At 38.6% G+C, this 72,089-nt stretch overlaps 4 protein-coding genes, 1 long non-coding RNA gene and 1 pseudogene across 9 annotated transcripts; 5 read left to right on the plus strand and 1 right to left on the minus strand.

Annotated features, from left to right (window-relative positions):
* Positions 1–7,690: 7,690 nt before the first annotated feature.
* LOC105232492 (hatching enzyme 1.2) lies at positions 7,691–12,671 on the plus strand. The gene is made up of 2 exons (XM_011214174.4): positions 7,691–8,583; positions 11,527–12,671. Exons 1-2 carry the CDS (start codon positions 8,409–8,411, stop codon positions 12,333–12,335), a joined length of 984 nt encoding a protein of 327 aa, XP_011212476.2. The 5' UTR covers positions 7,691–8,408; the 3' UTR covers positions 12,336–12,671.
* Positions 8,927–9,900, minus strand: LOC115066600 (uncharacterized; annotated as a pseudogene).
* A 938-nt stretch (positions 12,672–13,609) lies between the features above and the next one.
* On the plus strand, positions 13,610–20,718 carry LOC105232490 (ATP-dependent RNA helicase p62). Of its 3 annotated transcripts, none has more exons than XM_011214171.4 (5): positions 13,610–14,150; positions 15,336–16,448; positions 16,563–16,801; positions 19,314–19,492; positions 19,610–20,718. In XM_011214171.4, exons 1-5 carry the CDS (start codon positions 13,708–13,710, stop codon positions 19,922–19,924), a joined length of 2,289 nt encoding a protein of 762 aa, XP_011212473.2. In that variant the 5' UTR covers positions 13,610–13,707; the 3' UTR covers positions 19,925–20,718. The 3 variants fall into 3 exon arrangements, with proteins under 3 accessions (XP_011212473.2, XP_049306303.1, XP_011212474.3); XM_011214172.4 differs by having other exon boundaries at positions 13,631–14,150; positions 15,351–16,448; XM_049450346.1 differs by lacking the exons at positions 19,314–19,492; positions 19,610–20,718 and adding an exon at positions 17,205–17,939 and having other exon boundaries at positions 13,628–14,150.
* A 471-nt stretch (positions 20,719–21,189) lies between these two features.
* Positions 21,190–22,309, plus strand: LOC105232488 (uncharacterized). The gene is made up of 2 exons (XR_852832.4): positions 21,190–21,814; positions 21,893–22,309. It is a non-coding gene; the product is annotated as an uncharacterized LOC105232488 (long non-coding RNA).
* A 39,030-nt stretch (positions 22,310–61,339) lies between these two features.
* LOC105232487 (general odorant-binding protein 83a) lies at positions 61,340–63,079 on the plus strand. Its single transcript, XM_011214170.4, has 4 exons — positions 61,340–61,893; positions 61,948–62,023; positions 62,562–62,818; positions 62,879–63,079. Exons 1-4 carry the CDS (start codon positions 61,798–61,800, stop codon positions 62,894–62,896), a joined length of 447 nt encoding a protein of 148 aa, XP_011212472.1. The 5' UTR covers positions 61,340–61,797; the 3' UTR covers positions 62,897–63,079.
* Positions 63,080–67,842: 4,763 nt separating this feature from the next.
* Positions 67,843–70,337, plus strand: LOC105232486 (pheromone-binding protein-related protein 6). Of its 3 annotated transcripts, none has more exons than XM_019992639.3 (5): positions 67,843–68,007; positions 68,920–69,112; positions 69,267–69,342; positions 69,821–70,077; positions 70,140–70,337. In XM_019992639.3, exons 2-5 carry the CDS (start codon positions 68,996–68,998, stop codon positions 70,155–70,157), a joined length of 468 nt encoding a protein of 155 aa, XP_019848198.1. In that variant the 5' UTR covers positions 67,843–68,007; positions 68,920–68,995; the 3' UTR covers positions 70,158–70,337. The 3 variants fall into 3 exon arrangements, with proteins under 3 accessions (XP_019848198.1, XP_011212470.1, XP_011212469.1); XM_011214168.4 differs by having other exon boundaries at positions 67,848–68,007; positions 68,924–69,112; XM_011214167.3 differs by having other exon boundaries at positions 67,861–68,007; positions 68,788–69,112.
* The last annotated feature ends 1,752 nt before the right edge of the window (positions 70,338–72,089 follow it).

Here is a 72,089-nt window from a genome sequence, read left to right on the forward strand (position 1 = left end):
CTATTTCCAGCCATCATTGCCACAACCCTTTAACCTGACTCCCTCTCCACCAGTTTGCTTGCGATTTGTTTTTGTGGTCGGGGCAGTTCGCCTCTATTTTGTGCGACTGTGAGTGAGGCAATCGCCTGCGACCGTAAGCGGAAATGCCACCATTACGATAGACAAAGAAGATAAGCGCAAAACGCACAGAAGACAAATAGGCTTGAGAACATGCGAATCAAGGTGACTTGCTTTGCGGTAAAGTGCTCCCCGAGATTTATGGCAAAAATTAATTTATAAAGCATTTATTTACAGTGGGTTCAATTTTAGCCGAAGTTGAGGAATTTATCGGCGTGTTTGGTTCACTTCAGTTTCGGAAATCATTGTTCGAAGTTTCAGTAATATATTGGAAATGGCAACATATATGGCCAAGTGTATAACTCTAAATGCGTCATATACTACTAATGTTATCCATCAATTGGAAGGACCAAACATCTTTGAGGAGACTCTAGGTGTTCAATGAATTTTAGAACAGTTTTTTATGGTAGAAATCGCCGAGATTTTGTAATCACCGTCAAATGGTGACTGCTGATTGAAAACATCCTAAGCCTTATATAAAAATCTAAGCACCTTCGTATTGCCTACTCAAATGTTCTAATTATATCAGACATTATCTAGGCAAATATTCGCGGTACTTAAGAAAGCCCATTTTGCACGGTCCGTCGCCGAAGTCTAACCCACAAATCAACTTCATTTCGGTGCGTACATTTTATCGCCTCGCATGCATCTAAATATACTTCGCGTGTGCCGTACGACAGCTACCGAGCGCTAATGTTAAGACACTTGACAAGGGTGTCAGTACCGAAGTCGTGCCCCGTTTATCTCATTCATTTATTTTGCACAGCAACAAAGACAACAAAGGTGAATGAACGTAGCAATGGCAAATTTGAATAAATTCAGCATTGAATGCCGCCGAAAGCCGGTATTGCTGATGCACCAAGTCTTTTCCTGATACTCAAAGTCAATCTGGCGCGCCGAAGGAGTGAGTCCAGCAACACAAACCGGCATTTAACCCTTTTCGATGAGCAGAAACAATTGCACGGCATTTCTGTATGTGTGAGTGCGGAGTTTATTCAAAGGACTTTTTGCGATTGCAACGACGGCAAGTCAAGCATAAAAAGGATAACACTGCGGACCCATTTCCGCTGCATTATTTCGTAATTCCGCACATAACAATTGTAGCGCGGCGGCAAATGCAAAGCGGGAGTGCGTGAGGAAGGGCGGAGAGCATTTCTTGTGTGGCTGCGCCGTCGCTTGACTCGTCATCAATAGCTTGGCTGGTTTGCGGTAATTTCCTTTCCCTGCCACTGTTCGAACTTTTAACAAGCTGTCAAGTTAACTGGACCACGTGCCGGCTTGTCAGACGGATGTTTTATGGGTGTATTCACGATGGCGCGCGCACACAACCGCCTTCACTCTTGAGCTCGTTTCATCGGCGTTTGGCGCTTTATTCAACAGCGCAGCGCTTAGTATGCGCTCTGGTCGCTCACACAATGCTGCCTATTGTCTATTGTTTTAGAGCGCTGCTACCTATTTTTGGGGTTCACTGCTTGAAATCACTGGCCGTGCCATAACTGTGCATATTACCCAAGGGTTTGGTTGGGTGTGTGCGCTCTTTCAGCAGAGACTGTGGCAATTTGTTTTCTTTGTTGAAGACATTGTCGCAAATTGTGTTGTGGTCTTTAGTTAAACTGTAAAATTAATGTTATTGTGCTCTGAGAAAACGGCGTTTAAGGAAACACGCGAAAAGGCAGAAGGGTAATAAAAACGTAGGGCTTTAGAGGTTCAATAACCAGCGAGATCGAATTTATATAATCTTTCTGCTGTTAGAGGCTTTTATTTCTCCATTTATAAAATTGTGTGTTTTACCAATTAATTGTACCTAAAACTCTGCCAAAACTCTAAGCGAGCTCACTTTTAATGCTTGAAGTCAGCGAAGCTATATTTCTAACTTTTATTAGCTTACCAGCTTTATTTGGCCTTTGAGAAGCTAAGGGAAAGATGATGTAATAAGGTATTAAATGAGCCATTCCTTTGAAAAGTCGAATTGTGAGTTCTTGTAATAGATCTTGCAGCTAAAAGCATTATTGAATTCTAAGACCAGACAAGACCAAATCCGTGAGAACATTTCCCTCATCATTACCAAAGAGCAATTAACCAGAGAGCCAACCCGCTATAGCCCATCTCTCTCCACGGCATTATTTTTTCGTAGATGGAAAATCGATTTTCATATAACATCAATTCTTCTCAAATCATTGTTAATGCAACATACAAGATATTACATATAGCAGGTCGAAGATACGCGCAATTTTTCGATTTATTGCTTTTATTTGTGGAGCTGCAACGCACATCCCACTCGAAAGCAGTGTGACAGATCCATCGTGGGTTCGGCGGCAGAGGGCATGTTAGGCGCAGATGTAACGGCGCACTCATGCATCAGCATCTACGCGTTTCGGCACACACACGTGTCTGAATGCTTATCCGACCTGCATTGGTAGTCAATGGAGCGCAAAAGTATTTCTGCTCGCGCATGTGTGTGTGTGTCGCGCATGTGATGCGTGTACTTTATGATATGTCGACTTGACATTAACTACGCGCATCTCATTACGCCATCAAGTAGCAAAGATGGCAGTCGCCCAGATAAATAACATCAGCGCAGTGGTTCCAGCGAAGGCATTAACGACCGCCACCATGAAGCGGCGAGAGAGTAGAGACAGTGACTGCCGGGTAAATCGTATCTGAAGGATATTTACTCCACATAAAAAGCAACTGCTGCATTTAATATTATATGTGCGTATATTGCACGTACTAAGTACATTCAATTATATGTAAAATATCCGCATAGTGCTGAGCAAATGCGAAGCAGCGCCTTTTCGACATATTCCTGGCTCTGCAAGGAAAAGTGAAGTTTTAGCTAATTGGAACAAGGAGCTCTTCGATCACAAATTCCTTCTAGCATGATAAGATTTAAGTAGTTGGTTGCCATGGCCTGCTCAAAGATAAAGTTATTCATGGTCGATAGTTCATTCACTCTTCAGGTTAACTTAGTATTTGTAAGCGAGTGAAGAAACTGGTACCCTTTTCATAGCGCTTTCATCTCTTTTATTTAATTTTTGTAGAATCGAAAACTAGTAAGTCTGAAATTCGAGAGTAGAGGCCGAAGTGAGGCTCTCCCGTTTCCGAAAACTCTGAAAAACTGCTATTGCCTAGGCAGAGACCACTTCAAAACGCATCAGTTATTTTTACTGGCGTCTGAAAAAGGCCAAAATTCTGCACAACACTGTACGCGTATTCCAGACAGATAAATGTATGTTTTATGTGAATGCATAAATATGTATGTACATACATAAATATGTATACACAAGTATATGGGAAGCATATGCACATAAATAGCGCATCATGAGATGGGATATATTGATACTTTATTACATATATGTACATATGTATGTGTGTGTAACCACAGCATAAAGCCACTTACACTATTTGATGTACAGCTCTGCAGTAATCTCGTGTAAGTCATAAAATATGCCACCGTTTAATGAGCAAGAGACATTGCATATTTGAAATTTATCTTAATTTGCATCGGCGTACGGCTTAGACATACGCATTGAATTATCTCTGCGTTTGCATATTAATTTGGCGGCTGGAATATTATTAAATGCGCTGATAAGGGGCGCCGCAAATACCGATTACATAAATTATACTTTTTCTTTTATTGTTTTATTCGCGAATTTAAGGAGATGAGAACTTTAAGCTTTCTTACGGCTTCTCTGTTAAACGCGCTTTCGTCCCTCCACTTGCATTTGACAACCGTTGAGGCTAGCACTTGGCGACTTTTGCACATTCTTAAAGGTGACGTTAGACATGGCAAGTGGATTAATATAATTTCTCTTCTCCAAAAAGTACAAATCAGGCGGAATATTATTAACTTTTATCAGTTAGCTAGTTTACTTCTCACAATTAAAGACACACTACATCTTCGCTACCTTTCTGAACCACTTTTCGGCTTTTCACATGGCAAAATACATTTTTTAACATTAAAATGGAGTGAAAAATACTTTTCCTCGCATTGCCTGATTGCGCCTTAGTTTTCTATCTACATTTCTCAAAAAAACAAAAAAAAAATTGACTGCATAAAAAATCTACTGTTTTGCAACTTCTAGTACTTTTACAGCTTCTTTCTGCTTTATTAAGCGCAAAGAACAAAAGTTTCATTTTAAGGAATTGCAATTAACACAGCGAAATTGCCGAGCAAGAGAGAACGCAGCGAAAGGAGTGAGAAAAAATTAAAATAAATGAGCAAAACGGTTAATAGTTTGATGGAGAGTGTGAAGCGCAGAGGTGTCGATTTTGCGGCAAATGCTTCCTGGCGGACAGACCACATTTGGGTAATGAGATACTCAGCTTTGCAAGCGAAAGAGTAGGGAGGAAGCGAGTGGATAGGTGGAGAGAACAGACTGTTAAGTACATGAAAAGCTTAAACTTTATTAAAATTTTGAACGCCACAGAAATTAATAAAAAAAAAACCGCACGCAAACGCATATACTTCCATGTTTGCTCGCCATAATTGTCTTCAGCAAAAATACAAGTATATAATCAGCAGTAATTGAAAGTTCTTAAGCATTCAGGTTTGATATTCAAATATTTTTTATTATGTTTTATTTTAATTTCAAAGGTTTTAGAGTAATTAGATTTTATTGATTATTTACATCACTTCTTTCTCTAATACATGAGGGCGTAGACGAGCAAAGAATGGTTTGGATTGTTATTAACATCTCAGCGCCTGTAATTATTAGGTTTGTAGATAAAATGGCTACCTGACCGGCACCTAGGTCCTTAGGAGGTCTATTGTGATACCACGGGGACTAAACTTCCATCACTCTACAGTCTTCTCTTTGAATCACGTATTTATTTGTACAACTCTGAAACGTGGTCAAGAAACACTCGACTGATAAAGACAGTATTTGTGAATGGAAAAATGAATTAAGACAACTTCTCCATTAAATGTGCCACTCCAAATGAGTGCTTCAAGAATATTTTCGGCGGTCTTTTTTTCATCAAACATTGTCGTTGTATTATATTATATGTATGTACATATTATATGTTTAATTTTTTACTTATCAATTGAATTTTAACATAACTGAGATATAAACATTATATGTACTATAATCAGTAGATATTATAACCAGTGATTATTTTTCACTGATTGCACTATTCTTTGGCACAAGACTTACAGCAGGAAATCAAGGAGATTTACGTCTGAAATTTGCGTTTTCTTCCACAAACTTCTAAACAACTTGATACACATCAAATCATCTTCCGCAATGAGGCACATTGTTGTCGTTATGAAGAAGAGACTCTGCGCTTCCCTCACGTCCGTTGACTTTGTTATATCACAATATTTTTTGAGGGAGGTACAAAACTACAAAAGTGCTACCAACAGAACGATCTTCATAGCATGCAGTCTTGGAGTCATATGTTCGAAACAATTTCAAACACAAAACGCCATAGAAGTTGTGAACTAATGACGGCAAATATTGACAAGCTCTTCAATATCTTCTAACAACCGTGCCCACCTCCCAAATAACTAATAAAACACAATTATTTTTGGAATTAAAGCCCTCCAGAGATATTTGTACTCTGGCAAAAAAATTAACTTAAATAAGGCTCGCATGCCCTAAAAGAAGATGCACAATTTGTAACGCCTAAACGTTATCTAACTGCACAATACGTTTTTAACCCGTTTAGCAGTAACCTTGACCCTCTTCGATGCACAAACTATGTATATTTGTGGAGTGGCTCGTTCACCATTTACTTAATTAAGTAGCTACAAGCCATACTAAGCGTGCGCGTATTTATTTTGGCGCTAAGCCCCTCTCCACATGTCGTGTACGTGCGCCGCTCTGCTCGTAATACTCTTGGACGACTACGCAGTCAATGACATTGCGACGTCTTTATAAAGAGATTTGAATAAAACCCGCGCTCTCCAGTTTAGTATTAAGTAATAACGTCGGCGAATTTTAAAGCAGATAACCGTTTCAAGTTTCCTCTCTCTTTTGCCTATTTCTGAACTTCCGTCTAAGCAATGTGAAATTGTCTCACTGTCGCTTGAAAAGCAATTAATCAAACGCAGATATGTTGGCACACGAGTATTTCTCAATCAGGCTTTCGGCTGAGGAATTTCCATGACAACTGATCGAACTTGGTGCTAACTGTCACATAACAGCTTTGGCGACTCGTTTTAATTTATTACGCCAATATGCAGATTTCCATACGAACCACTCACACCAACTCAATTGTGCGTATATTTGGGTGTGCGATCTCTCTGGCAAACGCAGTGAAGGCGCCGGTAAAGATAGTCATATCAATTTAGGCTTAATGCATAACTTAGCGCTTCGTATAAGCCCATGCCCAGGTGAAAGAAGTGCAAAAGAAACTGAAAATAATATTACACAAATTTAGCGCATCAAAACAGTTCGCAATAAAATGTGATTGAGCCAAGCTTTACTCCCTACATTTTTAAAGATTCAATAGTGGTAAAGTGTGGACCTTCCTCAAGCCATATTTGGTATATGTTCCAGTTCTAATGGTGTACTCAGTGCTATAGTAGTCTGTAATAGAAAACTATAAATTGGATTTAGTAAGATTTTATCAAAAAATAGCATATATTCGGAACTAATATCAAGGACATCGCGATCTGTACTAAAACACTCAAAACTAAAATCATTTCAAAATTGAACAAAATAGGCAGGAAACTTGCCACATAGCAAAATTCCATAAAAGAGGCAAGCCGCTTTGCGAAATATGTTTTATCAAAACAAACCTAAACACCGCAAACGAGTCTGTAACGGCTGCTCAAACGTGTCGCGTGCGAGTAGTTGACGTTAAGTCTTCTCCGCTATTCACGCATACGAATTTGAATGTATTGGAGATGTTAATCCCGAGACCATTTGTTATGCATTTTAAGTTGGTGAATATTTGGCAAACAATGCTCGATAATACCTAATTCGATCTCATAGATTTACTGTTTAGAATAGATTTCGAGCCAAGTTTTGTTCAGCGATGAGTTCCATTACCGCCTCAATGGATTTGTAAACATTCAGAAAAAACAACGGTTTGGTATTTTTTTGGGCCCGTGGAATCGTCGGAGCATATTTCTTCAAAAATGATGCCGTTGAGGATCGGCTATTTTGATATCTGAAATTGAAGTTCGCGATCTCGGCGACATTTGGTTTCAACAAGACGGAGTCAGTTCCCACACATCGCATCAATCAATAGATATATTGAGAGAACACTTTGATGAGTAGATAATTTCACATTTAGGGCCGATCGTTTGACCACCGTGATCACACAACGGTTGTGATATCACACCGTTAGACTTTTCCGGGATACCGAAAGGAAATCAAGAAAACTGTGGCATCATAGAAGTAATGAATTGAATGTTTTGTTGTATCATTTCACAGTGACACATACATATGTACATACCTGCGTACCTACCATAAGGCCTATTTTTGTTTGTATTGCAGAAATAGTGGCTGGCGTTCCATAAGCCGAAACAGAGACGCTCATTTAAGAGACGACGCGCGACGATTGCTGCCAGTAATCAACTCGCTTCGAACGGCTTGCGCAGTCATTGGCACAACGATTTGTTTATGTTTTTGATAACTCACGCACATTTTGTTTCAGCAATTTATAGTTTGAGCGTTCCTTTTCGGTGTTTGGAAGGTTCGCACCTGATCGCAGGCTCAATGCATTCAACTATGAGAGTCAATACTGCGGCTTTATACAAAACTAAACAATTTTGGGCCAAATAAATACCAATGTAACTGTATATGTCTATGTATGTATGGCTAATTGTGTATATAACACATCATTAAAGCTATAAAAGCCGCAGTCGTCACTTTGTTTGGCCGACTGTTTTGCATTTTATGCGAGTGTGATTCCAACTTAATCGTTGGCTAGTGACAGTCTCAGTCGTAAATCGCAGGTGATTCAGTGCAGTATTCAACGCGGGCCGCACGTCGCCTCATATACCAAATCATTGTTTTTCTTTACGCAATTTAACTTTTCGCTTTTGCGGCTAGTTCGCGAGTAATTGGCACTAATTTACGGGCATATCAAGCAGTCATCTCACATTTGTTTACGCTGACAATACGCCTGCGCTCAAGCCATCGCGCTGTGCCGCTGAGCTAACAGCTTATATTGTAACATCGCTGGAAGTAAGAGAAAAAACAAAAATCGCTACGAATTAACCAAGTGTCCGAACATTTGTCACTACATAACATATTTACATAAACTGCGAATTTTATGCCAAATTACAACAGTTTCCACATTGGCCTCTGGAGCGTTTACAAAAGTTTAAAGTGTTTATGAGAAGCGTCAGTATGTTGACTGAAAGTGAGAATAAAAATAACTTTTGGCTATTGTGGTGCTTGTTACTCGCTTTCGGTGTCGTGTGTCAAAGCGCAGAAGGTTCTCACATAAGCGCCAGATACAAGTCAATGGGTGTGGATTTGTTCGACCACGAGTTTGTTAGTGCCCCAGGTAAACTTATTAATTTCGTTAATATATTATTCATTAGTTTGACATATTTGAGCGATATTCAGGTCTCGGATATTTTTTCCGTTTGTGCCCACACTGATTTACTTTTTCGCAAAGATTTGACGAGTTATAAAATAGTAATCATGACAATGAAATGGTAGTTGAGTTTGTCGGGAGAATATATGTATGTATGGTATTCAATTTAGTAAATTTTCAGAAGATCTATATACCTTTTCATACGCTTGAACCAATTTTCGAAACATTTGATTGAGATATCTCCAAAACATGCCTTTTGAACGAATCGTTGACGGATTTCTGATAATTTTGTTTCTGATAATTTTTTTCTTTAACATTCTTTACCGTTTATTCCTTCATCATTTTCCACTTCAGTCGTGTTTTCGAAATCCACTATGCTTTCTAATGCATCTTCCTCTAATTTCACGCGTTCTACTTTAGAGAATTTATGAAATCGTACATTTGAAATATCGTGGAAATAAAATCAAGTGGTTAAACTCACTTTCAATACGGCAATTACATCATTGTCATACACACTCTGCATGCCACTAACTTACTTCTCATGCAACACATTCAAAAGCTTTTCATCGAATTCAGTTAACACTTTCTTTGATGGTGGTCATCCTCCAGTTAAATAAAGAGATCTTTTATTCTCTGCAGCTCGCTTTCTTACCTCACTTTTCAGATTAAGATACTTTTTTTCAATGTTTTTTCACTGCAATGGCAGCCAGATGGACACTGTGAATTAAAATCATCTTCGATACGCTGCCATGCGACATCTTTCTCTCCGTTCCAGCAAGTTTCCTCCCGCTTGCATTCGCTGACAGCACTATACTTTTCCACCAGTTCCAATAGGTGCCTGAAACTCTCTAGCGGTGAAATTCGGGGTTCTTTTGTTGTTTTCATTCACTTTTGATACAACTTTCCTCGCAAATTTATGTCTTGTCTGTTATAATTTAAATATTTCAAACCTACCTTTATGGATGACATTTGTAAAACATATGTTTCCCATATCGTTGCCATATATCATAAAAAAAAATTATAGAAACTAAGCGTTGACTGTGGAACGCAAACGTCTACTATGTCTACAACAATGCTAAGATTTTATTTGGACGGAACTTAAGTATGGACTGTGAAACCGGGCATTAGAAACATTCATTTTAAGATATTTCCCAACAAAATTGAACCACTTTTTCGGAAAATCTGATATTTTGACAATTACCTTCAATTTGATTTTCACAACATGCTTTAAATATTAATATAATTATTTTGAAAATAAATATTTTAATATTGGAAAAGGTGTAAATGCGGAGTTACACAAAATAGAAAATATATAACAGAAATTAAATTATCATAAATCGAGGAAATTCACTAAATACCGCTCACTTTGCTTCTTAGCACTGTTTTTTATGTTGAATAAGAAATGAATAAGCTCAGCATTTGCCATTTTGGATATTTATCGCAATATCAGATAAAAACTTACAAAAAATAAATAATAAAATGTCTGCACACATTATATAAACTGTCACGAAATAAATATTTACTGGAAAAAAGTAACTAAGCGGGAAATTGTAGTGCCATTGTGAATTGTCCTCCTGCTCGCGTCGATTCGTGTTTTTGAATGTTTTGCCATTTCCGTTCGCGCGATCTCTTGCAACGAACGAATATTTGTTCGCGAACAATTTTTCGCTGCATATATTTTATACTATGTTCAGACCGACACTTAATCACACGATTTCGGCTGTTGAATAGATTATCCCACTAATACTATGTTCAGACCGACACTTAATCACACGATTTCGGCTGTTGAATAGATTATCCCACTAATCTTAAAAAATTATCAAGATTTCGCCATACAAAAATGACAGTTCCAAATCACTTCATTGAAATGATTTGAAACTGATCCACGTAAAATCTCTCTGTGCGACTCTGATTTTGCGCCATCTATTTGTCAACATTGGAAATCTGTTACATTATCACAGCTGATTTAGACACTACAAAGGGGAAAAAATGTAAACAAACAAATTTTTTTAAAGCAATGAATCTAATTTCACCTGAAAATCGACTTAACAAATGAAAAAATGCATCCACTATTTCTATTATATGGAAAATATTTGAAAAAAGACGGCTTTTATTACAAAATACTATATGACAATGTTTTCTTTTGATAAATATTAAGCGATGTGACTTCATGAATGACAATAACAGCTGTTTTTTGATCTTTCTAACGGCAGTGAGAACACTGTTGGGTTATGAAATGATTAAATGTAATCTAATCTTTGAAATTTTCGGTCTGAACATAATATAAGGTCTTAAAAAATGTATCAAGATTTCGCCATACAAAAATGACAGTTCCAAATCACTTCATTGAAATGATTTGAAACTGATCCATGCAAAATCTCTCTGTGCGACTCTGATTTTGCGCCATCTATTTGTCAACATTGGAAATCTGTTACATTATCACAGCTGATTTAGACACTACAAAGGGGAAAAAATGTAAACAAACAAATTTTTTTAAAGCAATGAATCTAATTTCACCTGAAAATCGACTTAACAAATGAAAAAATGCATCCACTATTTCTATTATATGGAAAATATTTGAAAAAAGACGGCTTTTATTACAAAATACTATATGACAATGTTTTCTTTTGATAAATATTAAGCGATGTGACTTCATGAATGACAATAACAGCTGTTTTTTGATCTTTCTAACGGCAGTGAGAACACTGTTGGGTTATGAAATGATTAAATGTAATCTAATCTTTGAAATTTTCGGTCTGAACATAATATTATACGTATCGAAAAGCCATAACAAACAAACCATTCACAGTTATATTAATTGCATAGAATATGATTTTCAAATTCAACTGAAATATTCTTAAAGTCGTATAAAATCTGAAAACACACATTTTCATTTGGATATATTTTTAGATCCCTTGGGTTCCAATATAGAAGATTGGGATGAAAGTGAAACCGGAATGGATGATCCGGAAACAATGCCACGCCTCTTTCAAGGTGATATCGCTATAGACCCGTACACTTATATATCGCTTAGACTAGGCGTTAACCCCATGAAGCATCCAAAACGTCTGTGGCCGAACGCTACCATCCCCTTCGAGATCAGCCATTTATATACGAACAACGAACGAATGTCTATTGAACGTGCGCTACAAACGTTCAATGCTTTGACTTGTGTTAATTTCGTACCATATGATGGCGAGGAAGAGGACTACGTACTTATTACGCCGCCAGTAGATGACGCGCCGGCAGGATGTTGGTCGTATGTAGGAAAACGTGGTGGAGAACAAGTCGTATCCCTGCAACAACCAGACGAGACTAGCGCGCATTGCTTCAGCAGCGAAGGTCGCATTATGCACGAGCTCATGCATGCGATCGGAATTTATCACGAGCAGTCAAGAGCGGATCGCGATAACTTTGTAAAAATTCATTGGGAGAATATTGTGCCTAAATATCGTAAAAATTTCAAGTTAATTTCAAAAAAGAAGGGCAAACATGCATTTGATTATGATTATAATTCTGTAATGCATTACGGCGAATTCTACTTTAGCAAAAAGAAGGGGGAGAAGCCCACCATGACGCCACTACAGCCAGGAGTTCGTATAGGACAGCGGAAGACGATAAGTAAAACAGACTGTATGAAGATCAACGATTTGTATGGCTGTTTGAACGGCAGACATGCGAGAATGTACAGAAGTTTCTGCAATTTATTGGGTCTATGAAAATATTCTCGAACAGTTATTAATATAGTATTTATCTGGATAATATTATATCTGAATAGTTATCATTCTGTTTCTCCCAGACATTTATTGAATATATTAAATCATATTGATTTGCAATATACTAACCGAATTAACTATAACTTTTTAATGGTTAAATAATTTTTAAGGTTTCAAGAACATTAAATATTTTCAATCACGTATGATAGAGTTTTTCTTCTTTTAGTAATTATTTATTTTAACAATTTTTTTTTTAATGAAGAATAGAATTTTTTTTGAATCATTAGTTTTTCAAGTAGGGTCTTTCCATACAAGCGTCCTATCGGTTAAGTCACCTGTTCACTAACCAAATACATGCCTTTTGAGGTTGGCTATGTTCTTGTGTATTCATTTGCTATCATGATATAATCATTCTCGGAATGGGTAGGTATGGTGGGAGATAGGAGATGCCCCGTTCTGTATTCGACTTTAGGTAACCATGACATTCTGCGTTGTTATGGCTTTTTCACATAAAAAGACAAATGTGTTTTGACATAAAAATTCGATGTAAGCTTTTGGTTTTCTGGCGCCAGAATGGGTACTTCTACTAAAAGGAGTACGTAACGTAGGTATGCCACAATGAATGCGTTGCGCAACATCCAAATATTTATTATTTTTCTTTTACTAATCGATATTGGTATTCCATTATACTTTTGCCGCAAAAGACAATTACTATACGTTTGCAGTATGCTAAAAGTTGAGAGTTGATCTAACATTACAGTAAGAGGCTAGATGTTGCACAACTTTTTTTTTTGTACGTTTTGCCAAGCTAAGCTCTCAACTTTTTTGAATGAGTAGCACGCAAAGCAATACGTTCGTTCTGGCATATATCCCTTGCTTTCTTTGTTTTGTTGATTAATTATAAATACGAAACATAGCGAGGAAAGTTGTATATGAATCGGCCCTTATGCATTCATTCGAAACCATTTTAAATGCACCAGATTGTGAATATTTAACAATACATACATATATTACGAAGTTTTTCAAGACAAGGCAAGATTTGATTGATTTTGGTAAAATAATAGATAACTCCTTTAAAAAAAACTTGTGAAAAGTGACTATTTTATACAAATATTGATATTCAAATCTTTAAGAGTTCTTCTTCTTGTTTAGTATTCTCGCTCATTCACAATAGAAAGAATGAGCAACTCTGTTATGGTATAAATTACAACCCTGTGGAATGCTTCGGGAAAATTTTCCGCTAATATCGTGCAATGCGTCATTCCACTTTTGGACGAGGTTAGGTAAGAACGCGTTTTATAATCTGTGCATTTCCACGGGTGTTGCTGCTTTGTAACCAATAAATGTGCTTGTGAAAATATTTAGTGCAGTTAAAATGTTTAAAATATTGGTTCAAAGTTTGGCGAAAAACTCGTGTGAAAGCCGAGCACCGTCACAAATAGCCGCCGTGACGTGTGTAAAAAATTCATTGATTTTACCAGCGGCCAAGAATCATACAATTGCCACGAGTACTATAGCACGTCGCCATTTTCTTTTTCTAACCAACAGAAAACCAGTGAGCTTTGCTTTTCATCATCAAGATCCTACAGCAGGCAGCAGAAAGGACGTATTCGCGGAGTATAAGCAGATTAAGAAAACATTCTTAACAAATTCAAGTGGAATAACTAACTCCGGTAGCTTCTACAGGTATTTTCACAAGTCGAGCGAAAATTTAGTAGAAGGAGAAGCGTCGCCTGCAGAAAAGCAAAAGTTTTCGGTAAAATCCAGCAATAGACACTCGTTTACAAATTCATCTTTGTATATAGATCCAGACGAAATGTGAGTAAATTTTTAATTATTTTTTTTTAATACATTTATATGTTTTATGTATCATGTGGTCAATTCGTGGTCGAGGCTTTGCTGTTAGTACGTCGTCCATTTTGATTTTCAGTTTCTCATTTCTCTATAATGGTGTATACATAAATTCGATAGCGCAGCGTGTGAGTGTATGTATATATGTACCTATAGAGAAACGTCGTGTTGCGGCACGAAAGGTGAAAGAAGGCACCTATTTGAGAAAAAAGTCTTACGATGGTTTATTAAAATAAATTAGTGTACAAAAAGATTTATAAGTATTTCTGTATTTGCAGTAAAGAGCGAAAAAATGCTAAACTTTATAAATTCTACAAATATTTGCGGATTTTTCATTACAACTGCGCATTTTCGGCTTCGTTTATATGTATGTATGTATCTATATTTTCTAACTTCATACGAAGCTTGAACTTATTTCGGTAATTACTGTGCTGTTGCTACCCAATGCTTTAAGACTTTCAGTTTTCTGTTTGCGTTTTCATCATTCTCAGTTAAAGTAAATAAATTGTAATTTCGGTAAGCAGTAAAAATTGTAGTAACATGCTTTATTTCCATATTTTGGCTTGCGTGCAGATTGGCAGCGAACAGTTGTAATTTATTGTTTAGTGGTAGGTACGGATGTAATATAATTTACGAAAAAAAGAACATTGCAATCAAATTACCATTCTTATTGATTAGCCGCGATTGTTCAAGATTGCTCTTTGATTGCACATTTAGTGTTATATTACCAAACAATTATTGTGCACGAAACGAAATAGTCTTCAAGAATTTTACTATAAAACGGTAGATTTTCGAATATTAGAATCAGTGAAATTTCGGATATTGGATTTAATTGAGTAGTTTTAGCGCTTAACGTACACTCAATAATTGACATTCCAAAAAAGAAAATTTTTCCATGTTGATTCACATTTTTATAATTCGCTTTTGTGAGAGAGTTTAAAAATTTCAAAATTAATTGTTACGTCGAAGCAATATTTACAATTGTGATTTTTGTTTAGTAAAATTCTAAAATGAATCATTCGAAAACACAGAACAAACGTAAAAGGTAGCTGACAGTAGCTTCTCCGACCAGTGAAATATATCACATGTTATATTGGCATTAAAGTTATGAAAATATATAGTCGATTTTTTCAAGTATACTATTTATTTTAGGGCACCTCATGATAGGAACTTTGGCGGTCGTGGTGCACGTGGTGGAGATGATCGTCATGCCAGACAGGGAGGTGGTGGCATGCGCAATGGAGGCGCTGGCGGTGGTGGAGGTGATTTCCACGGTGTGCGAAACGGTCGTGTTGACAAGAATCGCGGAGGTGGTGGTGGCGGACGTGGAGGTAGCGGAGGCTATGGTGGCGGAAGTGGTTTCGGTGGTGGATATGGAGGAGGCAATCGTGGGGGTACCCAAGATCTTACCCTCGGAAATGTCGACTTCTCAAATCTCACACCATTCAAAAAGAATTTTTATGAGGAACACCCCATTGTTGCGAACCGTTCCCCATATGAAGTACAACGTTATAGGGACGAACATGAAATTACCATCCGTGGAAATGCCCCTAACCCAATTCAAGACTTCAGCGAAGCTTATTTTCCTGACTATGTAATGAAGGAAGTACGTCGTCAGGGTTATAAGGCGCCAACAGCTATTCAGGCACAAGGTTGGCCAATTGCTATGAGTGGTTCCAATTTTGTCGGTATTGCACAAACTGGATCCGGCAAAACCCTAGGGTACATCTTACCAGCGATCGTACATATTAACAACCAGAAACCATTAGAGCGTGGAGATGGGCCCATAGCTTTGGTCTTGGCGCCCACACGAGAATTGGCACAACAGATTCAACAAGTTGCCACTGAATTTGGCTCTGCATCGTACGTACGAAACACATGCGTTTTTGGTGGGGCTCCAAAAGGAGGTCAAATGCGCGACTTGCAGCGTGGCTGTGAAATCGTCATTGCCACCCCAGGTCGTTTAATTGATTTTCTTGCAATGAATGCCACCAACTTGAAGCGTTGTACATATTTGGTATTGGATGAAGCTGATCGTATGTTAGATATGGGTTTTGAGCCCCAAATACGCAAGATTCTGTCACAGATTCGCCCCGATCGCCAGACACTTATGTGGTCTGCCACTTGGCCTAAAGAAGTTAAGCAGTTGGCTGAAGATTTTCTCGGCAACTACATTCAAATAAACATCGGTTCTCTGGAATTATCGGCAAATCACAATATCCGCCAAGTCGTTGACGTTTGTGAAGAACATGACAAGGAAGACAAGTAAGTGCGACAACTTGAATAAAATGCATGTCCCAAGATCATTTTGCCAACAGTTTTGAAATGTTTGATTATACATTAATTACTAATGAACATCATTTTTTCTTTAAATTTCAGATTAAAGTCTTTGCTTTCGGAAATTTATGATACCAGCGAAAACCCAGGCAAGATCATAATCTTTGTGGAGACCAAACGTCGCGTGGACAACTTAGTTCGCTTCATTCGTAGCTTCGGTGTGCGCTGCGGCGCCATTCACGGCGACAAGTCACAGTCGGAACGTGATTACGTCTTACGTGAATTCCGATCTGGAAAGTCGAACATTCTGGTAGCAACTGATGTCGCTGCGCGTGGTTTGGGTAAGTTTTACCAGTTGCACTCGCTGCCAATATCATTTTATTTGGAAATCATTTTCATATTTATTTTATTATTATTATTTACATTTACAAAATTTACTTGAGAATCGTGATTGCAAAATATTTTAAATTGTTTTGACAAGAATTAAAAATGGTCTGAACATTTGCAATCACGTATTTCAGTAATAACAATTGTAAGTAGCTACTCCATTACATCTAATGCCCCTAGGCATCTGAAAATGCTTGAACGATAGATCCTAAATTTACTCGAACCAGTTGTCCAAAATTCACTTTAGCTTTAGTGACAAATAAGTCATCATAACTCTGATAAAAGACATATTAATCAATTTGGAATTTTTCCCTTCTTTTCCCCCAAATCTATTCTCCTAATTCTTTTCGTTTACAGAGGCCGATTATTGTAGTATGGTGGGGATAAAATGATCATCTTTTGAAATGACGCAATTCACTAGGATTGCGTTGATAAGTGAACTCTTGAATTTTTTCGCAAAAGTATCCGCCGAAAAGCTCTTTGAACGGAGCGTTTCTATAAAAGCTGAATGAAATGTGCGACTGTGGCGGCAGCACTTTGTCTATACATTCCGATGCAAAAGAGGGATGTCGTCGAACCACCTGCTGCCACACGTTTGCACGCATCGTTATTGCACATTTGAGGAGAGATATAATACGCAACAGCAGATGGATACGCTTATATAACACGTACAACCTGTGCGAAAAAGCGTTTCAGTGCAACTTAGCGTATACACAAATAAATACTCCAGACTACAAAAAAATAAAAGGCAGAAACAATCGTCATTAACACGCGAAACGTATGTCGCGTCGTCGTGTAATTTTTTATTTATTTTGTGTTTTGTATAAAAATTGCCTTACAAGAAAAAATAAAACATGGGTTTCCTCCTAATTCGGCAATGTGCATAAAGAGTTCTGCGGTACACAATATCCCTATCATCATGCAGCAAATGTGGCCTCTGCTATCTTTTATTTAAAGTGATAGTATTTTTCGAAACTAAACAATACCAATTTCGAAAATGGAAAATAAATATAGGAATTTTCACAGTATTAAACAAACGCCAATCGAAAGGGCAGATTATATAAATCCAATAAATTCTTTCGTTAGTACTTTTTGTGAATTTTTTTGGCTGATACGTTTTAAGGAGTCGCGTTAAATCACACGCAGGCAATTAAGAGAAACTTCATACAACTAAATGCATGTCCATCCTACAATCGCTATAATTATCGCATGTGTTCTTTGGCTGAATCGTATCGACATTGTAAAAATTAATTATATTCTCGCAAGGAACAGGGTCATTGCGCGTAAAAAAAAAGAAAAACATTTATGATTAAATTTTAAATATTTAAAGTGATCCGATATCATTTTTGCTGGCAATTTTTGATCCTGTTCAACGCGTATTCGCGGTAAAAAGATCGGTTGTTGTAACGTGGCACGGCATCGAAAATGTTTTGCCTTACTCATTCGATATAAGGAAAGGTTGTATCAAACGAGCTGGTGGCGACCTTCTTTTGGACAATAAACAAATGTTGAGAAGCTGTTGCTGTTGTTCTAACCCTACCATGGACATCACAGAACACCAGTTCATCATTTGCTGCACGTCCAGAAAAAAGCGTCGTCGTCGTCTACGGATTCTTGAACAACACATTCACATTCCATGAAATGCCGAAAGTTCGTGAAAGGCAAAACGTAGCTTAGAAAGTGCCACAAACGCTTCGCAATACCGCCGACAAAGGACACATTTGCAACGTGGATTTGTTTGTATAAAAATTGGAGGATATGCATATTAATATAATGGTGAAGTGTGGAGAAATCGACGGACATTTACTGGCCGTCATAGTTAAATGAAGAAAACTACTCTTTGTCAACATGCCTGCGGTAGTGGTTTTACCTGAACATTGGGTGATGGATGCACGACGTCGGCGAGCGGCGCACAAACTCTACCACCAAATAGTTGGATGTGCGCTGAACTCCACTCGAGACGCATTTAACTCGAAACTCGTGCGGAATCGAGCTGCATCGTTCGTCCATCCTGTGTCCAATTAATGTTGATTGAGAGAAAAAGGGAGACAGATTAGAGGGAAAATGCCCTAACTATATTTAAAGTTTTACCACATGCTCTTCCACTCGTTTCGCTGAACGGGACGAGAGAAGAGTGTGAATATAAATCGACTATTTGAAGGTAAAGTACATTTTAAGTCCACTGTATCTTTTAGTTTAATTTATTTTAATGCTCATAATTGATGAAAAGTAAACAAAAAATAACACATTCTAATAAATAACCGCAAACAAAAAATTATCTTTAAAAGTGAATTTAAATTGAATGAAAAACAGTGCTCTACTTTGCAAATGTCGACAATCCTTTGGTGTACCCGACCTATATTTGTTGTTTTCTACTGCTATTAAACTTTTGTTTCAAACAACATTTGACTAACTTTCGATTTTTTACATTCCACCACAAATACACTTAACTAATGTGTACTATAGATGTGGACGGTATCAAATATGTGATTAACTTCGATTACCCACAATCGTCGGAGGATTATATTCATAGAATCGGACGTACAGGACGTTCCAACACAAAAGGCACTTCATATGCATTCTTCACCAAAAATAATGCCAAACAATCAAGAGCGCTGGTTGATGTTTTACGAGAGGCTAATCAGGTAAACATTATTTTTAGTTAGATTCAGATAAAAACCAAAAGACTATAATTCTACTAGTTCACCGAAATTACATCTAATTTTATGTTTCTAATTCGACCATGTTTATTCTCTTTAAAGGAAATTAATCCTGCGCTAGAAGGTATGGCGCGTAGTAACCGTGGATTTGATGGCGGCCGTTCCCGTTATGGTGGTGGTGGCGGCAACTCGCGCTTCAATGGCACCTTCCGAAAGGGTGCTATCGGAGGCGGCGGTAATGGCGGTGGCCGCGGCTACGGTGGCGGTTATGGCGGCAACAGCGGCGGAGGATTTGCCGGCGGTCGCAGCAACGGTTACAGCAATAACAATGGCAACAGCGGCGAAAACAGTTACGGTAACCGCAACGCAGCCAGCAGTAGTAGTGGCGGCGGCAGACAGCATACGCGTTTTGATTAAATTTACAAATAATGCTAGGTTATAAGTTATTAATATTAATTTCTCATTTAAATGCAGTTTTACTTAAATATAACTACTAATATTAAACCAAAAGCCAATTCTACAATCACGTGGAAGTGCTTGTTGTGTTGGATTTTCTGGTTTGAACAGAAATTACGCTAAACCTAGCAAATAATTAATAGTGAGATTTAAGTCAGTTTACGTTTTAAATGTTTTACAAATCTAAATCTGCATTTCTTTCAGTAACAAAAAAAAGAAACAAGTTAAATTACTTGAAATCAAAAGTGCACGCTTTCGGAAGAGTCGTGAAAGAAAGACAAGAAAACTTCAATTTTCTTTGACATTTTTTTGTTTGCTACGTGCATCAATTAATTGAGCGTGTGCTTTTGCAAAAGGAATTTGTGATCAAAAAAACTTATTTATATTTATACTAATTTTGCCCTGTATAAAACGCGTATTTGCACTCTAAATGTAGCCTAAATATCGTCACACATAGCGTCTATTGTATGTGTAGTCCTAAGTTAGTTTCATCTATCCATGCGCCCAACAATGCGACTGGCACAAACTATCAGTATCTCTTTAATACAATAACAACAGCACATTTCTATAATCTGTGCGCCCAGACTTCAAATGACATTTACAAGAAAATGTAAAAAAATATATGCAGGAAAAAATAATGAAACAAGTTCTCATAATCAAATGAGGCTTAAGTGAATTTAAAATGATTTAAAACAATACATATACTTTGAAGAAAAATAACAAAATAAATACAATAAAAATTGGTGTGAAATCCATTTGGTGTTGTTTTGTTGTTGCACATTTAAGTTTAGTCAGGCCAGAGGCGTTAGGGGATGTTCAAGCAACCGAAATAACTGCGGCAATATTGCGACAGTGTTGTTTTTCTGCAGATACTCAGCTGATACTTATATTGCAACATTTTTGCGTCGAATATGATGCCTTGCTATACTGCCGCAGTGATTGAGACTCGAACATCCCCGTGCCGTTGTAAATCTGCAATGCTTGCACCGTGCACCGGGTTTTGCAAGAGCAAGAGAATACCCCTATAGATAAAGTATAGCGCAAACAGCGAAAAACGCTGCTCTCTTTCTCAATTGTCTTCCTTATAGCGCAAAACATGGATATCCATGGCTCAAACAGTCGAAACATAGACCCGTGTCAGCTGATACGACCTATCTTATAGGCACGCAATGTAAGTGAACAGCGAAAAACGCTACTCCCTTCTCTCTTTGCCGTAGGATGCCGTAGGAATCCACGGTATTTGGATTTCTGCCGTAGAAACGTGTCAGCTGATTGCTCCTCACAACGCAGGGTTGCCAATCTCAATATACTGTAGTAATTATAAAAGTTGTCTTCAATATGTTTGAAATTTTGTTAAAATAAATCAAAATCAGAGTCGAATGCTATTATTTATAAATATATAAACTATTCTTAATAGTTTGTTTTCAGTTTTGATATTTTATATTATAAAAAATTGTAATTGAAAACATAGATGTGTACAAAACTCTATATGCGTATTGAGCAATGGCAACATTGTTCAAATGAAAACAAACAAAGACGGCTGATTATTGCGTTTTACCACATTGTGTCAGCAGCAATATGGAAGTAGACAATATTGAATATGAAATGTTTTTAGAGTTGTGCGAATTGTACTCTTTATATGCTTTATATAAAAAGTATAAAAGCCGAAAAGGAAAGAGAAGATATAAAATGCGCCCAATCAATAAAAACTAGGGCTTTTGTGATTACAAGTTAAAACTTTTCTAGTAATAAAAAACAGCGAACCAGAACAACATTTTTTGCATACAAGGATGCCTGCGGACGTCTATAATTTGCTCCTGAATTTAGTATGGAAATCCTTGAAAAAGACAAGTAAGTTGATTGGTAGTGTATTGCAAATTAATATACAAATTTATGTATATATGTATGTACTTTTCTTACAATTGTTAGGTATTCCATTCGGCCATGCATTAATACAAAACACTCTGCTTTTGCCATCACCTGTGCCACTGTCTGACGTGTCACCGGAACCTTTTCCTTACTTTTTCGTTGAAGATGCTGCATTCCCATTACGAAGTCATTTAATGCGCCCGTTTCCCGGAGCTAATCTAACCAACACGAAACGTATTTTCAATTATCGATTGTCACGCGTAGAGGTCATTCAAATGCGTTTAAATTTCGGGAAAGACTTGCTAACTATTTTATAAATGAAGGATCTGTACCATTCCAGAACAATGTAGACGTTTCACATTATTAGAAATAATTACCAATTTTTTTTAATTCATGAATTCATTTATTTAATTTTTTTTCATAAAAACGAAAACATATATGTAAATAAAACTAAAATAATAATTTAAAAATAACTAATTCATAACTATTATATATCAAATTAATTTTACATCTTATTGAATATTGTGGTTCTTGTTGCACTTAATGTTCTTAGTAGTTATATATAAAACGGTTACAGCAACCATTAGTAGCAGGCAGGCAACTATAGTATACTAGTCGCCTTACAGGCGCAATTCGGATTTCTTTGGCGCCGCGATCTGAAGGTACAGTTGGAAAGAGGAAGTCTAAATGCTTAGTTTACGAGATATTCGACCTTAAAGTTCAAAAATTCCCAAAATTCGAACATTTCATGAAGGTATTTCGCCACGTTTTACACACCCTACGCACATTTTTCACATCAAATTAATTAAATTAAGCCATAAACATTTAAATCAATGAAAAATTTGTGCTTTTTGCGCATTTCTTATGTAAGAAATCTTTAAATTAAAATTTACATCATAAACAACATTTATGTGCTAACAATTACGACGAATTGGAGCGCTGCCATACGATAACAAGGCAATTCGCTGAAATTCCTCTTTTCATGCATAGGAATATTTTTTAAATTTAATAAACAAATAAGTAATATTATATAATGATATAACGATATGTATCATATAATAATTATTATATAATAATATAATAATATATATTGTCATCTAAAACACAAAACAACGTATCGTTAAAAATAAATGGAAACCGCTGTCAGATATAATAATCAATATTTAATTATTTTATAACGAAAACTCAAAAAGGAGTGCTACGCGAAAGTATTTCGGTCTCCCCGGCGCGAAGGCCGCCAATGCAGAAAGGAGTGTACTACCCCTCCGCCAAAGTAATCGGAACCGTACCGCCTTAATGACGGAAATACCTTCGATTGCCGATTCGACTGAAACAAATTACGTTGAAATTATTGAAAAGAAGATTTTCAATGTAGTTGAACTCACCGTCTCGATAAAATAAACTCCGTGGCAAATAGATGGCGCTAATTTCGAAATCATTGAAACCTCAAAATCGAGAATTTTTGCCGAAATCTAAATATTGATGTATTTTTTGTTACAAATTTGTATTTTAGGAACAAGAGACAAAAACACACCGACAAAAACCAACGTGAAGTAATATTTATGGGATTTTCATAAAGATGAAAAAAGTTACGAAAAATAAAGTTTGCAATTCCAAACATATTTCTGGAACAGGGGATGAGTCTTTCAAACCAGTAACATTAAGTCCACTTGAAAACAAGAAAAAACGTTAGCTTCGACTGCACCGAAGCTAATATACCCTTCACAGGGGCATTTCTTTTAGTAACTATGTGTTATGTGAACAATTTCTTCGAAGGTTACATTATTGCTATGAACAATAACTCATACCAAACGTCGTGAATATAGTATATAGTATCTTGTCAAATGCAAAAGTTTTCCATACCAGCACTAGATTCCGATCGTTCAGTTTGTATGGCAGCTATAAGTTATAGTGGTCCGATATCGGCAGTTCCGATAAAAGAGCAGTTTCTTGAAGAGAAAATGAAGTTCACAAAATTTCAAAACGATATCTGAGGGACTAGTTCGTATATATACAGACAGACGGACAGGCAGACAGACAGACGGACATGGCTAAATCGACTCAGCTCAACATACTGACTATTTAAATATATACTTTATAGGGTGAGCGACGTTACACAAACTTCAACTTCCGACCGGTGTTACAAACTTCATGGCAGACTTAATGTACCCTGTTCAGGGTATAAAGAGTATACATACATATGTATGTATATCTGTTGAAGGATTAGAAAGTATTTAAAATTTTGGATGTTCTCCGGTAACTACAGCGAATATTTGGATTGACGACCAGGTATAAGGGACCAATTGCTGCAATTTATTTTCAGCCCGACAAAATTTAACATCATATTTAACGCCTGACCAAGCAATGGAAACTAATGCAAATACTGATGTGATCCTATCGATGTTGGTATTATTGTTGTAGCGGTACTATTCTGCCAAGTTGACAGTCTTTGGTCAGATAAAAACCAGGTCCGTTTCGGTTACGTGGATCCGCTTGTCGTAGTGTTGATAAACAGTTAGGATTAAGATTTGTTCCGTCATAAATGAAACCAAACTCAAATGCATTGCAATGATATACTAAGCATTACATTCAGAGCAGTCAACATTTATTCATGGATGGCGTAATTACCTATCAATCCAATCAGGGTTAGGATGTCGACGGAACAGACCTTGGCCGGATGGAATCTGGCAGTATTCCGGTAACGTAGGCCCGGCTGTTGTGGGAATTAAATGGGTGATGCCATATTAAGATCTGCTTTTGACTTCATACTTACCGGGAATGGTTCTGGCTTTAGTGCTTCCAAGTAGTCAACACATAATTAGCAGTTCCGCCTCTATGGCAAGGCTTAATGCAATTATTGGTTCTAGCTTCAATTTCTGTTTGAGAATCTTACGACAAGGAGTCCATCCAATATCTATTTGCCTATTTCTCTTGGTCTCCGTCATTTAACGTTTTCGCGAAAATCTTTTCGGTGTATGAGACCTCGCTACATAAAATTAGTAAGACTATAGATCGAGTGAATTGTGGACGTACTCAGAGTTGCATAGCAGAAGTGACCTACACATTGCCTCTTACAGCTGGAGTTCTCGCCATGCGACCCCTGCTTGTCACATAACTATTATAGATACGACGGTTACCATGGATCACTTCTTCAATTTAACCGCACTGGCTCCAGAATTTATTGAATTTATGTTTAGAAAATATCGATGTCTTAAAACCAATTTTCAATCTGTAGACTTGTTTCAGTACATACATATGTATGTGCTTAGATTGCTGTAGCGCTATGCTTTCCAAAAGAAAGGACAGACCAATTCTAATCAATTTAAACTGGTAGATATTCTACATCAGAGGGGAAACGTTACAACACATTACTCCTTTCTAGAATGCACCACAGGACTTTTCGTATTTATTCTTTAAGATTACTGTGGGAGAAAAGACAATACCTCAGCCAACGGACAGAATAAGTAAGACTGCGAAAATTTTTTCAGGCATCATTAAATATAGTAGAAACACTTAACACTCCGAAGACTGTCAAAGCAATTTTGTCGCAAAATACCATAAAGTGAAAGAGCCAACTCCAATGTGGTCACAGAATGGCCTGATAGCGCAGCAGATGATAAAAGCTTATTCTCCAATGGGGGTGATTATGATGTAGAAGCCATTGACCAGTCATGCTGTTTCGCTGCAGCCATTACACATCATTTTTGTGTGTATATAAGTCAATGTGTGCGTGTGTTTGTGTGCAACGACATCTTTTCTAAAGAATGTAAGAGCACTTTTTGCAGCGAATGAAGCCAATTCACTCGGACTCCAACTTTCGTTTCTGGCCGCTAATAGTGGTCATTCCCTTCAGTTGATAGCTTGATGGTTGATAGTCTGTTTGATGGCTCACACTCAAAGAGGGGAGAAGGTCAGAATCAGTAGGGGATGCTTAAGTATACAGATGTATATGTATATATCTGTCTACATAAAGAAGTATATATTGGGTACAATGAGGGAAAACTTGAAGCTTGGGAAAGAATATTACCGCAAAGTCGTTTTTGCTACTGATCACTGGGTTATTATGTGCTAGCTTCGGGTACAATCTTCAACAGCAGATACACTCTTCCGCGCACAAAATGTCACAGTCCATAACGTGTGTGTATGTTTGCTGAAGGACATGTATTAACACTTGTGGTGTGCATTTTATCTGGAGATATCGTGAGTATACAAATGTATATTTTTGCTGGAAGGAATGATTGGTTGTACGTGTAGCAACGAATATTGATAATGTCCTTTGTTCCTTGTGATTCTTCATTTTCGGTATTGTCTGCTGACATTGTGCCAGAATTGGATGGAGATTACAACCCACGGTTTGGTATTGCTCACTCACCACAAAAGAGTTGAGTGCATTTTGGATGCACTGACACATAGGTATATTACATATATACATACATACGGCACCATTGAGCGATAAGTGAAGTATTCAAAATACATAAATATCTATCGAGGTTTGAGAAAAAATGAGAAAAGGCACAATTTTAAGTCTATTATTCAAAGGAGTCCTCATTACCTTGTTTTGATGTTGGAATTTTACAATTAATAAGTCTTCTTAATATCTTATCCGCCTTGTCTTATCGTGCGTACTGTGTGAAAGACTGAAGCCCACCGTCAACAAACTAACTGGACTTTATCAGTGCGGCATTAGACCTGGAAAAAAAGATCCGTGAAAAAAAGATCGCTACACACCAGCTCTTCATCGATTTTAAAGCCGCCTCGACAGCACGAAAAGGAACCACCTTCATCGGGAAGAACCTCTCCGAGCCGTTCGATACCAAGAGATGTTTCAGCAAGGAGGCTTGTGTGATTTTTTTAATCAACTGCTGGAAAAAATAATACGAGCTGCAGAGCTAAATAGAGAAGTACAATCTTTTGTGAGAGTGGACAGCTGCTGGCGAACCGCCGTTTCAAGTTACGTTTGACATTCATAGATTTGAAGTCGTTGATAATTTCGTCTATTTTGGAACCAGCATCAACACCGACAACAATATCAGCCTTGAACTCCAACACAGAATCGCTCTTGCCATCAGGGGCTACTTCGAGCTGAGTAGAGAATTGAAAAGTAAAGTCCTCTCTCGACAAACAAAGGCAATCTCTAGAACCCTTCATCTGATCAGTCCATGAGATATACGGCGACATAGACATAGTTCAGCGAATCAAAAGGCAGCGGCCGCGATGCCTGGGTCATGTTGTCCGGACGGAAGAGAACACTCCAGTTTTGAAGTTTTCGATTCGGTACCCGCCGGTGGAAGCAGAGGAATAAAATGACCTTCACTCCGTTGGAAAGATGAGGTTGATAAGGACCTGGCTACACTTGAAGTGTCCAATTCGCGCCGAACAGTGAAAGGAAGAACGACTGGCTCGTTGTTGTCAACTCGGCTATGACCACCGAGGAGTGTCTACGCCAGTGAATTTAAAAAGTTTGGAAAGTGATTTTCAGCAGGTACGTTGGTTCTACTCTAAGCCAGAACGATCTCGCAGTCGCACAAGAGCTGGCCATCGACCAGCGCCTGCTAAGTGCGCGTGAGATCCATTTATCCAGTACTACAATGCAATACGCCAATGCCGATACAACTCGGTCACATTCCGATGTGAGCATGGCAAGGGTACCCTCTCTGGCTAGCTCATTGGTTTTGTATTTGTCAGCGATCCTGCTGTGACTGCTGATGCTGAATTGTCTTGATGGTTTTTCTAGAGAGGGTAGACACTCCTTGCCTAGCTAGGAGTGCACAGTTAGTGAAGCTAACTTCCAAACTTCCTTCTTAGCTTCGATTTCTCCCCATCCACATCTCCCTTGTCGGTATGTGAGTACAGAAAAAACCGCCACGAGGAATGTAGTCGAACACGCAGAGAATTTCAGCGTACAAGTTAATGCTCAGAAATTTCTGATTGATGAGATTTTCGTCATAAAAGCAACGGATAGTCGAAGTCTATCCAATCATGAAATCCACACGTTTGCCTATGCCTCACTTTTGAGGAGTCTACTTGTCTCTCCGGGGCTCTCGGTATTGAATGAATAAATGATTCAATTGTGTTCGGAAGCATTCACGAAATTTCCCGTATGTGGACCTTCTCCTTACTACGGTTAACAACGATAACTGCGATAGTTAGGTTATTTTTGGGCCTGATTCAATTTACCTGAACGCGCAATGAGTCTAAAAAGGAACCTCACTGAGTATACAAAAGGCGTTTTTGGTTGAGATCCGTAGAATGAGAGTAAAAAAATGAAGCAAATTAACTCGCGGGAATCGAACTTCATCGGAAACAAGTATCAAATATTTGACCTGCTAGGAGTGCTGTGGGCTACATATATTTATATACATATGTACATATATCTGGCTGCAATGAAATTATTGGACTTCTATAAATTCTTTAAAATATTCCTTATCACGCTGAGCGTGCTTTGGGAGCGCAACATACAATCAAGCACGGACATGTTTATGTTTAAATATATTTACATTGCCGGCGTTTAATCTTGTATCCGCACAATATGCTGTCGTAGCATGACTTACGCCAAATTAGCGATGCAAATATGTTGCCACAAAGTCGTTAGCCTCCGCTTTACATTAAAAATGACTCGCGCCAGCGGCTGCTACCCGAGCCAACAACAATCGCAGCAAACACATCAACAAAGGCAATAACAATGGCATTGCAAGGAAATAAGACGTGAAGCAGCGGGCAGCAAGTCGGAATGTCGTAAAGCTGTTATGGCCCCGACAAACTGCTTCCAATGACAGGCAACATTGACGATTGCAACAAAGGCGGCGGGGTGGTGGTTCTTGTGGAAGGATGGCTTCGTGCAAAATAAGAAAGCGGGAAGAATTAGCTTGACAGCGTTGTATGCAAGATTTATTGCTATTTAAACGCTGCATGATGAGGCACTGCGGCGCCGAGCTGCTGCCCGGGCGCTTGTGCCCGGCGGAGGTGAGGTGCTCTGTTCACCTTGCATGCTGCAACAAGCGCTTCAGCCGCATTATCCCTGCTTTCGCACACATTTCCAAACAGTGCCACGCACACATAATACCGTAAGCAGCACTTATGTGTGTACGAGGAGTGGGGCTCAATGTCACACCTGACGTCGTGCTCAAGTGCCGCTCCGTTGCTAAATTCTCGTCACTCGACTTCGCTCAATTGTCTTGTTGGCATTTGGGGTGGCTCCGACATTGCGATCAAGCGCCCAACTTACCATGTCACCCCATTTATTTTTTATATAAACATGTTATGTCTCCCTGTCATGTTTTATTTGCATTTTCATTTTTCTAATGAGCTGTAATTTCTTTTCTATTTAGGCGGTGGGCGCTCTTGTTGATTTTGCATGGCTTGTTGATGCTGTCACTTGTGTGAATAAGCCGCTTCCCGTCATCGGAGCTCTGTTGTTAGCTCAGTTATTATTGGAAGGAAAATGGAGAAGACAAAGAGGCAGAGCAGTAATTTCGAGCGAACTCCTCCATTTGGACCTCAGTATTAAGACGCTTGATTGAAAGTCTGGTAAAAGAGGGTTATGCCATAGTGAGGATAGTTTGTGTCCAAGGAACACTTAGCTGTGTGTTTCATACTTAAATTGCAGCATTTCAATTATAATTCATGTGACGAAAGGTGGGACATCTCTGATGTTCTTAATACTTTGGTATTTAAAAGGAGTTACTTCGAAAGCTCTAATGACTGCATTTGTTGAAATTGTTCAATAATTTTCAAAATTCTATAAATACCTTTCAAACTTTCTGAATCGTGGAAGAAACAAGTTAGAATTCCAGAGTTCTTTTCTCAACCAAGTCTTAAAACTGGGGTAGGAGAGGCACCCATGTTCTCGAATAGCACACAAAGGAAAAAACAGCATCGTCCCGGCAATGACACGTTGATGCCTTGTGGAGAGGTAAGTTGACATGAACATAATTGCTTTCCATTACCCTGCGCTACGCAACGCGGCCAGGGCTAACAATTTATATATTTCTACATGACATCCTAGCTGTCGGCAACTCTCCACTTCTCTTCCCCCCATTTAGTGGCCTTTCGCAATTCGTCTGACACGCCCTCTCGCGGACTCTGTTGCATATCAATTTTGTAATTTTTTAACGTTGGCGACATGCTCGCGCTAGTCAGGGGGGCAACCAGTGTTTAAGTTGTGGGGCAGCAAGCTAGTAGCTCTTCTGCCATGTTTTGCGGTTGCCTGATCCTGACACGTGCGGCAGGTGTGCAATTTTAATAAATTATGCATACAGCTAAATGCTTAAACAATTGAATAGCTCTGCGGCCCCGCTCTGCCGCTTCCGTGCAACATTTTTATGATTTTTATTCCACGCCACTGCTACTTACGTATGTATGTGTCTCGGGCCGTACATGGTAAACTTGCCGAACACTCAAGTGGCAACAACTTCTTGCCTCGTTGAACTGACATCGGCTTAATGTCGGTAATATGCTTGCTGCAACGTTTTTGATGAATAGTGCTTGTAGAAATAAGTGGTTTATATTGAATAAAGCTCATCGCTTTGGATTACCTGGAAGGCGACGTGATGTCTTCAAGGCACATGAGCGATATCCTCAAGTAAACAATTTATTCTCTGTTATTTGAGTGTCGCTCTTTAATTAAACACCTTATTGAGTCAGATAAGCGAAGGCCTGCCATACATCGGTAATGGAACCGTAAGCGCGATGTGAACAATTTTGAAACTTTGTATCACTATTACGAGGATTTGGAATATTACCATTTCCTTTTATTAGTTTTAAAAAGGGCCCCGAAGTCCTCATGATTATATTATACATTTTTTAATGTACGAGTGTTAAATTGACAAGTTTTAGCGCTGTTACTTGCTCGCAAGCTGGAGTTTAATTAGGTCTTTGGCAGTGTGGCTTAACTTTTCACATTACTTACACATTTTTAGAATAAAATACTTACATAAATATGAACATGATTATGACCGAAATAAATATACCTTTTTGCAGTGTGAAAAATTTGTCTGTTGCTTTTTCCATGAAAAAAAGCTTTGCCCAACAAGTTTGTTTGAAATTATGTGTTTGTCAGGGCAGTTTGCCACGGAATCGTTGAAAATGTTGCAGAATTGTGTAGGGACTTTAATATACCATATCCACAAGTATTTTAGTGGCACCAAGGTTTCAGTGAAGGTCGTTAAGTTATGAAAAACTTGCATCAGTCGAGCATCCGCCTCTCTTAATGATCATACCATCAAAAAGTTAAAGCAACAGGGCTTGAAAATTGTGAGTGATAAGAGGGATACTAGCAGAGGATCTCAACATCTCTTATGGATCAACTCAACACACTTCAGTCAACAAACCGAGCATTATTGGTGACGAGACGTGGATCCGTTTCCACAACAGTCGGGGCTACGTAACCGGAACGGACCCGGATTTTTAGAAGGCCAAGGACAGTCAGCTCGGCAGATGACAAAATTTTTTTCTTTTATCTTTAAAAATGTAAGAAAATAAGGACTTTTCTTGTTTATTAAACGAAGCAGGTGCCCTGAGTTAATTAAGAGGAATTTTTCGTTGTTCGAATGGATGTAGGAACAAAAACTATGAGAGTATCCAATTCCGTGTCATCTTCCAGGTAGCTCCTCACAGTAGTTAAACACTTTGGATTCTTTTTCATACGCTCTTTGATATCCTGTGTATCAAGTTGCTTTTAAGACATTAAAAAAAACAATGTCCTGCATCAAATTCGGCAGAGCTTCATACAAACGCCTTAATTAATGGGCGTGAGCTAGAAGCCCATATAAACATACATGTGTACATACATATGCACACATATAGTACATAAAATATAAGTAAATAATTGTTGTGTACTTGTTTCAAGGCGCAGTTAGCGAAAGTATTTAATGACTTCAATCATAGCTATCCGACGCGGCGGATCTGGCGCAGCTGAACATCATAGCGTAATTAGAAACGGTATGCCGAAAGTGGCCTCTGACAAGACGAACGAGTGCCACTTGTGCCAAATCCCTTTTTAGAGTCCCACATATTGCTTTTTATGCGCAGTTCTTCTAATTACATAAGCACATTAAACAACTCTCCAGTCGACATACTAAAATGCTCTTCCTTATTTATTTCGAGCATAAACACGAGCGCCCACATTTGTATGTGTGAAGGCTATGTGTGGCATGAGAAAAATGCGGTGTGTGTGTCTATGATGGCTCCGCGTATCGCCAAACATAAAATGATGCGTATGTTGCCCCAAAACATATTCGTGGAGCGCCGTCATGCGTGTGCGCTCTAATCAAAACTTTTATTTGCATGAAATTAAATTCCCAGCAATTGCACTTAATTTGGCAAACAGGCGGTGCGTTTACGCGTGATTACCTATGCATGTAAATGTACACACACACACCCATGCATATGTGAGTGAAGAGAGTAATGAATGGGGGCCCTTCTACAGACCCGCCAGTCTATGTAAACAAATGTACAATTTTCGCTATTTTGGTGGAGAATGTTAATTGGTTGGGCTAGTGGCGGTTGCCTGCCTCAAAATGATGCCGGAAGTTAAGTGGCATCATAAATAATATATGGCGAATATTAAAGAGGTTCGTATATACTTATATTATGTATAATAGAACATAAGTCCGCCAGACTGTTTAAGTCAGAATGATGAGATGAAATTTTTAACTAGATCTCTATGTTTGTGCGAATGCGAATAGTTTCTGAGAGCAGAAGACGTCTTACGAGTAAAGCCCGGTCGATGACTTTTTCTATCGGCCGATAAATCAACCGAAATGTAATATTATCAATTGATGATCGACCGACCGTTCATATTATTGGGTCATGAGTGTGTAAACCCACAAAAGTTTTTAACACTTCAAGAGCTGTACTAATTAGTATATAAATATAAAGACTAACAGGTAAACTAGTCTCAGCGAGGAAGGAACATCCTTTTCTAACTAATTTGTATTAGATTTTTTTGGACGGCTTTTAGAAGGATTTTTTCCGTTGGCGAAAACACTGAACTAAACTTCAACTTATATTCAAGTGTTATTGTTTACTTCGGAAACCTTTGTTTAAATAGATCCGTCATTTATGACAATCTCAATAGACTTCAGTTCTTAATATCTCTGTCTGCAGTTTAGGGGTATTTATAAATCTGGGAGGTAAGCAGAACTCTCTGAGCGCCAGCAAAATACTGTAAATGATCTAATTCTTTAGTACAGCTTAGGCTGAAGCCATTTCATTAATTCATTAAAATAAATTAAAGAGGAAAATATGTAAATGAATCTATAAAAAGCATAACTTTACTTATTAGCACTTGTACAATTATGTAAGTAAGTACTTATACCTGAGTAAGTTAGTGCTTAAGCTGCAACGACACTCACATGTTTGTCTGCTCATCCATGCATGCGGACAGACTTAATGAGTTTTCGCTCGTCCTACCTGAGCAAGTCGGCTTTGTGAGTAATTCTAGGGTGGCAGCAATCGCTGCTACTTTGATGTCATAAACCACAGTGGCGTTGGCAACGCCGAAGGGCAGTAAATTGTGCTGGAAATGACTGCAGCCGAATAAATTTGTTTATAATACTTACAGTCCCAAAAAGTAAAATAAACAGACTGAGTATTTGAATTGCATCCCACTCATTTTCCACCTCTGTTGGCGTTGAGGACTACAGTTATCTGTAGGGTTTCAGTTTTTTGTACAATAGCGCGAAAATATGTGCACATAGTGTATGTTATGTACAGTGATACACACATATATAGTATAAAATCCCCTCCACTGAGAGTCTCTTTTATTTACATATATGCTAGGGTAAATTTGGCTTCAGCCTTTTCTCTCTTCTTCACATCGTAGGCTTATAGCAGGAACAGCGAAAAACGCTACTCCCTTCCTCAGTTGCCGTTAAGAACCATCTTATTGGTTGGCAATCATCCTTACTCTTATTTGGTCTAAATTCTGCCTTAAGAAAAATTAAACAGAAGGTTCTCTCACGGGTAAAATTTCAGCTGAAAAACTTAGAAAGTGAACAATGCAGTGGTGACATTTTGTGGACAATGTATCATTAGTTCAACCGATGAATTATCTGCACCAAATTTAATTCAAGTCTAATGGTTCTTAAATTAATTACACCATATTTAATTTTAACGTAATTTGTCCTTCGAGCCATCCAATATGGCAGAACTGGTCTAATCTTTTGTATCCCTTTTAACTCGCTAACTTAGCTATTTACATATAACGGTAAAATTTAAGTAATATTTTCATGTGATATTTATTTACCTAAACTCCAACTATGAACTATGAATAATGCATTCCAATGACGACAAGGACGTAGTTTAAACTGCCGGAACTACTGCTACAACTAATTTCAGTTTCAGCATTACTCACTGTACACTTGAATTTATAATCGTTTGAGCCTTCTGTGGCGTGAGGATTCGGCTGAGGTGGTGTGATTTTATTTATGCTTCAATATTTTATTTATAGGCTTGTGTGTGTGTTGCATATTTGTTTGTTCGTGGCAAACTTTTTCGCTCCTCGGCGCATAGCAAACACACACACACATATGTGGATACATATATGGTGACAAAAAAGTACCCAGAAATTGTAAATAAAACTCAACATATTTAATTATTCATCAATATTTATTATGTCGCTTTCAAATTAATCCCCAACACTTATGCAACCGATTTTTCCTATCCTCGAAACATTTTTCATGATCACTTTTTCGGATGGCCTTCAGCTCCTTCAGCGAATTTTGTTTTACCTCTTTGAACGACTGAAAACGGGTTCCTCGCTCGAAATTTTGTTTACTTCGGGGGACAAGAAAAAATCACACAGAGCCAAATTTGGTGAATACGGTGGTTGACCGATGGTATTCATTGCGTTTTTGGCTCTAAATTCGGTCACAATCGTGCATTACCATCGTGTAAAATCCATGAATTGTTCTTCCACAACTCCGGCCGTCTTCGACTGATGTTCTCTCGCAAACTCTTAAATACGGCCAAATAGAATTACTTATTGACCGTCTGTCTCTGTCTAGTTTCGGCACGGTTTTTTCCTTCATGCCGATGATTGTTGACTTGTTTGTATGTCAAACTCATAAACCCATGTCTCATTGTCATAAGGACAGTCCTACCAACTTAGCAAAATACATTTTTTTGAAATACCATTTACTCGCGTAATTTAATTTAATTACAATTTACACCCGTGCTTTTTTGTCACAATGTACATATGCATGTATATACAACATAAAGTATGTGCAGGTATGGAAATTATAGCTGAAACACCGCGATGTTTACATTTTATGCAGTTTTATTCTAATTTTACTACAAATCCAACTAATTTGTAATTTAATAGGTTTATCACTGCGTGTTCACGCTTCACAGCTAAGCTCATTACGCGCAATAAATACAGTTATTGTTTGATTAAATTAATCTGGGCAGTTATTTTGGAGTGTGGCCAACCGGCCGACTCTGAGAAGGGTATCGGTCCATGGGCGCGATTGCTTTTAAGCGCTACACACCCACATAGCTTACCATAATTTATGAGCGATTAGCATTTTTTTGCAAAAACTAGTTGTTGTATCTCACATTAAAGTACGCATAAATCTAACAATTAGCATATTATGTCATTTGACGGTAAAATGAGCTTAGCCACTAATTCATTGAGGAAATTCCAAAGTGCTTTAAATGTAACAATTGAGTTTTTTTTATTACCAAAAAGAGTATAAATGTAATAATGCATTATGACAGAACGTTTTAGAAGTGTTGATTAAAAAAAAGACCGAAGCTATAATACCCTTCACAAGTATAAAATAGTCCTAATCAGAACTTGATTCCGAAAAAGTTCTTCATAAAGGCATGATATCCTTCAGTTTGTATGGCAGCTATAGGCTATTGTGGTCCGATAACGGCGTTTCCGACAAATGAGCAGCTCCTTGGAGAGAAAATAAGGTGAACAAATTTTCAGGTGGATATTTCAAAAACTGAAGGTTCGCGTTTGTACAGACAGACGGACAACCTGACGTGGCTAAATCCATTCAACTCGCCACCCTGATCATATACATGTGCGAAAATATATGTTATAGGGTCTCCGATATTTCCTTCTAGTAAGTTTCTTACAACTTTATGGATTGTTGCTGCCTTCCACCTGTCTTTTCTGCAAAGTGAGCACAGAAGACCTCTTTACGAAAGCAGTTTAATGAATCGTTGAGTGGCTGTATATACTTATCGGCTACTTAACGGCGTCTAAGTAGACCTCTTCCATTTTCAAACGTCACATCATTTTCGATACTTATACTCTTCTAGCATCAAAAGCAAAAAAAATACAAAAACGCTTGAAACTGAAATTGCAAATGAATTCTAATCAAAGCACATCGCCACCGCAACATGCTGTGCTGTTGGCGGTTTACATGTCGGTCGCGCCGCTCGGTCAGCGGTAATGCTTCAATTACATGTTAGTGGCTAATGTTGAATTCTGAGTGCGCTCGGAGCGTTTGCACAGGCGGACAGACGGAAACAAACAAACGGTATTGAAAAATAGAGCAATTTCTAAATCAACTGAAAATATGCAGCATCGCTCATATGAAATTATTTATTGAACGTCCATCTACGCCACAGCCACATAAAAACTATATTTATTTCATGCACACTTCAGTCCCCCTCCTCCACTCCGGTCAGCGATGAGTGGCTTCTTGTCACTCAATTGCGCCCCGCTACGCCCGCTACGCCCGCCACGCAACCGCAGCAACGCCCGCGCGCCGCACCAGGCTTGTCATGTTGCCAAGCGCTCTCGGCTGTGGCGGAGCAATCGGTTGGCTTTTGCAGCCAGTGGCCAATATTGATTTCAATCTTAATTAACTTTGTCACATTGACATGTTACTTGTTGTTTGTTGTTTTTGGGGATGCGCTAATTTTTGTTTTTAATTTTGTGGCAGTAGTTTTTTGTATATGTGTGTGTGGGTGAGTATACTTGTATATGAAAATATCTGCAATTGCAATGCTTCTGCATTCTGTGGCCATTTCAACGGCTTCCGCTAGCATTATTACTGGCATTCGCAGGCAGAGTTGTAGTTGGGGCACGTTAATGTTGGGCTAGTGTGTGTGTGCATGTGTGTATGTGTGCGTGTTTTATGTCTGTGTTGAATTGCCCTCACTGATTTGTTTTTACAACAAAATCGTTTGTATTCGCAAAAGGCAGGACCTTCAAATTATCCGTGGCTTTGGAGACTACAAATTCATTAATTCTCCGCATTGAATTTCTCTTTAAATTTGGGAAAAACAAATTCATTAAGTGATGTATGAATATAAAAACGTAGCATTGCCATTTAAGTTGTGTTGACTGAAAGGTCATAAGTAGTCAAGGCGGTGAGGGATAAAGCCAAGCTGTGAGATACTAAGCTTAGGATTTGGGTCAATATATAAATTGTAAATTAATTAGGATAAAAAAGTGTAATAAAATATAGTAAAAAATAAAATAAAATGTAAACATACTTATATTTAAACTTTTGCTCACCATTTTAAGCCGTAAGTAAAGTAGTTCAATTCAAAGCCGCATTTTTGACTCATCCAGTTAGGTAATTCATTCCGAAATTCAAATTCAAATTGTGCAAATATTGTAGTTATTTAATTCTTTAATGGTATTATCCCTAATTAAGCCCACAGCAACGTGTTTTTGCCTAAACTAATTCGATGCGTTGTCTCATAAAGCTCTATGATTTCTTTTTAATTACCTGCAGCAGCTGTTTCGGAACAAAACCGCAATGGGCTATATTAAACGCATGTTGAAAGTTTGCCTGCCGACGCATGTGCTGTAAATATGCCACACCAGGAGTGTGCCTTACCCTTTCAAATTGCAAATAATTATACTTTAATTGTGCGGCAATTGGACAGGGTGTGTTTGCTGTCGTACGCCTTGTGGGGGAAGAAGAAAGGATTTCGCAAACATTTAAAATTATTAAATCATATTTTTGATGCGTAAATAAAGATGGCAGTGAGAGTAAATGTCCATCCTTCACTTGCATTAATGCCAAATTAGTTCATAATAAACATTTTTCATTTTGTAATTTTAACTTAGAGACAATTTTGCAATAATAATGCAAGCAGGGCAACATTGGTGGAATTTTCATAGAGCTTTTTCTGAGCTTTCCACGCATTTGTACCGAAATTTCTTTGTTTAGCCTTTCATGATCTGTCCGCATATTTCGGATTTGTTCAACATATTTCCGTGTATGAACAGAATAGTACTCATACGCCATGTCGCATCACATAGAGTCCCTACTGACCGACATGGCGGACATTGTATTCAATATTAGCGTATTCCTTTATAATAAGGCTGGCTTTTGTGACAATTGCAACGAAGTTGTTGTACTAACTATCTTGTCTTTAGCGTGTGCTTCACAGGGCACTGGCCACGGCGCGTAATTGTCGTGAGGACATGTTGCTTGCTGCAGCAGGGATATATGTACATACATATATCTAGTAGCATAGAAGGTGTGTGTGTGTGTGGGTTGTGTATGAAAGCGGTGCACTGGTAGTTTACCGAACTTGACGCACATCAAATGAGAAAATCTTTTCAGAGCAAAACTTTTAATTAAACAATTTTTTTGTGTAACTCTCTGATTCCGGCTAACTGTATATTTTTTATGTCGTGTTTCTTTAATTTTTTGCTCCTCCGCTTGTTTGGTCTACATCCACTATATTACATGTTGGCCATTGTTTTTGTTGCTACTTTTATAATTGTACTTGTTTGAGCGCCCTTCCCCCCAAAACTTTGGTCGTTGCTCTGAATGTCGTAATTTTATAACTACAAGCAACAGCAACAGCAACAACAACAGCAAATAGCCAGTCTACATTGCGTAATGAAGCGGCCATTCGACCACTCAGTTCCAAAGCTCACTCCTGTCAGTGACAAGTTTCAACTCCGAGCATAAAAAGTAGTGGAATTAGAAGAAGTTGCGAGAGGAAACAACTAAAAAAGCAGATGTGGAGAAATACCAATGCTGACATCATTAAGCAAAAACAATGTGGAAACCTATTTAAATTAAATTTAATTATTTCAGATCTGCCATAAAAACAGGCAAGTGCAGCTTCCATGCCCACTAAAGTGGTTGACGGCCCGACACAGCCGCAACAGCAGCAACAGTAGCCGCAGCGGCGGCACTCATCAACGCACTGATGAACTCGGCGGATGCTTCAGCAATTATGGCGACATCGCAGCCAGTACATGAGATGGCGCCTCGCGGTTGGTGGGGAAACTTTTAGCGCCGCTCGGCTACTCAGCGGCTGATCAGCCCGCACACGATGTTGCTGGTTGTTGCAAGGAGGGCATATGGGAAAATTAAATTCTTGAAAATACGACATTATCTTTTAAATGCGCGGAGATTGTCTAAGCAGTAATTACAGTTGATTTTAGTTTGTCCGCCATAATGAATTTCCACGTCGTCACTTTGGAAATGAAGAATTTAATTGTGAAATCTGCCTGCCACACCAACTGCCAGATTCATTAGTTGAAAGTGAAATTCACTAAAAACTGGAGCAGCACCAAGAAACGAAAGATTACTTCAACTTTTAATGAAGCCGAAATGCTTTTAGTGTTAATTGTTTATTGAGTTTGAGCATTTCCTCGCCCCAAATTGAATTGTGCAGTTAGAGGTGTGCAAAACGGTATTTTGTCTTAAATGATGTATAAGTGGAGCGTCAATAATTGTAATAGAATTAAGTTTTTTTTTGTTTTAGACGCCACTTTTTGATAGATAGTGAACATTTATGTATATGTAGTCCAACCTTTTTAGTGCTGGGAATGAACCACCATCAATTCTTCCTTCTAGCAAGTTTGAATGGTTATATTATTTATTAGTCTTGGTTTTTTGTGGGACAACAAAATCACTTTTGGTAAATTTTAAATATCCCGATAAAGGCAAAATTGTATGTGATGATTTCTGAAGGTAACGGGAATTTTAAAATTTCGTGGGTTCAAAGATTCCAATTGTCGAAATATTTTTTATAATTTTGATATACATGCCCCTGAAGGGCGATAAAACTTTCATCTGTATTCATTACTTTGTCTGCATCAGCCGCTAAGGATCTTGGAGATTTTTGCTAATTAAAAGAAATGGATCAAGGAATTTGTCCGTGAATTCTTGGCCTTAAACAATTTTCTTGCGATACTCCAGCCACCATACCAGCCGGACATGGTTCTGTGTGAATCTATTACAAAACAAGTAAGGAAGGGCCGTAAGTTCGGGTGTCACCGAACAATTTTAATACTCTCGCACGATAAAGTGATAATCGAGATTTCGTTATCCGTCATTTACATTTTTTAGTATTTTGCTGTAAAATTAATTAGAGAAATGTCAAATTCTGAGAGATTACCGATATTTATCGGTGAAAAAACCCTTAGGTTAGGTTTGTTGTGGCACTGAGTTCTTCGTGTTCGATATCAGGGACCTTGAAAAGTTATAGTCCGATCACACAATGTTTTTTCCACAAGGGATAACTCAGCTCAATACCGTAATTTGAGTAAAGTTTTATTCCGCTATGATCATTGGTTTCTACATGTATATATTATACAGAGAAGGCATCAGATGGAATTCCAAAATAGATCGATATATTGAAGAAGGCGTGGTTGAGAACCGATTTCGCCCATATTTAGTATATGTCATCAGGGTGTTTTTTAAAAAATATTATTATACCGAATTTCATTGAAATCGGTTGAGTAGTTCCTGAGTTATGGTTTTTGGTCCATAAGTGGGCGAAGCCACGCCCATTTGTAATTTTTTAAAAAAAGCCTGGGTGCAGGCTTCCTTCTGCCATTCTTTTCGTAAAATTTTGGTTTCTGACGTTTTTTTGTTAGTCGGTTAATGCCGAATTTTAGTGTTTTCAACATAACCTTTGTATGGGGAGGTGGGCGGGTTATTATCCGATTTCTTCCATTTTTGAACTGTATATGCCCACAAAATAGTCTTGAAGGCGTTAACGATTCTGTAGAGTTTTCGTTGACACAGCTATAGTAGTTTTCCGAGATATATACAAAAAAACTTAGTAGGGGCGGGGCCACGGCCACTTTTCCAAAAAAAATTACTTCCAAATATGCTCCTCCCTAATGCGATCCTTTTTGCCAAATTTCACTGTTAATCGAACTTCATTTATGGCTTAGTTATGAACTTTATAGGTTTTCGGTTTCCCGCCATTTTGTGGGCGTGGTAGTAAGACGATTTTGCCCATCTTCGAACTGACCTTCTTATGGAGCCAAGAACGGCTGTACCAAGTTTCATTCACCCCAATGATATCTCAATTTTTACTCAAGTTACAGCTTGCACAGACGGACGGACAGACGGACGGACAGACGGACGGACAGACGGACGGACAGACGGACGGACAGACGGACGGACAGACGGACGGACGGACAGACAGACATCCGGATTTCACCTCTACTCGTCACCCTGATCACTTTGGTATATATAACCCTATATCTGACTCTTTTAGTTTTAGGACTTACAAACAACCGTTATGTGAACAAAACTATAATACTCTCTTTAGCAACTTTGTTGCGAGAGTATAAAAATGGGCCGTAATTTTACTAGTTAGTCGCTGATAAAGTAAATGCTATCTCATAAATCGAGTTTGAGACGTGTTGCCTCCGAATTTCGATAGCAAATTCTTATAATTCCGACTCGTTGATGGATCGTATATCTTTTCATGATGAAATGGCAAACCTTACTGAAGAGAAATGTCAAAAAAGTGGGGAAAAATATGGTGCCGTTTGCTATCTCTACCGGTCTATTTAAAACCCTTTACTTCAATACTCTGGACGTACTTCTATTATGTTGTTAAAGTGTACTATATGTGTATATATAACGTGAGTAACATGTTGCAAGAGCATGAAGTAACGCCAGTAGACTCTCGTTATTTCCCTCGCAATTTTAAACTAAATATCTTCAAAAAGTAATTTTAATTCTTATTTGCATGTATATCTATATATATTATATTATAATCCCTTCGGCACTTATCCGTTACCGAAAATACCAAAAGTTGATCGCGCAGCTGACGCCCGCAATGACTCTCGAAGTGCTCACGAACCATTAACTATTTATACGCAATATTTGTATATATGTATAATTACTGCTTGCTCGGACAGACGGGCACCTTGAAATCATTTCGATTTCTCAATCAGACCATTATGAAACAACCGTTAGGGGAACAATGCCACGATACTTTATGCCAAATGTTGCGGTGTTATAAAAATTGGAAATGAGTTCATAATTGAACACATTTTTATGAGCTATTCGAAGGGGACTATCGCTTTATTTGAGATCCCAGTTTATCACTATAAAGTACCAAATAGACAAATTCCAAAATTGTTAAGAATGTTCGCACGAAAGGCAGCCAAGCGCACTTTGTCAATAATAAAATCAAAGGACTCACGTGTCCGGGGCGCACCATCGATACGCACTGTCACGCTGTCCTCAAAGTAGCGGAATTTATGTTGTATGCCAGTGCGCGTTGCCCCCAAAATCCCTTAGCACCGTCCTTTCACAAGCCATTGTATGCCACGTAAAACTTCCAAACAATGTGTCGCAACAGTCTCATATTTCGATATTTACAGCGTTGCGTTCGCTGCGTTCCACTGCCTACGAAGGAGCCATTGGCTCGTGCCTTGAATGCTCGCCAATCGCTTGTGCGTTATATCACCTCATTAAAATGAAATTTCCATTCATTCCGTTTTCGAACATTTATGTATTCATAAAATTTACAAAAGTATGCCCGTGCAATGCCAACATTTCTCTTAATTTTAAATTTATTTACTCAAAGTTTCGTAGCTCTCCACTGACTAGGCACTCGCATAGGCGAGTAGAGGTGCGTTCGTATGTGCGAATACGACGACAAAACTTGCGACTGCTCGACATAAGTTTCAAATGGCCAAGGGCGAAGTTTTTTCGAGCGGTTAGATGTAGAATTTGTTGGGAGCTTCGCAAAAAATAATAGCGACCTGTTTGGCATTTCGCCTCATAATTTGAATGAGAGAAATCGCTTTTCAATTGTGTTTCGGCATAATTTTCTAACAATTGTAGTCGAAGTGGGGCACACAACAGAGGTAGCAACGATGCCTGACGACGTCTGGCAACATCTGTTTTCTTGCTTTCAGAGAAAATTGGAAATATGAATGGCGAAAATTAGAAAGTTTGTAGGTTGACGATATAATGAGCGAACCCACAGCTCCTTGAAGTTGCTATTAGTTAGTTTGTGGGCGGCGCGATTAAGAGATGGTGTCTGCGAATTGGAAAATGAAAAACTGAAGTATATAAACCAATAATAAGGTGCATATAATTGCTGTGTGTTTATATTGGGAATGATACCACTAGGAAGTCGAGCTATAACCTATATATCGGCTATGAAATGGCGAGCAAAATTAGTAAATCACCGTATTCAGTTGTTGACATATTCATTTCGATTTCCAAAAAGCACTGCCTTATTTGTTATTTTTCCTTCTATTTCACTCAAAATGGAAGCTTTTTGTCCTTATTGTCGCTTGGCGAACATTCTACAAAAGTCCAATACAAAGAAATTAAATGTTTTAATAATATTAAACAAGCTGCTGCTGAGAGATTGAAATCTATTATGACTTTTCAACGTAAATTTTATTTTATATGCGAAAATAAAGCACTTTACTTATGCACGACGTTTCTTGTGACTGCTCACAGCGGAAAATTAAGCGCACTCGAATGGCGTTTTTATTTCTTTAATGTGTGTGCTGAGTGTTTTTAATTAACGTGGGTGTAAATTATTGGATTGTACGAATGACTGTTAGAGGCCGTTCATTTTTATGGCCCAATAATTGAGGCTCCATTAGAGCAATATAAATTAATTGAAAAATGTTATGATTTTAATGTAGTGAGCAATTTTTTTTAACTCAGACGCCTTGAAAGGTGGCGCCCGAAGTTTCGCTGCAGCCGACTTTGACTTTTGACTTACAGGACTTATTAGTGGCATTGCCAGTGAAGTCTATAAGCTATGAAACTTCTTTGTTATGATCTAATAATCTTCATATCTAAGACCGTATTTTTTCAAAGATGCTGTTGGACGCAACGTTACGGTGAATGGCGATCGCTATCGTTCGATGCTAACAAACTTTTTGTTGCCAAAAATGGAAGAACTGAACTTGGTTGACATGTGGTTTCAACAAGATGGCGCTACATGCCACACAGCTCGCGATTCTATGGCCATTTTGAGGGAAAACTTCGGACAACAATTCATCTCAAGAAATGGACCCGTAAGTTGGCCACCAAGATCATGCGATTTAACGCCTTTAGACTATTTTTTGTGGGGCTACGTCAAGTCTAAAGTCTACAGAAATAAGCCAGCAACTATTCCAGCTTTGGAAGACAACATTTCCGAAGAAATTCGGGCTATTCCGGCCGAAATGCTCGAAAAAGTTGCCCAAAATTGGACTTTCCGAATGGACCACCTAAGACGCAGCCGCGGTCAACATTTAAATGAAATTATCTTCAAAAAGTAAATGTCATGAACCAATCTAACGTTTCAAATAAAGAACCGATGAGATTTTGCAAATTTTATGCGTTTTTTTTTTAAAAAAAGTTATCAAGCTCTTAAAAATCACCCTTTATATAGTACTTATTACATAATTTTGTAGAACCCGCAGAGGTGATCTAGAGACTGATGCCTAGAGCATACTAAAACTATGGAGAGAATACATCTCTAGCCTGATGATTGGCAGTGAAAGTATAACATCAGGAGATGGTGAACCCGATTCCCCGATCGAAGACGATGGAGCGAATCAACAACCGACCAGATATTCATCATGCGCCAATTCTTGACGAATATCCCTGAAACGAGGTTCGATACCACCAACTATTCGTCGATTTCAAAGCTGCTTTCGACAGACCAAACACCAAAAGCTCCGTCACAATCGGGAAGAACCGCTCCGAGCCCTTCGATATAAAACGAGGATATTTTATTATTAAATTAAAAAAAAAATGATTTTTAACGGATATTACGGAGTCAGTTATTTATAAGCAGACTCCTCAAATGTAAAATAGTGGTGTCTCATTTGCATATGCAGACACGAAAACTGAACGTCTAGGAGTCCAAAGCATTGAAAATGCTTATTACCGAACGCTTCACGGTTTTACCCGAAAGCAATTTCCGCAACCGCTTGAAATTTAGTTTTGTTGTTGTCGTTAAGCTTAGTTTCGCAAATGAACTCAAATTACGAACACTTCATCAGCATCACTAATTTGTACAGAGAATTTCGCCTCATTTTAGCACAATTTTTTCGCTCTGCCCTGACTCAGCCGTTTACCGGCAATGAGCGCAAAAATTTTAATTTATTGCGGATTACGTAATTTTTCATGAGTTTCATTTACGAGTACGCTGCATATTTTTTATGATGTGAGTACAGCCAATTTTCATAATTTTTCCTGCACTTTTATGGAATTTTTTAGTTTCCTCGGGCAATATCTATTTCCCTATTTCCACTCACCCATATTCGCATATTTTTTGTACGCTTCCAACATGATGCTGTTTTGCTCGATTTAGTCATATTTTACTTCCGTTTGTTATCTGTGCACTTCCGGGTGAGAGCACCGCTCAAACAACATTCAACAGCCAAATTGGCCGCCCCTGCAGTTCGCCTCCTAACACTATCCCCACCGCAGCCCAGTGTTACGCTGCACTTTTGCTCTGCTGCTTGCCAAGACGCATCGCTGGTGAAGTGGTGTGGTGGGCACCCTGCTGCCGCTCCCTTTGGCCTTGTCATCATCATCATTATCGTTTGCGTCATTATCAACGTCGTTTTGTGCATCAGCAACTGCCATGACGTGACCAAAATGCTGCTGGCGCGGAGTTGACTTGGACGCTATGCTCCTCGTTGCTGCTGCTGCTTGCTGGCGAAAATGAATGGAAGACACACAGGCTTCGCACATCATACAGTCGGAGCAGTCGCGTTCGTTTTTTCGGTAACCAAAACCCAAACCGAAATAAAAAATAATATGTGGCCAAATAAGCCGTGCTGCAGGAAATAAAAATGAAATTATAAAACTTAATAGAACAGGAATACAAGTTTAACAAGAAAATTGGGTTGCGCAAAACAGCCAAGTCATCTTGTGGCTGTCAACATTTTTCTGCGGCGTTATTGTTTGCGTTTATTTCTGCCTGAGTGTTTGTTTTCTTAAGATATTCGCGTGGCCGCGCTGGCAGTGCTCCCCTTCAGAGTGTTTTGCTTTCATTCTCACTTCAGATCGGTTGCTTGGCAACATATTGGTTTTCCTGCTTCGCGTATTATGTTTCTGTTAATCACGGATGTTGGGTAACGGTAACTGCGAGAAAAGTTATAAAATTCTTAAAATGTATCGAGCGAAATATGGCCAGCGCTACTGCGAGAGGGGAGACTCGCAATTTTCCGCGCTGATTGTTAATATCACTCGATATTCCATATATTTTTTATCTAAGCGAGGGAGACTTCAATTAAAGGGAAATTTAGGGAGGAATAAATTTCAAATTGTGTTGTTTTCAATTCTGTCATCAGAGATATGGATTGTGCTATATATTTGCTCTCAAGCTGATCCCGTTGGAATGAGATCGGTTGTATTATATGCGGCTCCAATATGGATTCAGGCGCTTGTCATTAAAGCATATGCCAAACCAATAAGCACCCTGCACGGACTGTCGGTATTAAGAGTTATAAGTGCTTTCCGAGCAATATCAAGGGAAGTAATGCTGAAGTAATGGACTGATGCCCATTGACATCCTGGGTGACGAATACGAGCGGGTATATAAGTTATCAGAGCCGTCTATAGAAGACAAAGAGGAAGAGAGGGGCAAAAGCTTAACCCTTTGGCAGCAGTGCGGGCAAACCTCTCTTCAAAGCATGGTGGACCCACAGATTGATATCAGACATCATAACATCAGACAACATGGTGGCCTGGATTTCCACTTAACCCAAATACTAAGAGGACATGGGTACTTTAGAAGCTACCCGTATAGATTCCAGCAAGACATTAGTCCGAATTGTCTGATGGAGTGTTTTCAATACTCTGAGGATGTATTTTTTTATTTCCGGCTTTTGATGCTTCTCCCTACTTAAAAAAAAGCTAATTCCCTTAATGGAGATTAAGTTTGGACAGCTTAAAAAAGCTCCCTCAGATACCTAAAAGGACCGAAGATGGAACTAAGCCTTCTTGTTTCAACCCAGAAAACAAACATCTTCTAATGTGATTGACTCCAATTTCAGTTATATTGGCTTAATATCCTAGGTTAGCGACCTTTGAAGAGGACCAGAATCTTCATACTTCTTTTACGATTTTACGAAAGATTGACAGAGCTTGATGACATGCATTTTCTTTGGCTTATCCGGGCTCAACAAGACCCTACGAAACCGTCTTGTCCAGTCATTCATCGAGAGAAGTGAGAGATACTTCGATTCGAGCTTGAGACTAACATGGTTGCAATGCAATTGGATCTAACTTATTGTTAGTGTCTAATGATCGGGATGCAGATATAACTACGTTTTCTATATGAATACAACAACAACTATGTGATCTTGTAGGATGGTTAGATCGACTTCAAATATGCTCTGTTTCTGTTTGTTTGGTTTAAACTATTAAAGGCTGGTCCTAAGTGCATGTTTTCGTTATAGGTGGAGTTTAAAGCCACTGAGTTAGGGTCAGGCTATGTTTATTTTAACTTTAATGTTACAAGGACGACGAAGTTTCATACTAAATACAACAAATAATGAAAAATTGAAGTGAAGTTACAAATAATACAAAAACAAATAGAAAATAGTAAGAACGATTCATAAATTTTGCTCTAAAGCAATCGAGCACAAGAGCGAAGTTGCATCGAAACAAGCAGTAAATAAGGAAAGAACACTCATATCGGCTATCGAGAGAGTCCAACAAATTCAGAAGGCTGTTGAAGCCCAGCGGTCTCGGCAGCGACGATAAATGCCGGCAAAGCAAATGTGCAACCGAGGACAACTGCGAGCGGTGCCAGTGAAATCGCGTAGAAGGGTGGAGGGCAGCGGCGAATGAAAATGATTGGCGCATTACAGTTAAATACTTTGGTTAATTAAGTCATAAATAACAGCGGCGGCAAAAAATAATTAAAAACGAAAGAATAAAAATGCATTTAAAGTTGTGAAAGTACATAAAGTACAACAGAGTTCATATTCCAGCGATAAAAGCTAGACTCCTGCATGTGTTTCTCAAATATATAGTATATTCTCATGTCTATGCAGTGTTGTTAATTGCTAAAGAAAATGCTGTTTTAATAACTTCACTAAATTAAAAGGACAACTGAAAGCAATCCGAAGAAAGGACAACTAAGAGGAATAAAATGAAAAAGCGTTTATATAAAACAGAAATCAGAACGCTGTTGTAAGTATCATACATACATATGTACATAAGTACAATGCGCTGAGCAGAAAAGAAGTCGTAACAAAAAGAAATTATTGCAGGTGTTCGCAGTTTGTCGCCCGCAAGCAGTGCGCGGCTACAAGAGGCTTGCTGGGCGAACTTGGTGTAAACATATGAAAGGGCGGTTAGCGCGAGTGCTGAGTGTCAGAGCAAACGTTAAGGTGTGAGAGTAGGGACTGCAATGTGTTGAGGTTAAGTGTTGGTGCATTGTTGCTGTGAACAAATACTTATTCAATTTGAAAATGTGACGAGCATTAGTACAGAGGCGTACTTTTTCCTGGATTCTCTGTACTAAGTGTGATCTCGGGTGACAGTAGGGCATAGTTGGATGAGCAAGCAGATATTTAGGATTAAAGCATCTTACGAGGAAAGACGAGACCTTACGAGGGTCCCCGACGTTTCGTTCGAGGTGATACAAACTTCGCGACAAACGAGATCCAGCTGCACAAATAGTAGAAAGATGGATGTCTTGTAAGGACGGTTTAATTTTGATATGCGATTTTTCATATAAGATATATGACCTTATTTAGCGAAGAAACGTTGCAGGACGTTTGTGAAGACTGAAGTTGAATTCGATACACACATTTCTGTTTAAAAAGTACGAGGAAATAGCTGTAAATACTTGAATTGAGTAGGGGTTAAGACATTTTCAGGTAAGTCACTGACGTACGTGTGATATACGTAATCTGTGGCGAACACACTTCCCAAACATTATGTCAGTGCCTGTGCAAGCAAATGCACTCTTGCTTTTGTTGTCACAGCAGCGGCCATTTACCGTTGCATTGACTTTATTTTTCGGAAAAACCAAAGTGAAGCACTAGGGCAGTGGGCAAATGTGCGCGGCGATTGCAGATAAAATTTTCATTTTATGTAGGCGTTACGTGCGCGCGAAACTTGCAAAGCCCTGGCAGCTCGGCACACGGTTCTTGGCCGTTCGGTGCATTCTCTGCCTCTACTGCAACCAACTGCAGCTAAAATACTAGGCGAATATGCAGGCAGTCGGACTCGTGCGCTGCGCTTATGTGCCTATAAACTCGGAACTTTATTTGCAACAGAAGGAACGATGCCGGAGTGGTGAGGGCGCGGCGCGGCGACAGCAATTTCTGGTTGTCGACCGGTGCGGCGCGCTGTATTTGCCGTTGTTCGTTGCCGGTTATTGGCTCAGTCATTGTTGCCAGTCATTTGTTAACTCGACAATAAAACGACATTCGAAAGCACGCACAGGTCTAGTTTTGAATCAGGTACAAGCCCACACCGGCTGGCACACACACATCCTTTCGCCCTTCCCATTGCACCGACATGCACCTACACACATGACTGTTTGCTTATTCAACGCCGGTGCGCTGAAATGGTTCTTCCACTTTAATGAAGCCGTTTTATTGTGCGCTCAGGTTGTTTTAATTATTGTTTGGCATTGGCGAGCTTAAAAGTTGCCACACACAGTCAGCCACTCACTCACGTGCCTACATACATATGTAAAAGCCCTCACTCACGAGCGCCAAATGAGGTGCTTTCGCTGGGAGTGTGCAAATTCACGACTGCATAAAAACGCTGTATAATTGTGGTGGTGTGCGTGTGCTTTACGAGCTGTTACCGGCGCTGCGGCAGCGTCTTAGCGAAGTGCTTCACAACTTTGTTGAGGAAATTTATACGCCGTAATTAAATGCGCTTTAAAGTTGCAATTATGTTGTGCTGCCGGCCGCACGCTGCTCCCCGATAGACCAATTCACCGTTCGATTTTATTATCGATAAATTGTAAAAATTCATAAAACTCAAGTGCACTTGCAATAGGAAAAAGTCGAAGTTGTAAATTTGAGCGACGCGTGGAGGAAAACAACTGAGTTTAGACGGGTTTGGAGATGTGTGGCACTAACTGGAACCGTGAGACTTATGCGTGGTGTGGGTGACAGTGTATTGACTAAAGTCGAATGAAATGTTGCCAAACAGCGCCTTTTCATAACCAAAAAATTCCATCGCGCTTTATTCAAGTTGGGAAAACTTTTGTTAAAATACCGTTAATATATTAATATAACAATGTGAAAGAAGTCGAAATTAATTGGGGAGGCCATATATTAGAATATAAATTCTAAGGGATCATAATCTTGGTGTGGCTTTTAAAACGCACAGATCGACGGCTGGAGAGGCGGACCTGTAGCCATAAACTCAAAAATTGCGCTGAAACAGATTCGCTGCATATAATATTTCGAGTCCAGCCAGCATTGCAGCTTCCTTACTTTTATGTTAATCCATGAAATTGTAATCACATGCGCGAACACTAAGTACTTTCCAACACAATGCCACAACGCATTTTGATTGTTTTTGTGCACACATTGAAGCAGCGTTGTATAATATGGTATTGTTTTTGTTGTTAGAGCCTTTGTAAAATCATGTATGGTGTGCATAAGTACATGGCGTATGTAATAATGGATAAGTGTTATTAGCCAGTTGGCGGTTTCCAGCGATAATAAATAATTACAAATATATTGTTAACATAGTTGTAGCACATAACTTTTATGAACTGATAGAGTCATGTTAAAATTATTAACATTTATCCAAAACACATGTATGCGGTGTACAACCAAGCGAACGCTCTGAACTCCACACATTCCGTTAACATAACCTGATATGTATGTGCTTGCAATGTATGACAACACCCTGTGATGCTGAAAGCGGCACGAGTAGAGCTCGACAAGGTGCTAGGCGAAAAATCGCCTCTAAAGCGACGCAGACACGCCCACAGCAGGAGGGTACATAGTATTAAGCGCTTACTAACAGATAGCCTTAAAACAAGGCGAAAGCGCCTTTAAAAATGTTCTTCCATCGACACAACCGGAAACATGGTCCTAGAGGGCACTTATAAATGATATGAAGACATGACTATCCATGCTTGTGACCCCAGTGGCCCTTGAATTATAATGTCAATGTTGTAATGTCAGTCAATGCACTTGTTCGCGCACGCATATCGAAGTGACGCTGTGTGAAAAACTCTTTGCCCTTTGACCCGCTGAAATAATTAACCACACTTTCGTACTCATTATAATTGAGTGGTTTACCAATTTTACGATATTATTTAACAACATGTGTAAATGATTTAATTGAATAACATTTTGATTGCTATTGGCCTTTTTGCGTACAATGCAACGGTCCCAAATGCGATGCCACAGAATGGCGTGGTGGAAGGTTTTCAAATACAAAGTAGATATAATTCATAATTTCCATATTTTATCAATGCTCGTTTCTATAATGTCAATGAATTGTGGGCTTTTGCTTTTACCCTTCTTTTTTCGTAGTTGACTTAATGTTGGTAAACAATTCTGAGATCCCTTTTTTCAAACCTTTTTCAAGTGGCTTGGCAGAAACTGAAGCTTAACAAAGTTGCAGAAAATATCTCCTAAATAAGCTTGATCCCCATAGGTTCAAAGTGTGGAACCCAAAATGAAGAGCTTTCTTCGAGGAATAGTGCCTAGTGGCAACTAAACATTTCGTATTGTATTTAAACGCAAACCTTTGTTTCAAAGAGATGTTCATCTTCATCCTTGGAGACAAACAAGAACACAGCCTTAAGATGGCTGAAAGAACCAAAGTGTTTACAGGAAAGGACAAAGTGCTTACAAGGAGAATATTACTTTATTTTAGCGTTTTTTGTTTTCCGTTTATTAAATAACTTTTTTGGCTTACAGATATCATCCCAGTTGAAAAAATATCTAAAGATAGTTAATGGCCGTCTGTCTCTCCGGAACAAACTCATGTTGCACCAAACCATGAACCACGAATATCGAGCAATGAGCATCACTTTGATTTTTGAGCAGCTTTCGCGGGGTGTTTTTAGTTTCGGTTCGCGATCAAGCATGTTCAAAGAGTTGACGGTATTTTTTTTAAATTCAGCTTTATCGGGACAAGTCTAGCAAAAACGCGTTTCATACCCAAAATAACAACCAAAATCATTCGAACGGACTCGCGAGAGATGTCGAGCTCTATTGACATCTCTTGAAGAGTTGACGAGGTCGAAGGTCGCCAAGAACGGGTTATGTCTTTAAGGATCTCTCGACTGTCCTTGAGGCTGGTGTTTTTGATAAAACTGAATCACCCTAACCTACCTTTTCCAACAAATTCGGTTAGGAATACAAAATTTGAGATAAATTCCTAGTTCGATATTTTTATCCATTGTAAAAATCGTGTACCGTGCATTAATAATCATTTAGACGTATGGCAACCCTGTCCACATACACGCACTTTAATCAAACGTCATTTGGCAACACAGCAATAATAATTAATTAATAACGGGTGATTTTTTTTGAGGTTAGGATTTTCATGCATTAGTATTTGACAGATCACGTGGGATTTCAGACATGGTGTCAAAGAGAAAGATGCTCAGTATGCTTTGACATTTCATCATGAATAGACTTACTAACGAGCAACGCTTGCAAATCATTGAATTTTATTACCAAAATCAGTGTTCGGTTTTTTTTTTTTTTTTTCGGACAAATTTTGTTCAGCGATGAGGCTCATTTCTGGTTGAATGGCTACGTAAATAAGCAAAATTGCCGCATTTGGGGTGAAGAGCAACCAGAAGCCGTTCAAGAACTGCCCATGCATCCCGAAAAATGCACTGTTTGGTGTGGTTTGTACGCTGGTGGAATCATTGGACCGTATTTTTTCAAAGATGCTGTTGGACGCAACGTTACGGTGAATGGCGATCGCTATCGTTCGATGCTAACAAACTTTTTGTTGCCAAAAATGGAAGAACTGAACTTGGTTGACATGTGGTTTCAACAAGATGGCGCTACATGCCACACAGCTCGCGATTCTATGGCCATTTTGAGGGAAAAACTTCGGACAACAATTCATCTTAAGAAATGGACCCGTAAGTTGGCCACCAAGATCATGCGATTTAACGCCTTTAGACTATTTTTTTGTGGGGCTACGTCAAGTCTAAAGTCTACAGAAATAAGCCAGCAACTATTCCAGCTTTGGAAGACAACATTTCCGAAGAAATTCGGGCTATTCCGGCCGAAATGCTCGAAAAAGTTGCCCAAAATTGGACTTTCCGAATGGACCACCTAAGACGAGCCAAATCCAACGAAAAAAAAAAAAACTTTTCGTTGATAAATATGCCTATTTTCATTATTAGGCCACAAATATATATAGCAGCCCTCGTACACGCACTTTAATCAAACGTCATTTGGCAACACAGCAATAATAATTAATTAATACAATTCATAATACTAAGTAGCAGATTAAATGAACTTATCGGCGGTGAACAGGCGGAGGTCATAAGGCGACTGCATGCAAAATAGTTTTTATATTGAGTTCGGCATTTTATTGAATGAACTCATGAAAAATGGTTTCGCATGCACAAATACACGTGTGTAATTATACAAACTGCGCGCCTGATAATGAGCCGTGTTAAGCGTCCGTCCTCGCCGCAGTTCCAGTGCGGGTTTGATGCTGTAAGCGCTGAGGGAAGTGCCTTGCAGCAAAGCGAGCGAGTCGCTCAATCAATCAAACCTAAGAATGACACCATCTTACGGCCGGCACGTTTTTCCACTTGGTTATTTTTTGTGACACCCTTTGTAGCAGAAGGCGGCGAGGCGTTTGTCGTCTTTGGAAACGCACTCGGTTTACATTTTGACAACACTTGACATGTCCTTGTGATCCCTGGATTCCATTTAATTTTGCATAATTTATTAAAATCGATTACGCTTGCCTGCGTGCGTGAGCGCTTTGGTGTCCAGCAAGCGTAGGCGTTTGGCCCACATCACACACGCTCACACCGGCAAACAAAAACTAATGCCAAACGTTCGCATGTTGCTGTGTGTGTGTGCCCAAGATTGCTTCATGGCTGAATGAAATTTTGCATTCGGTTTGCATTACACCGCGCGCCACCCGCCAACCGCCTCATAAACGCAAAACGGCATGAAAACGCCGCAATACGGCGCTGAAAAGCGAGCAAAAAGCACACACTTGTGTGAAACTGACGCTGAAAATGGGCGTTAAAGCTCAACGCGCTTCGGCTTGGCGAGCAAAAAATGGTTTAAAAACAAAACAAAGATGGGATATTACAGGATATTGTACCGTATCGCGTTTTTGTGCGCATTTGCGCCTGTCATTGATATGCATGAGCAGCGGCGGTCGTGGTCGCGGCCGTGGCGGCGTCGGCGGCAGCGGCATTCAGATGGCCTGTTGGCGGCTATTTTGTGCGTGGCAGATAAGTTTGCGTGGGAGTGTGTTCGGCGCTGACTGCCGGCAGGCGGATGGACTTGACAGTGATTAACATTTTTTCTATTGAGCGGAAACGGAAATTTCACTTTGTGCTTTTGTTGCCGTTGTCATTTTAACCGTCTTTCGCGCAATAATTTTTTACATTTTACATTTCCTTTCTTCATGCCACCGCTTGTTGTTGTAATTTTTATGTTACACAATTTTTGTTTTTTTTTTTTGTAAATGTAAATGAAGCTGCTCATAGGCATTGTCGACCCCTTCTGGGCGGCACTTCCATTCCCATTTCCCCTGCGTCTCCGCTGGCTCCATTTTAATTTAGTCACTTTGGTGCTGCTAAAATGACAATGACGAGATAAGTAGGCGTTTGCCACACTTATTCTGTAACCGCTTTGTTTTCCGTTTTATCGCCATTTTTTATTTTTTCATTTTTGTTACTTGTTCACTTGCATTTTTACAATACTTCCCCGTTTTACGAGGCTTCGAGAGTCCAGGGCTCTTTTATTACTTTTGTGGGTTTTGATTTCGCTTGTTTGCCAATGTATTTGCATTGTTTGTGTTCTGGTGTTTTCGCTAAGAAAACAAAAAGTACATCAAAAGGGCTTGGCCAGTTATGTAAATAGGCTGTCGAATTTTTATGCTATACTGAATGAATCCTTTCTTCTCTCACCGAATATTCTGTGGTGAAAGTAATTGGATTCGGCCGAACGCCATTCACTGGGCGCCAGTCACCCCTTCGGGTGTAAATTTGCATATATTTCGGGAATCCATATACAGGGTTATATACATACAGCAACAACATACATGAATAGGCGGAGGGGAGAATGTGTTTATGCATGCTGCATTCTTTATTTGAATTTGTGTATTGAGAAGTGAAAGCGATTTTTAATATCGCCGAAATTGATGGCTCAAAAGGGTGTTTAAAAGTACGCGAAAATATTGAAAGGCACTTCAAATGAATGGCCGGCAATTGTTGATATTGACAGAGGATCCCCTGCAAATTAGGGCGAGTACGTTTAACTACCGGAGTTTGGGTAAAAACATCGACGAAAAAAGTGCAGCTATCGGTATAGAATACAAGACAGGGTTACTACTGTGATCAAATTGAATTTTTAATTTATACTTATCGTGTTTTTCGAATTTTTCTTCTGTAAGTTTGTAGCCCTGTTAGTGACATCTATGCTAAAATAACGTCAAAATATTCTTTAGTATTTGAAAAACGCGTCGTTTTGTGAGGCTCTAAAAGTGAATTCTTCGATTATTACTATATCTGAATTTATTGAGCAAAGAAGTGCGATAATGCATCATCTCACACTGAATTGATTATTCGTGATCATATCGCTGCAACCACCGCATTCGCCTGATTTACCTTCGTGTAACTTCTGGCTATTTCGCAAATTTTCATTACCACTCCGAGGACACCGTTTTGATTCAATTGAGGATAAAAAAGCTGAATCGTAGAAGGCTCTGATGGCCATCATGACGGAGGATTTTCCCAAGTGCTATGATGATTGGAAAATTCATCGGCATAAGGGTATTGCAGCAGGAGGGGATCACTTTGAAGGCGATGAAATGGATAAAATCCACCTTTTATTTTGATCACAGTAGTATATGGGTTAGTCGAAAAAGTCTTTTCGTATTTCTATTTAAACTTCAACTTATTTTTTATATTTATAAGGAACTTTAATGAATCAAATATGTCCCATTTTTCCGCTAGAGACATTATTCTGCCAGAGTAAAACTTTTTTGGTTTCTCGGCGAAAAACTGCGACAAGTAACTTTCACAGGCTTCTCTTGAAGACAACTTTACTCAATTAAGTGAAAGTTAGAGCTATATGGTGGATGTATCAAAACTTCTCAGCCAAGCTCTCCCAGTTTTTGCCGGGCCATCCAAAAAATATGTGGTCTAGCGTTGTCCTGATGGAAGACGAAGCCATTTTAGTTGATCAGTTCTCGCCGTTTTTTCGATTCCTTGCTTTAATTTCATCAGTTGTTGACAGTAAAATGTAGAATCAATCGTTTGACCAGGCTAGACCTGCTCATAATGGATGATTCCTTTCCAATCTCACCGAACACTCCGCATAACCTTTCGAGGCGTCAATCCTGGCTTTGCGACCATTTGTTGAGCTTCACCGCGCTTGGACCATGATCTTTTTCGCACACTTTTGTCATATTAGATCCACTTTTCGTCTCCTGTTACAATTCCCTTCAGAAATGGTTCGATTTCATATCATAAGTTAAAATTAAATGTTTTAAAAAGTTGGACGTAAATGTCGGGTCATCAACGTAGCACGAACGCTATAAACACAAAATAATAGCTCGCAAATGGTAAGTTCATCGCAGTTCTGCCATTTTTTTTTAATTTAGCAAGCAATATCGAGTCTCACAATGCCCTTAACCCTGACATAACTCTTAGCCACGATGTGCGTGCTGCTGTGTGCAACACAAATGTGAGTGTGTGTATGTACACGCATAATTTATACGTATGGGAGCAGCGTTGTAACAATTGCACATTCCATTGCGCTGCCAAATTTCGCTATTCCCATTTTGCATTGAGTCCAACATGGAAAAATTCCATTTGGCATTCAAATGAGCGAATGCAGTCAACATTAGTCCATCAAAAAGTCTGTGATATATGAGCGGTAACGTGCGACGCTTTGCTGCCCAACGTTCGGTTTGCTGTTGAGCCCGAATTTTTGACGACTTCTGTCAAAAAGCGCACGTACTGAGTCTCCGATGCACAGGTACGCCAACGTCTGCACTTGCTTGACAGAAGCCAATGGTATGTTTTGTGGTCACATTAACAGTTTCAAAAGCTTCGTCTGTGCTGGACCAAACCGACCGTTATACCACGGGCGACGACAACAACAGCAGCGGTAATTGCGTCGTGTGTAAACTGAAGCTGCAAGAAGCCAGCCAAAATCGGCTGCGAGTAAAAGCCGGCAATAGCAGTATCGCTCGGTCGCCGACAAACCGGACATCGCTCGTTTAGATGCGTGTGTAGCCACTCGCCCTTGCAAAATTTGCAATTTACATGTGTAATTTTTCGTGTCGACGAATGCCGTATGAACAATTCACATTCCGCAACAGACGTCAGGAGGTTACAGCGGTCGGCGGTTATGTTGATTCGGCGGAGATGGGAAAAGATGAGTCTACATCAGTAATGATAATAATGCTGGTAGCCTGCCAGGCCAACACTTCAAAAACATCGACAGTTTAGTAGTCCAGTGACTGATGAGTTTTACTCGCATAGTTGCCTGCTTAATTCATGAGCGCCACAGCTACAAATCCACTAGCACACATACACACACACAGATGTCTGCACGTCCTGCAATGCGACTCAAACAAACAATTCATGACTTGGTCATCGCTCATAAATAGCTGCTAGCAAGTAAACAGCAACAACAATCAACTGCTTTGCCACCAAAGTTGTGTTGTCAACGCCTAGGATGCAGGAGGCGTACACGACAAATTTGAATGACTAGTGTTGAATTGTTGGAAAATTTCATTACATGCCATGTTGACCAAGCCTTCGAAACACTTGCGTTCCTCCAGTGGGCCATTGGGGAGACACCGTTCGTATAAGCCACACTGGATCTACAGTGAAATTCGGAATTGTATGCGACCAAATGATATATACATATATAATATATATGTGTTATATTTTAAATTTTGGCTATATACCGTTAACTTCCAACTTTGAAAAAGAGGTTTTCAATATTCTGAAGCTTTAGTATTCTTCTGTTACCATTGGAAGACTTATTGTAATTATCATAAATGTTTAGAAAATATGTAAGCGAATCAGAGCCGAATGAGTAAGGATCAGTAATAGATCCAAGGAATCTAAGAATCGCTGGTAGTTGACATATCTATTCTCATAAATATGTTTCATCTTGCGTCTTTAATTATTGTGAAAAATTCTAGATTCTAGACACTTATGGCTTTGAGGAAGTAAAGGTTGAGTTAAGATTGAATATTCTAATATTTGGCTTATGCTAATCTGGCCGTTATCCACCCGAATACAACTGCTTTCCATGGTACAATTGCAGCTTACACTGTGTTTTTGAAGATATTTCACATTTAAATGATTTACATATTAAGTTCGGATGGAACGTGGCACACAAACCGGAGCCAAAGCGATATTCATAGAAGCCTCAATAGCTCAACTTTAGCGCAACACACCCATACAAGCTGACCATGTACGGACGCACTGATAAGTAATAACATTTATTCAATAGCATTCGAGCTTTGCACATAACTATTTAAATGCTTGGGCGGCCGGAGGCTGTCTTTATGAATGTCGGCTAGCCGAAAAGAAATAAGTCGTCCGTCGGCCTCGTGTGGTTCAGTATATAATTTATTCAAATTCAATTACGGTACTTTTTGTGGCTTGATTCAATATAAGTCATCCTCTCTGCGTTGCTTTCTTACGCATTTTCTCTGCTCTTTCTCCGGCTGAAATTAAAATATTCATGATGGCGAATGAAAATGTTTATTTTTCACTGGCTTTGTGTTGCTTGTGAGTATTTCCTCTGTCTGTGGGTAGGTAATTAGTGCGTGGGCGAAGGAAGCCCACCAGGTACTGGGTACTGGGACAGGGTTGCGGTGCGCTTTTTTATTTTTTGAATAGGCTCTCAAAAGTTGCTAAAGCAAAATTAATTAAAGTTCCACTTAAAATTCCATAACCAGCAAAAGTTTTATGTTAACGGCATATCGTTACTTAGCAACAAAAAATTGAAATTACCGTAGTACACCAGCAGATAAAAGGCTTATGAATAATTCTATTTTGTGCGCAATATTCATTTCTGCCACGGTCTATGGTACGTTAAGTTATCTCTTATTTATAATGGTTTCTCATATATTTGGAATTAATTCTTTGTGTCCAAATAAAGCATTGTTTAAGCATTAAGTAGAAGCTAATTTACATTTGATAAAATAATGTCCCAGAATTTCTCTTAATTTCTGGAAAAGTTGCTGGTCATTCGACTCTTAGCATTCCAATACCTCCGAAATGTGAACCAAATATTAGTAATGTTTGCCGCCAGTTCCTTCTACTGTCCTCCACATTTTTAATGCAAAGTTTTAAGATAAAAAATAATTAAAACCAAACAGTTTAAATACAAATAATTTCTTCATCTTCGAAAATAGAAGTACAAACCTCATTCAAATATGTATAGTATATTATATTATTTCCTTCATAAGTACATTTTTTGTCATACTCTCGGGGAGTTCATTGCAAATTTAGTATAACTTAATAAAAAAAATTAATAAGAAAGCTTAGCAATCCCCCATCGTGGCATCTGTAAATGCCAAAAAGTATCAAGTTTCTTTGCAATGCTGGATTTTCTCATTAGTGACACTGTGCATCGACTACCGGGTAAATGGAATATTTCAGATGCATTACAGAACGTTATGTTTTGTTTAAAAACTCAATTGACGTCTCGAAGTCAGCCCAAAAATTCAACCTCCAGTACCCGTTGAATGTAGATATAGTAGATATACTTACATATATTGTACATATTATGAACAAAATATGTTGGGAATATTCAGACCATAAAAGAAAATTATGTGAAATTATTGGCTGTTTAGTTGTTATGTGTGTATAGTAATGCTGGAGTTATTTTCTGCAAAATTAACCTCCGGTCTGTTAAAAATTAAGTTTGAAGAAACGGTTGCTGATTATATATACATATGTATGTATATATATATAGTGGCGGATTCAAAGAGAGAAATGGGAGACATTTCCTTCTGGACAAATTTTTAAGAACACATATCCCAAGCGTTCGACCGCATTGGGAAAAATACTTGGCGAACAACTTATTCAGTTATGTGAAACAGGATGGGTTCAATGGCACGATGCAGTTATCCAAATTGCCGTAAAATTGTCGTTGATTGTCAAAAGTCTAGTAAAAAATAGTAATTGGAAATACGTTCCGAAAGGAAAGACGAAAAGCTGAGAAACATTTTCGATCATACTATTTATATTCAGACACTAAAAAATGGCGGCAGAACTGAAAGTTGACGAAGAAAAACTAAGAATCTGCGGCCAACAAACAAAATGCGAAAATTTCTACGTGAGAATTTGCGAAGAATACTACAACGAATGTCGGGAGAATTTTTAAAGTTTGAAAAACCAAATTTCTGAATATATGATGATTATTTTTGAATAAAAAACGAAAATTATGTTAAATGAATGGGAACCTAAAAAAATAGCGACCCCTTAGAGTTAAGCTACAGCGCCTGGCTTGAGGGAGGATTTTTGTTTTGTTAATCGCTAAGAATTGAAAAAAAAAATACAAAAATTTGTTTTGAAGCACCTTAATGAAGACATAGAGTTTCAACTCTTATGTATATATCAGTACATCGTTTCAGTTACAGCAACGAAATGTGCAAATCACGGATAAGCACATCGGATATTAAATAGCAAGTTAATGTTCATATAGTTCTCCTCGTGTTGTTGCCAATGCCCCAAAAATGCCTTGCATATATGTACATACATACATACATATATGTAAATATAATATGTAGTTGTTTTAGTTTTAAGAGTCACGGCATAGTGCTGTTCCGCCCCTGTACTTAGGGCTCCAAGACCACGCGAAATTCCCGATTGACAAATTGGCACTTGCCGTGCTAATTACATATTGGCGCTGTTGTGAGTCGGAAGGAGAGGTTTGCAGTTATAATTGCTTTTTGTAAGTTGCTTACCTTTTCACACGAACCTCGCGTTTGGGCCGAAGTATTTATAACAACCGCCTAGTGTTTGCTTTTGTACACCCTATTATTATTGTTTAATTAATAAAAGGCACTCAGATGAAAACACTTTCAGTAGAAGCAAGCTTCAATTAAGCAAGTCTTGATTTAAAAAAAGGGCCCCTAGAGAATGATCAGCCTTATGGACATTTTTTATCGCTAAATTGTAGTACTGAAATCTTGAATTTGGGTTGTTTAATAAACTATAATTACCTAATAATATTCTCTCCTGACGAAATCATTTTCAAAAACGTTTAAATGCCGTAAGGTACAGATTTCTGAAGTATATAGAATAGTTATAAGTGAGTAAATATAGCTAATGCACTCACTGGCATATTCATTTTAATTAGTCTGTTAGGAATGGGTGTAATTAATACGTCATATTCATTGTCGCCTGAGACGTCAATTAAACGTAATACAGGCTTCCTATGACATTTCGACAGTTTGGACAGCTCAAAGATACTAAAAATTAGATACATAATGTCTCCCACGAATTATATATAAACGAAGCAAGAAACAGTTTTCGAGACATCTTAGATATTGTTCTTGCTGTGAGTGAACATTACTTTTATTGATTAGAGCTTTAGTAGGCAAAAAATGCACTCCCGAAAGACTCTCCTGGGCACATTGCTGTGGATAGGTTTTCTGTTAAACCTTATTTGGGCGCAAAAGGAGCTGAGACGTGATGAAACCGTAAGTGGAAAATTTCTTTCGTCAGAGTGTCATATACAAATTATATTGTTGTAGTATCCACCCCCGGAGCTGCTGAAGGAACTACGGCCTGTTCACGATTCCTGCGTTGCCAAGACGGGAGTGACAGAAGGTAAGAAAGAGTGTACGTTGGTTACCTTTCATATATCAGGGTTCAAGAATAAAAACAAATTTTAATCATCAGAGTTGTTTTAAAAACTATTCTCCATTAAGACCTATAGACTCTTGCATGCGTTTGAACCAGTTTACGAAGCATTTGATTGAGGTATCTCTAAAACATTAGTTTTGAACGCATCATCCCCTAGTTAGGTAGGTCGAAAAACGCTGACGTATCAATTAATGTTTTACGTACCGGAATAAGAAAAAATAAGTCATTCGGCCTCAAGTCAGAACTATACGGTAGATAACTCATCAAATTGATGTTTTCAGTACTCAAAAATGCAGTTGTAATCGGGGTAAAGAGCGATGAGTCTTCGGATTAATTGAAAGCAACTGACAAACAGATGATTGTGCATCACTCAGAATTGTTGTTCCAAAAAAAAAAACAGGCAACCACTTGCTTGGAAGTGCTTCGTGCGAGTGAATTCGCCTCATTTGAAATACAAAGTAAAAGAATTTCCATTAATATTATGCTTTTTGTTTTTGCTCAGAGGCCATAAAGGAGTTCAGCGATGGGGATGTTCACGAAGACGAGCTGTTGAAGTGTTACATGTATTGTGTGTTTGAAGAAACGGATGTCTTGCATGAGGACGGTGAAGTGCATTTGGAGAAGATACTGGACAAATTACCGGAATCCATGCATGTCATAGCTTTGCATATGGGCAAGAAGTGTTTGTATCCGAAGGGCGATAATAAGTGTGAACGCGCGTTTTGGTTGCATCGCTGCTGGAAGGAAGCGGATCCAAAGGTGATTTAATTTTAATTCAACTTTAATCAAATCAAATTTTAAATTTAAATTAATTTCCAGCATTATTTCTTGATCTAAATATGAGTGACTCTTTGTATGAAATCCGACACTTTTTAAGGACACACGTTCCAGATATTAGTCAATATCTGATGTGTTTATGTGCGTATAAATTTTGGTATTCATAAGCTAAAGACTTTTATAGTAGATTTTTGGTTTTTATTGATTTCGAAATATAGCGTTGACGAACATTCCAAAACCTAATATTATTTTATATTACTCATATTATATTTTTATACTATTGCAACATGTTGCTATCCGATGGTCGTGTCACCGCTTCCCTCAGGCCTCATTTTAGAACTTCTGGGTGACTTTATACCGCGTATATCGGCCAATATGTGAGTTATCTCAAAGAAAATGAGGGAGCGCGTTTTATTCATAACAGTTTATCATTGTGCCTAAAATAAAAAAAAATGGGGCAAAAACTTGGCATTGCCCCATATACCTAATATTAGGTTGTCAAATATCTCCCTTACGCCCTTTTGTTTTTTGAATTTCGTGACTATATATAAAGCGCTACAGAGCTCGTATCTGGTAATACTATACATCTTTGAAAGGTCTTGACATAACCTACAAAACTACGCTATGCGTGTTTAGTTTGGATATTGCGTTCAACAGTTATAGACGTGTAAACATAGACGTGTAAAATGCTTGATGTTTGGGTGCCGCATGATTTGACGCAAAAAAACTTCTGGGCCAAATCAACGTCTACGATATGCTGCTGAAACGGAACGACTCGACCCATTTTTGAAGCGGATGGTGACTGGCGACGAAAAATGGATCACATACGACAATATCAAGCGAAAAGGCCGGTGAATCGTCCCAAAGAGTGGTCAAGCCGGGACTGACGACCAGGAAGGTTTTGCTGTGTTTTTGGTGGGATTGGAAGGGAATGATCCTTTATGAGCTGCTCCAATATGGCCATACGTTTAATTCTACCATGTACTGCGAACAACTGGATCGCTTGAAGCAGGCGATCGACCAGAAGCATCCAGAATTGGCCAACAGGAAGGGTGTAGTGTTCCACCAGGACAACTTCAGACAACATACTTTGTTGACGTAAAAAATTGACGTTTTTTAATGCCAAATTGACAATTTTCAAGCAATCAAAAGGTCGCAGGTCATTGTATATAAATGTATTCTAAAATACTCAGTTTTAATTTGAAGTCGATCGGCCAATTTCTCGTTGAGTTATGACGCCAGCATTTTTAAAAAATGCCGTTTCAAGAAAAACGCCTTTAAAGTTTCACTTATGTATATATGTTTGCACCTCCAAGTGGTCGCTCTTTAGAACGCTGCCATCCAAAAAATATTCAAGATATGGCCTTCCCGATCTCCCAGGATATTTATGGAAATATAAGCTATCGAAAAAGCAAATAAAAAATTAATAAAACACAAGGAAGATTTTATTAGTTTGTGGCATATTAATAGTATATAGAATTGGGAAAAATAGACAAAATCGGATCTAAATCTCCAATTTTCATATACTACAAATAATGATTTTCGTTTTTCTAACAAAGTTTATGTCGAATATGTCGGTCAGTGTATGGGTTAATAATTACTTCGGTTCCGATCCTCTGGTTAACGGCTTACACCCTGGCTTTGATTCCTGTAAGATGCAAGAATATAAAATGTTCGGTTCCACCCGATCTTAGCTATTTCTTACTTGTTAAATTTTATTTTATAAAAGAAAGAAGAGTATTACGAAGAATTTCATCTGTACCTCTAATTGCTATAACTAACAAAAATTCTGCTTCTCTTACACATACATACACACATTACAAGCTCTACTACGACATATGCATATATACCACTACATACATATATATTTCAGCTAAAGTAGCTTGATAATTGTGTGATTGAAAAATGGCGTCAATGTATTCATTATCTGTGGACACAATGCCATTACCAGGTGCTGATGCCGTTTAGCTGGTGTCAGTGAGTTGGAAATTGCAAACGGGGAATTACAATTCGCAAATGCAAAATGTTTACGGAAATTTGATATGTAATTACACATAGGGCTGCATTTATCATGTGTGTGTTGTATGTGGAAGCATATGTGTGCATAATAGTGTTTAATTTAACGCATCGATGGGCAGCATCAGTGTCAGTGATTATTCACAGTCAGCGATTGGCAGCGGATTTGGCGGTGGTGCAGTGGTGCAGCGGCTGCAGCAGCCACGGTGGAAGCCATATAATTAAGTGACTTTCGCAACAGCGAGCTGTGTCTAATAATTGCAGCAAACGCTTACATATAAATACACTATTTAAATGGCTAATAGTCGGTGCATCTCTCTAATGAGTTGATACAGTACACGCAGGCGAATTGTCGCCGAACCAAAAAACTGGGTTGGAATATTCCGCCCCCAGCCAATACTAAGAGATTTTCAATCGCTTGGGAGCTAATAAAGACATTTTACAATTTAGTAAATTTATATATTTTACAGGGTGCTGCAACCTTTATATGGATATGCCAAAGTGGAATTATTTTCAGGAAAATCGTTACTTTCAATTAATTCGGTCTTTACAAGTTATGCAAACCCCTCTTGATTTTTTTTGCTGCGCCTTTCACTTCTTCTTCGATAATTTTGGTGTGTACTTTTATTTGGAGCTTGTAATTGACCCGAGAATTGCTGGCACACTTTCTGGATCTTAAAGGGATTTTTGGGCACCAAAAACGGCGCTTTTTGTACTTCACGGATTCCAGCAATACAACTCTAATTTAGCATAGAATAGAAATATTGCCTAATGTGCGCTTATAGGTGCTTGTAGCCTTATGAACAGCATTCGCATTAAGCAAATCTGAAGTATCACTGACACACAGTCATTGGATCGCAATCGATATGTTGCTCATTAAGGATCTGGATGTTGTTGGATGTATTCGAATAATCGCTGGCATTCCTTTCGGCTGCTGTGTTTTGCTCTTTGCTTCGATTCACATGTCACTGACTCCCACTAAATAATTAAAACCGCAATACAAGTTGTTTGATCTGAGTGCATAAAAGCCAGCAAAAGTGTGGTATTGAAAATTGAATTGCCGGCTCGGCTCGTATTTGTATGCACGCCCCCACAATAACACATGTTTAATTCATGTTAGATTCGCCGATTTCCCGCCCACTGCTGTGCTACACACGCTCTGGCCTACGAATCTGGCGTATGTATGTATGTGTGCTTCCAATTCTTATTGCTTCTCTAAACATGTGTTTCCAGCCGAAGCCGTAATAGAATGTGAATGCAGTTATTAATAGGGTCTCCACCCACTAGCGTGTCGCTGTCAGTCATTTGATGACCAGCATTCGCGTTTCTTTGTTTTAATAGCTCAATTATTAAATAAAATGTTGTGTTGGCAAAGTGCACAAGCTAAGGCTTGATGCTCATTTTAAATAAATATCTTATAATAATATGGATAATTTTTTGCCTTTATTGGACTATTAAAGTTTATAAAGTCAACATAATCAGGTTTGCTATTGCTCAGATCCTGTAACACCAAGATAAATTCCTAATTTATTGGATCAGAAGCACTTCATTAACTTTATTTGAAAAACATATGTATATACCTCCGTTATATTGTTGCTTTTCCACTTTTTGGAGAATGAATTAATGCTTCTTCTCTGTTTTAATAAAAAAAAACACAAAGCCACGAGTGGTACAAGACCTTCAACGACGATCGACAGATCGTTGAAGACATGCCTCGTTCTGGACTACCATTGCCTTCTTTAATTGATGAAAGTAGTAAAAAAGAGAAAGATATGGTGTTTGAAAATCGTCTGGCAAGTGTTAGAGAGATGAAACGAGAGTTCGACATCTCTTGTGAGTCCGTTCGAATGATTTTGGTGGATATTTTGGGTATGAAATGCGTTCTTGCTCTACGTGTTCCGATAAAGTTGATTTTTTTTCACACAGAGTATGATTGTGACCGAATTTAAAGCCAAAAACGCAATGAATACCATCGATCAACCACCGTTTTCTTCAGATTTGGCTCCGTTTTTTCTTTTTCTCAAAACTGAAATTGCCGCTTCTTGGAACCCGTTGTCAGTCGATCTAAGATATGAAACAAAATTCGCTGAAGAAACTGAAGGCCATCCCAAAAAGTGCTTGTGAAAAGTGTTTCGTAGACCGTAGAAATCGTCGGTGGGGATTACTTTGAAGGCGACGAAATAAATATTGATGAATTATTCAATACTTTGCTTTTTAATTACAATTTCTTGGTACGTTCTTGTATCATTCAGAGAATGAGATTTCGCTGGCTTGCTTATATGTTTTTGTTTGTTATCCTATTGTAGGACCGGTTTGAGGGACAATATATCTGAGAAGGAATATATAATACCTTGCATGCCTTGAGGATAAATAAACTGGGGTCTAGTAGATTTTTATCCAATATATCGGAATTACATATTTGTATTTGTTGTCTGCGAAATTAAGTGTTTTCGATGAGTCCTTAGTGACTTAATTTTGAAAATATGTTGTGCTTGTAACGGTTTTCATACATCTTGGATATTACAGGATACTTTCAGGATTATTTTTATTCACAAAAATAACTAACTTCCACAGGGCCTTAGGTTAAGGATGTTTGATCGCCGATAGAGGCTAATCAACCGCTGGGATTATTGTCGGTTGCGCTAAAACTTCAGAATGTTCTCATATTAAATTACGCGATCATGGGGAGCACCTTCAGATCATTCTCACATGAAATCGTTTGTGGAGCATATACGATCTATTCTTTATAGATGTTTTCCTTTAACCAACTAGAGAGTAGAACCATACTGTGCTTGGGCTCAGATGAATTGCATGTTTTGCTGACAAACGCTGAAAACGCGTCATGCAATGCTACAACAACAAAAGCTTCAAAGTGCATTCGGCTGTGGAGAAATATGCGAAACAAATAAACAAAAGGCACACAAATAAATGGATTCCCGTGTAAACAGTCAATTTTCGTAGCTAAGCAAATATAGATGTGCTGAATTTAATGCACATGCAAAGCAAACATTCCCACACACACATGCACGCGCGTGTCCGAAAGCGAGGCCTATATAAAAGTGACGACCGCAGAACAAAAAACTCAATTCCGTTTGTGGTTGTGCGCGGTGAAAGAAACACTTAGCAAGTCGAAACAATTCCGAATTTATTTAACGGTTTGTTGTTTTAGAGTAATTTTAGATTTTTTGCGACAGGACTTTGAAAAAATATTTCTGTTTAATTATTACCGTGTTTAAACAGTTCGCCAGTTCGCCCATTTCGGTGTTTTTGTTCTCGCTTGAATGTGATTGACATTCGCAGTGCTTGGTTGTTGTTGTTGGGGCGCTTTGCTTTCGCGGCTATTGTTTGCGCTGCTTCAATTACCACAACATAAATGCGAAACATTTGACGCAGCCTTTGTCCTTTGCCTGCGTTTTTTGCAGGAGGAAATAAAATAATTACCGTTGTTATTGATTTCTATTTAAATTTCCGGCGACACAACAACCAACACTGCGCGTTGCGTGGGTGTGTGGCAGTAGGTGGGGGGAGAAAGAGTGTGGCTTTTTCGGCGGTTGCGCATGTGTGATTGTTGTTCGAAATTTGGCGCCGCATATTTGTGCATTCTGTAATATTTTCATTTCCGGTGTAAAGCAACAAAATAATACAGCAAAAAAGCGGGACATAACGGTAAAAGTGCTTAGAACATAAATACGCAAACAATGGAACGTAAATTTTATTTTATTCTTTGAGAAAACAAGCATTTCTATGTTCTCAATTGACTGTGAAAACAAAGCAAAAGCAACAAAAAAGGTCATGACCTAGTGCTCTTAGAAATGCCGAGATATCGTGGACTGTCAACGAACAAATAGGAATTCTTGTGACAAACAGCTAATGCCACGCTTTTTGGCGCATTGCAGACAGTGTTTTTATTTCATTTTATTTATTCCACATTTTAGTGAGTTTAGATTAAAAAGGAAAATAATCAAATCTATGAAACATTTTTCTTTTCATTCCAACCGTCATATCAAAACAATATAACGAAACGTGAAATCCAACAACAACAAATTGAAAACGTGCTTTACAAATAGCCAGCGTGGACAGCAGTTTGAATAGAGGAACGTTCTCGAAGCTTGAAGAGAAACCCTCTACGGAAACGGAACTAAAATGGTTTTGACTGGCACTCGGCGCGGCCAAGCGTTCCACGCATTTCTAATTGTCGCGCTGTCGTCATCGCTGACTCTGATGCACGTACAGGCACAGGAACCGCGGCGTGACGACAAAGTAAGAAATATAACAAATTTGAAAAAGATTTAAAAAACTCTATTGCAATTACAATTTTTATTCCATTCGCTTTTTATTGAAAAGTTTATCTGAGATTTTTCATAGGTCCTTTATGAATGGAAACATTTATTTTACCGTTTCATGTATTTCGTAGTGGCCGCCACCAGCCGTCCTGAAAATGGCCAAAATATTCCACGATATTTGCGTTGAAAAAACTGGGGTCACAGAAGGTGAGTTAAATAAACAAAAGCAATAAACATTATAAGGGTTCTAAATGCGTATCCAAAGATAGTACGTAGTATCATTGGATGCAGTAAAGATGGAATAAGTGAAAATGCTTTGATAAATTGGTAAACTTGAAATATTTTTCGGTAATAACAAACCACGACACAGAATACGATCAAATTAAGTTTTAGAACGATCGAAACTGCATCTCGGTTCAATTTCACATTCTAAAGAAATAGAATTAGTGTGGTTGGTCTCGCTGGAAACATTTCCCAGACGTGTCAATCATCGGTGAAGGTTCCATATTCAAAGTTATACAAAAATTTTCAACGTTAAAAATGATGAATGCAACATGTGTACGAATTGAACGCGTGGACTAACACAATAGTCTCGTTCAAGAAGTTTTTAGTAGATTAGTCAGTCGAAATTAAATACAAGTTAGTTACGTTAATCCCATAACCATTATCACCTTTCTCCTTCCAGAGGCAATTAAGGAGTTCAGTGATGGACAAATACACGAAGACGAAGCGCTCAAGTGCTACATGAATTGCTTGTTCCACGAGATCGATGTGGTGGACGATAACGGTGACGTTCATCTAGAGACGCTCTTCAACACCGTACCGGGTACCGTACGTAACCAGCTGATAAATATGGCGAAGGAGTGTGAGCATCCAGAAGGCGACACGCTGTGCCACAAAGCATGGTGGTTCCACCAATGCTGGAAGAAGGCCGATCCAGTGGTATGTTAGGCTCTTACAATTACTTGTTCGTGTTTAATTATTAATCTTATTTTTCCTTTCAGCATTATTTCCTACCATAAAGCTTTTAGTGTTTCCACGGGCATTAACTTTTAGCACGATCCCGATCCTCGATTCCAAATGCGTATTGACGAAAGAGTTTGCAGAAAAACGGTTGCAAGGCATTACGTAACAATTTGTAGTTGTTTTGATTTATTTTAGCGCAATTTTAGTTTTATTAAAGCATTACAGAAAATACCAAAGTCACAGACAGTTTTGAAAACATATGTAAAATTCGAATGAAAGAAAGAATGAGAAGAAAAAATAGAAATATTGCACATAGAAATTCGAGTGGCATAAGTGATATCAATTGGAGTTCTGAGCTTTTCTAGAATTGAGTCACTTTTATGAAACAGTGGCAACCGTTTTCAAAAAAATTTAAGAAACATTTAGAACCCTTCTCTTATGTAGGGTGGAACGCTATACATTATACTTCTGGCGTGTTCAAAACTTGTGCAGCAAGAGACCAACCTGACGACTACTGTGGCTTAGCCGAAGTTTTTACTACTTTTTCGATTTTTGAAGCGAATAATTTAAGTTTCGTGCATTGAAACAGGCGCGAGTTTAACTATGACCGAATTGCCTCCAAAATATATTTTTGTTTAGCAGTAATAAAAATAAAGGCTGGCGGATTTCAAAACAAAACTTCGCATAGATTAGTGAAGCCGCCACATATGCGCGAGAAATATGCCGGAAAATCAGTATTAGGCACGAATTTCGGCTGGAGGAAAAATATGTACATATGCCGTTATTCGAGTTGTAACTAAAGCAAATCTTCGGCAGTCGCTTTAATGCCGCAACCCAGCGGCCAACTAAATTTCAGCAGACGCCCCATTTCGCTGCTGCCACATGCTGTGCGCAAAAATTGTTGCTGCCAAAGCGTGCATGGTGTTGTTGTCGTTGTTGGAGTCGGTGTCGTTCATAGGATTTAGTCGCTTGTCGTTGCACACAGCTGAAGCCGCCGCCGCCTGCGACCGCATTTTAGCGCGTTTTACAAGCAAATGATTTATGCGTTGCCAACAAGCGATAATAATATGTTGCCACATTTTATTTTACTGCGTTCGCTGTGCGCTCGCCACTGTATGTATGTATTTATTTCTCTTTTTCAGTAAAATATTATTTTCGCTCCTTCTCGTGCAACTGCTATCTGCTACCTCGTATTGGCATTTTAATATTTGGCATTTAGATGCTGTCGCAGTGGCAGCCTCGGCAATAACAATAACAATAAAAATATTTGCAAGATTGTTGACGTCGGCGGCGACAGCGCGGCCATCAGAACCCCACTAAGCGCACCAGCTGCGTTGGTCACCCCTGCGTTTTGGGACCGCTCCATTTTAGTGCTGCTACCCGCTGAGCGCCCGTCAGTATACCAACAATATGTGGATAGATGCGGGGTTGCATGCGTTTTGGGAGATTTTCAAAGGCGTGGGCGCGTAAAGAGGCAAGGCAAGGCGAGTGGCAAGCAAAACACGGAGCGAGTAATGTTTTCTCGCCAAATTTAGTTTAAATGAAATACCCAGATTATCTGCCTTGACGTTCAAAAATGACTGCTTTAAAATGTGTTATGTCTTTTAATTTTTCATAAACGTAAAAAATATAAAATTTTCGTAAAAAAGGCTAACATATTTATTTTCTGAATTAAGCGCGTTTCGTACACATATGTACATATACATATTTACACACACGTTGGTAATTCCTTACGCACCCCCATTTCATAAACTTTATCGGTGTACTCGCCCGTTTGCCTTGCGTAACGGTTATTCACACCTGAAATCCCCTCAGAAACGTTATGAGCGCAGGTAATAAAATGTTGGTGGCGACATTAAAGGAAACCAGAAGCGACAAGCGAAAAAGCAGCTAATGCATCCACAAATTTCTACAACAACATCAGCAGCAGAATGGGGTAGCAGCATGTGAGTGAGCAAGTGCTGGCGACTAAAACAGTGGAAAACTGA

Source organism: Bactrocera dorsalis, chromosome 2, assembly GCF_023373825.1.
Source record: "Bactrocera dorsalis isolate Fly_Bdor chromosome 2, ASM2337382v1, whole genome shotgun sequence".
NCBI classification, from domain to species: Eukaryota; Metazoa; Arthropoda; class Insecta; order Diptera; family Tephritidae; genus Bactrocera; species Bactrocera dorsalis.

Bases quoted from the DNA above. Each gene is read 5' to 3' on its own strand.
- LOC105232490 (XM_011214171.4), top strand. From the start codon at position 13,708: ATGTTTAAAATATTGGTTCAAAGTTTGGCGAAAAACTCGTGTGAAAGC. The intron at 14,151-15,335 runs GTGAGTAAATTT...TATTTATTTTAG, and splicing joins TATATAGATCCAGACGAAAT to GGCACCTCATGATAGGAACT. The intron at 16,449-16,562 runs GTAAGTGCGACA...TTTAAATTTCAG, and splicing joins GAACATGACAAGGAAGACAA to ATTAAAGTCTTTGCTTTCGG.
- LOC105232487 (XM_011214170.4), top strand. From the start codon at position 61,798: ATGCACTCCCGAAAGACTCTCCTGGGCACATTGCTGTGGATAGGTTTT. The intron at 61,894-61,947 runs GTAAGTGGAAAA...ATATTGTTGTAG, and splicing joins AGCTGAGACGTGATGAAACC to TATCCACCCCCGGAGCTGCT. The intron at 62,024-62,561 runs GTAAGAAAGAGT...GTTTTTGCTCAG, and splicing joins CAAGACGGGAGTGACAGAAG to AGGCCATAAAGGAGTTCAGC.
- LOC105232486 (XM_019992639.3), top strand. From the start codon at position 68,996: ATGGTTTTGACTGGCACTCGGCGCGGCCAAGCGTTCCACGCATTTCTA. The intron at 69,113-69,266 runs GTAAGAAATATA...TGTATTTCGTAG, and splicing joins AACCGCGGCGTGACGACAAA to TGGCCGCCACCAGCCGTCCT. The intron at 69,343-69,820 runs GTGAGTTAAATA...TTCTCCTTCCAG, and splicing joins AAAAACTGGGGTCACAGAAG to AGGCAATTAAGGAGTTCAGT.
- LOC105232492 (XM_011214174.4), top strand. From the start codon at position 8,409: ATGAGAAGCGTCAGTATGTTGACTGAAAGTGAGAATAAAAATAACTTT. The intron at 8,584-11,526 runs GTAAACTTATTA...ATATATTTTTAG, and splicing joins CGAGTTTGTTAGTGCCCCAG to ATCCCTTGGGTTCCAATATA.